This window comes from Trachurus trachurus, assembly GCF_905171665.1.
Source record: "Trachurus trachurus genome assembly, chromosome: 8".
Lineage (NCBI taxonomy): Eukaryota > Metazoa > Chordata > Actinopteri > Carangiformes > Carangidae > Trachurus > Trachurus trachurus.
In genome coordinates this window covers 4,482,622-4,554,710 of record NC_139905.1, presented here as the reverse complement: position 1 = coordinate 4,554,710, position 72,089 = coordinate 4,482,622, and the positions used below count along the sequence as shown (strand labels likewise).

At 42.3% G+C, this 72,089-nt stretch overlaps 2 protein-coding genes across 2 annotated transcripts; one reads left to right on the top strand and one right to left on the bottom strand.

Moving 5' to 3' along the window:
* Positions 1-12,131: 12,131 nt before the first annotated feature.
* Positions 12,132-34,388, bottom strand: znf281a (zinc finger protein 281a). Its single transcript, XM_083977359.1, has 8 exons — positions 34,257-34,388; positions 30,540-31,086; positions 24,840-24,941; positions 24,011-24,134; positions 20,755-20,838; positions 20,508-20,626; positions 18,599-18,931; positions 12,132-14,148 (listed from the first exon to the last, which is right to left on the bottom strand). Exons 2-8 carry the CDS (start codon positions 31,029-31,031, stop codon positions 12,628-12,630), a joined length of 2,775 nt encoding a protein of 924 aa, XP_083833485.1. The 5' UTR covers positions 31,032-31,086; positions 34,257-34,388; the 3' UTR covers positions 12,132-12,627.
* A 9,449-nt stretch (positions 34,389-43,837) lies between these two features.
* On the top strand, positions 43,838-69,708 carry kcnj19a (potassium inwardly rectifying channel subfamily J member 19a; the record flags this gene model as incomplete). The annotated part of the gene is made up of 3 exons (XM_083976796.1): positions 43,838-44,506; positions 63,063-63,279; positions 68,985-69,708. 3 exons carry the CDS (start codon positions 43,838-43,840, stop codon positions 69,701-69,703), a joined length of 1,605 nt encoding a protein of 534 aa, XP_083832922.1. The 3' UTR covers positions 69,704-69,708.
* Positions 69,709-72,089: the final 2,381 nt, after the last annotated feature.

Genomic DNA, 72,089 nt, shown 5'->3' with positions numbered 1-72,089 from the left:
ATGTTTTTAAAGTACGTGCCAGGATTTGCACACCAAGTTTGCTTAAAGTTCATCAAAGAGAGAGACACTGCTGATTGGTGGGACGCTCTTTTCTGATTGATCGATCCAATTCGTCCAACACACTTTCTTTTCTTTTCCCTCATCATAACCTCCAGTTTTTTCTTCTCATTGTTGGACAACATTTCTCTTTCAGTGCCTCCTTCTTTCCTCAACACTCTTGTGTCTTTCTTTACACTTTGCTGTTTCTTTACGGTCATTTCTGTGGTGGTGGTTGTCAGAGATATGAACACAAACTCTCAAAAGACAAAGAGCTAAAGTGAATGATGAAAACTTACTTTTGCACTGAAGTTATGAATCTTGCAAAATCTTCTCAACCCTCCATGGAAAAAAGGGTTTCCATGGAGTTTTTCCTCAGTCGATGTGAGGGTCTAAGGACAGAGGATGTTGTTACGATGCCATGTAAAGCCCTTTGAGACAAACTGTTTGTAAAAACGGGCTATACAAATAAAATTGCCTTGCCTTGCCTTGCCTCCTTTCTTTCAGCAACGACCTGGTAACACCAATATAAACTGAGGAAAATGGTGCAGATCAGTGAAAGCAAAGTCTGATCGTGCAGTAAAAACATCCCAACATCCATAGAACTCATACTGGATGACGTGGCCCTGATGGACACAGACATTTATTTCATTACAGTCCAATGATTCAGTCAAATATTGGTAGAGAGACACATCTCCTCTTTCAAAATATTGGTAGACTAATATTATATTATATTATATTATTATATGTTCTTACATTATAATAGACCAAGGGTATGGTCCCCAATTTCTCCAGAGAGACAAATCTCCTCTTTCAATTAGTATTGGTAGACTATTATATTATATTATATTATATTATATTATAGCATATTAAAGCACATTATATTATATTATATAATAGCACATTTTATTATATTATTGTATAATATAATATCATATATTATACTATTCTATTCTATACTATACTATACCATACTATACTATACTAAATTATGTTATATTATATTGTATTGCATTGCATTGCATTATATTATATTATATTATTATATGTTCTTACATTATAATAGACCAATGGTATGGTCAATAAAATCATCCTGACTGTGATTGAGCTGTGTGGTTAGATCCTGTGTTTCATCACTTCTCCTCAGGTTTTAGCTGCACGACGTGACTCTGTTGCTGCATCTGGAGGGATTTATTTTCCTCTGTTCAGATTGTGACTGTTCATGTTGTCATGCTTTATTAACACACTGATGCTGTTGTTGTTGCAGGTGGTGGAAGTTTTCTCCAGAGCTAAAGAGCAAATCTGGATCTTTCCACTTTTCTCAGCGGCTTCTTCATGGTCCTGTATTTTTCCTCTCATCGTGTTTCAGATCAGAGGAACAGACGTTGGAGACGAATGAGGAGAAACGTTGATATTTTTGGGGGGATTATTAAAAAGATATAAATCATTAACATTAGCGAGCAGCTCGTGTCCCTTCATCATTAAGGCTAATATACATGATGTGTCATTATGTCATTATGGAGATATTCTAATATCTCTAATGTCATGGGCGATGAATTCAGACTGAACCAACACCACTGTGCAAACAAATACACATCCAGTGTGTGCGTGCGTGTGTGTGTGTGTATACGTCACATTTAATTCATATGAAAAGCAGTGAAGTCATGTTTGTGTAACGTCTTAGAAAGTCTATCAGTAAACACACCTGTGTCAACTCAGCCATTAAAAATAGATGCGTTCAAAGACCGTGGTTCAACACGACGTCTGACTTTCTCACACAAGAGCTGATACGAGTTCTTCACACACGTCACAGAGGAAATAACTGGTTATTAACGTTGTATTAGATGTTTTTTTTCTTCTTTTTTTTTCGTTTTACATTTGTCTAATTGTCAATTAACAGTCGGGATGTTTCTATGAAAATGAAGCTGGAAACATGATGAGTTTTGACACCACACATCTGACGGCCCAGTGGATCCTCCAAACCAGGTCATCACATCAGACTATATGATATATAATCATATTATTTCGACAGATCAAACATTTCCTTCTCGTTATCAAAGACGTGTTTTGTTTATTTCCCTCTGGAGCCGTCGCACATCATCAATGATTAATGCTGCATGTCACAAACTGAGGGATTAGCTAGTGTGTCATGTTGACAGCTAACACACACACAAGTTAAAAATGGCATTAACATTAATTACTGGGAACTGTCATGAGTGTTTGAATTAATTAACTTCCCAGAATCATCATCAGGAAGTTTGATTTCTGACTTTGTTTTAGCAAATAAAACCTAAATGTGCTGCTGTTTAAAGGGATAGTTCAACATTTTTTGGCAAATTGGCCCATTGCCATAATCCCTATAGTCATAGCAGTAGCTTCCTTACCTTTAATTGTCGGTGCAAGCTGTTTTTAGAACGGCGGAGCAGAGCCGTGAGCTGCTCAGAGCTACGCTACGGAGGCTCATGGGATTTCTTGGTTTCAAACTCATCAAATACACAATCCAACAACTCCACAACGCTCTGGTGGACAAGTTGTGACCTGCACATTCACCACGCTATGAGATAATAACACAACGTTACCAGACAGAGTTGTTTTAGAGGGAAATTCATGCAAAACCACTGATGCGCGTTGCCTTCAGGGACAGTTTTTCATCAGGCAGTCTCTGTATTTACCTCTAAAACAACTCTGTCTGGTAACGTTGTGTTATTATCTCATAGCGTGGTGAATGTGCAGGTCACAACTTGTCCACCAGAGCGTTGTGGAGTTGTTGGATTGTGTATTTGATGAGGGAAACCAAGAAATCCCATGAGCCTCCGTAGCGTAGCTCTGAGCAGCTCACGGCTCTGCTCCACCGTTCTAAAAATAGCTTGCACCGACAATTAAAGGTAACGAACCTACTGCTATGACTATAGGGATTATGGCATTGGGCCAATTTGCCAAAATGTTGAACTATCCCTTCAAACATTAATTAGCCTACTGGGAATTTTCATGAGTGTTTGAATGAATGAACTTCCCAGAATCATCATCAGGAAGTTTGAATTCTGACTTTCTTGTTTCTATAAAAGCTAAATGTTCTGCTGTTTAACACTCTACACAATCATTTCATGACATTGAGCAATTTTTAAGGAGGTTTTTTCATCTATATCTATGAAAGATTGTGTCATTGTTTAACCAGGGAGTGGACGTCATCAGAGCCGATGCTTTATTCCTCAAAGACGACCTTTGACCTTCGCATAATGAACCATTTTCCAGGCAAATACCTTGTTTCTGTGTTCGCTGCCTGACCACATCCCAGCTCTGTATCGCTCCGACATGGCACATACCCAGCAACCAGTGTATTAACACACACACACACACACACACAAACAAACACACACACACCTCCCTGACCTCACTTTTTTATCTCATGCAAATACTCGGCGACATCGCATTGCAACATTTTTCAGAACCGCGTGTTGATTTTCCGCCCGGCAACCACCACCAACGATTAATTCCACTGGCATTTCTGTGTTGACACAAGTGTGTCTTATTGGAGGAGCAGGAGTGGATTCTGGGAAGGAGGGTTTGTCGTTCTAGATATTATACAAGCGGCTTTTTATTTCCCCTCTCGCTGACAGATTAGTTTGTCTCAACTGTTCCCAAAGATGATACTTTTTAGGACCAAAGTGTATAAGAAAGACTTTTAAACACTGGTTAAAAGAGGAAAAACAAGTCTGAGCTGCTTTCGTTTTTGTGTTAATGACGTTAAAGATGTTTTTTATCCCTGTTTATTGTCTGAAATACAAATGATGGTAACTGCAACTGTAACTGTGAATGTAGGAGAACACAGGGTGAGATAAATATCAAAAGTAGGAGATGGAGGTAGAAATGTTTTGTAATGTGCATTAACTCACAGATCTGAAATATGAATTAAATTTAGAAATAAAACAAAAGTTAGAGTTTGCAGCTATGAACGCAGCTCTGTGAGATGGTGGAAGAGGAAGTAGCTCAAGTGTAAAAACACTCAGCAACGTGTTAAAGTTTTACATATAAAAAGGTACGAGCATTTTTGCATAATTGTTGTGCAGGCGGGGTGAATAAAAACAATATATTGCTTATTACTGATGCATTAGTGTGTAAATGTTGTCTGATGTGTGTTGTATTGACTATTTATTGTAGGCCATGTAGGCTACGTACTGTATATAAACCACGACAACCTGCTGCTTAAAATGAATTGCCCCTTGTGGGATTAATAAAGTTGTTTTGAATTTGAATTTGAATAAATATTACAATGCAGGTCATTTAATGTATAATAAAACGTCATAATCTAAACTTTGAATATGTTTTTGAAACTTCAGCTTTCAAAATAAAACTTGTGGATGACAGTAAAAACATTACAGGACAGAATTAAAGTAAATTTACTTCAGTAATGTTTGGGAATGTTATTTAAACTTGGACAGAATCTGAAATATTGGAAAATAAATGACGAGTTACTAAAGTTCTGAGAGTTTGAGTGGATATTAACGTGTTTCTGGTCCTAATAATAGAGTGAAGAACCAGGGAACAGTATCTAAGTTTCATCCATCAGCAGACGGAGCCACAGCGACAGGGACAACAACACATTATTTGCCTTGTGCTGTTTGTTTAATTCCTCTTTAGTTATGAGCCTCGTTACATCAGAGTCTCTTCCATCTTTTATTGCCGTTGTTCCTCTGCAATATCTCTCTGTGCACACTGCTGCCCTGGAGATGACAACAACACAGTCTGTCAACAGAGCTGCTGGACATCGACACACACACACATACTGTGTATATGATATTCACACTGTGACCGAATCGTTGGATGTTTTAACAACACAACTTGGTGATTTGTGACCGTGAACCTTTGATATAAAAGAGTTGAAGTGAAACATCCCTCACTGTGTGAACTTCAATCACAAGTCGCAGTGTGAACTGTGCAGAGATCCATCCAGCACCTTTAAAGGGGAATTGCCGGGGTTTTTTTTTACAATCTGGACCTTATTTACCTAAAGTACGATCATTTCCTCACCCAGATAACTTTGGTGTCATTACAAGTCGTTCCGACAAAATTAGATCCAGCTGAGAGCCGCGTATATCCATATAATGGAGTCTACAGGGCAGCAGAATGTGAGCTATTTTACCAAAATCCCATTCAAAAAACGTATTGTGTGAGCTGACATTCATAACTGTAACTTTTACATGTTTATATCTCTGTGGACTGGCAGTTTGTTTTGTTTTGTTTAGTTTTGTCCTGTTCTTTTTGTTTCGTTGTATATTGTCTCTGTTGTTCTATATGTGGTTTAAACTTAAAAACTTTATAAATAAAGTGTTAAGAGTCCCGGGTTTACTGCTGGGATAAGAACTGAACAGAACTGTGTAGGGTACATGGATGATTTTAATAGCCTACCAAACAATTACCAGATAAAACTAATTAAACAGTATATAATGACTTTCTAAATTGGATAATACGACTTTGGAGGATTTTAATTCCAACTCAGGGTTTCGAAATTCCGACTTCAGAGTGTAACTGGAACGCACCATAAAGTGTGCGCGGGAATTGTCGCCGTTGGAGACAGAGGATGTAGAACCTGAAGTCACGTTTTATCACGCGAGTTTCTGTGAGATTTGTGTTCAGAGGATTATGATGTTTAAAATTGGAACGACTGCTCTACACACACAAAATTTAGATTAGGGAACACATATTCACCATTAACTAAGTAGCTTACTAGCTCCTAGTAATTATTAAGCACGTATAAGCACCTTATTCTACATAGCCTTGTTCTACCTCTATTACACCATGAATTAAGATTTTAATATTAACTCCTAATTATGGCTTATTCATTGTAAATTAATGCATTGTTGTTTAATCTGAATAATGATGTGAATGACCAGTGGGTTATTGGGGCCTTGTAGCACAAGAACAGTAATTCTTCCTTTATCACTCTGAATTAGTAGCATTAATGCATTAATTTGAAATGAATAAGCGATAATTAGGAGTTAATATCAGGAAAAATCTTAATTCATGATGTAATAGAGGTGGAATAATGCTATGTAGAATAAGGTGTTAATACGTGCTTTATTATTACTAATAAGGAGCTAGTAAGCTACTTATATGCATATTAATAAGCACCTAGTTAATGGTAAATATGTGTTCCTTAATCTAAAGTGTTACCCAATTTATTTACCTAATAAAATGACACCATCTTCCTCGTGGTCACTCCTTTTTTTTTCTTTTTAACCATTCTCCAACTTTTATGAGCAGATTCTTCATCTTCCTGTCAGTAATTAACCATCATGTTCTTATCGGTTCTGAGCAACGATGAAAACATTTTACACAATAGAAACTTAGGCAACATCTTCGTCATCGTCATCTTCCTTAACTTTAGAGAACAGTAATTTATTAACAGAGAGGGGAGGGGCCGGTGCTGCAGAGTCACCGGGGTGTGTGTGGATGATGAGGTCATAAAGTTTTATAATTCAATTTTTTTTGTTGTTTCCAAGGCCGTTGTATAGGGGAGAAAGGTGATGATAATTCTAGGGGCCCAGCGCCCAGTGGGGCCCATAAAAAACCCCAGTAGTCTAATCTTTGTATGACTGATTTATTCTGCGTAAGACCCTGACTGATACTCATAGTACACTGTAAAAACTCAACATCTTTCCAAGAATATTTGTCTTATTTCTTGTCCAAATGTCTCATTTCTAGTCAAAACTAATCTCTTTTCACTTAAAATAAGACTCATTACCTAAAAATTAACTTGTTTTTAGATAATTTTCACTTATATTCACAATAAATAGAAAAATCTGCCAGTGAAAGTAAGTTTTTTGCGCTTGTAATAAGGAAGAAAAACTTGTTCCACTATCAGATTTTTTTCTACTTATTCCAAGTGAAAATATGCTTGAAAGAAGTCAAAAGTGTCTAAAAACAAGCTGCTTTTAATATGATGAGTCTTACTTTAAGTATAATGAGATTTGTTTTGACTAGAAATGACATTTTGACTAGAAATAAGACAAATATTCTTGCTAAGATACTTGAGTCTATGCAGTGTAATGCTGCATTAGCATCAAAACAAAGAAGGCTAAATAAAAAACGATAATACATACGTACGTAGTCTAAGAAAAAAAACGGAAAAGTTAGGGGGAGGGGCCCACTTTAGTATTCTTTAAGGGGGCCCAGAATTCCTAGCAACGGCCCTGGTTGTTTCCCACCAAAAACACACAACACCACCTGTGTTGACCTGCTGTGTCGTGAGACCGAGGGCGAAAATGAATAAAGTTAAATTCAAATATGATGTTGCGTCTGTGGTTTGGACAGAATATTTACCTGTGCTGTACCTGTGTGTTCAATGTGTGCTTTGTGTGTTTGAATTATACAAATGTGACAACTTTTCATTTAAAACAGAGTCCTGCTCATTTGAATAGGATGACATCATGTTCCTTTATTCTTTTATTTATTGCCTCAGCTTCCTTATAGCACAGACGGTGTTTATGGTGCAGGATCATATTATATTATGTTATATTATAGATCATATACTGTACGTATATAACCTGTGACCTAGAAACACTTCCTGGATTTAATTTTGTTAACACATGTTCACTGTGAGTTTTTATCTCACTCTTATCATGTAACTGTCTGGGACCAATCAGCAACCAGACCTGTGATGTCATTAATCAAACACACGACACCCCGGCAGCTGCAGCACTGGAGCAGAGGGCAATACGGCTAGAATTTAATACATTTCTCAGTTATAAAACATATTGTTTTTTAAGTGTGTGAAGGATCTGGCAACCTTCAAATGATTTTATAATTTAATAAGAGCATGTTTTATGTTTTATTCTTTTCCTTTTGTTTGTTCTTCTTTGTTATGTTCATGACTTTCAAGTTTTTGTCTTTTCCTTTTTTGTGTTTTTTCTTCAGTTGCAGTGAATTGAGCTCTCAGGGCCACCGTACTAACAGGTTAAGATGATTATAGTGTAGTATTAGTATTAGTAGTACTCTGCTATTATTGTGTTTGGGTCCAGGTTGAGAATAAATAACTAATATATGAGACTCAGTTCAATCTGTGTTTTCTATATTCTGTGTTATGAACTGTTTTCTTGTCTGTATATATCTATTGCACGTCTGCCCGTCCTGGGTGAGGTTTCTCCAATTTTTCCGTTAAAAGGGTTTTCCATGGAGTTTTTCCTCAGTGGATGTGAGGGTCTAAGGGCAGAGGATGTTGTTATGATGCCATGTAATAAAGACCTTTGAGACAAACTGTTTGTAAAAACTGGCTATACAAATAAAATAAAATTGCCTTGCCTTGTAGAATCTGCAGCCATCTGCTATTACAGTGGTTTGTTTATGCAATTTTAATCGATTTTAAGAAAATTATTGGGGGGAAAAGGAAGAGAAAATATTTAATAACGAAGGAAGATGGGTAAAAATTTAAGATTTTGTTTCTAAATTGGCTGTTTTGAATGTAAAGCTCACGCCATTACTCTATTTGGGTGATTTTACATGTTGTTAGTAGTGAACATGTATGAAATATGACATGACAGTGACATGTATTTGTATTATTATGATGTTACATGTTGAATTATTTTATAATAATCAATATAATATAACATAATCAATAATAATAAAGATAATAATGTAAGAACAAAGCTGAAATAATGGAAATAAGGTATATAATAAAGCATATTTTTACTGTACTGTGTGTTTGTAACTGTGACACCAGTGCCACCCAGTGGTGAGAACACACACTGACACAGATCTTTGTGTTTGACACCACTTAACCAACATGAAGAGTTTCTTGATAACAGGTTTTTTTTTCTTTTTATTATTATCATTGTTTTCTCCCTAGTCAGTTTTAAATTCACCGGACAAGTACAGTCTTCTTGTGAACGTGCCACAAGGACGTGAAATAACAAAAAAAAAAGGAAGATATCATCATCAGCTACAAAATTTTGGCGGTGATAAAAAAATAAAATGAAGGGAAAGATAAAGATAGCAAAATAAAAATTTATACAGGGGTTCAGAATGAAGTAAAAGTACGATGTAGTGTTCAATTTTGTACATTGTTCTGTAAACGAATAAAAAAAACAAACCCAAACAATATGGCAAAAAGAAAAAAGAAGGATGTGGAGGAGGGAAGAGATCCATCATCGGGCTGGAGACACTCAACACTGGTTGGTTGGCATCGACATTTACAGAAACCCCTGAAATGTCACGACGAATGTTCACAATAAGTCGCACAACAAACATGATGACTCGTCGTCGTTGTTCTTTTATAACACACATAATAACAACAGCATCTCTGCTACATAACATCAGACTTCACTCCTTCGTCCCTGCTTTTTTTTTTTATTATTGTGATATGAGGTAATATGTGAGGCCGACTCTCATCGTCAACCTCAACCGTTTCCAAACATGGCAAAAACAACAACACGTCTTTCTTTCTTTCTTTTTTCCTTATTTTTAAAGGGATACACTAACATTTTTTTTTTCGTGTCTTGCCTCACTCCCGAGTCCATGACCAGCAGATAGACACCATCCTTTCGACTGTGCGTGCAGTAACAAGGGAGATACGAGCTGGCAGAGCTGGCACACCGCTAATTAGCTTAGCTCAAATGCTGGAAGTGAATGGGTAGTGTTAGCCTGCCTCCACCTAAAGTCATCAGAGACACTCTTCAGCAACTCTGAACGTCTAAAAATAGATAACGTAACATAATGCGAGTCACAACAAGCACGTTTAGAGTTGCTGAAGAGTTTCTCTGATGACTTTTGGTGGAGGCAGGCTAACACTACCCATTCACTTCCAGTGTTTGAGCTAAGCTAATTAGCGGTGCACACCAGCTCTGCCCGTATCTCCCTCGTTACTGCACGCACAGTCGAAAGGATGGTGTCTATCTGCTGGTCATGGACTCGGGAGTGAGGCAAGACATGAAAAAAAAAAAAAAGTTGGCGTATCCCTTTATAAGATATTATTACAGCATTGCATTCACTCACTGCCATGTCTGATGATTGCTTTAAAACAACAGGCCATCAGGGGCGTAAAGGGTTTTTTTTCTTTTAAAAGACTCAAATGTTCAGCAGAGTGATTTCATTTCCAGCACTCAAGGCCAGTTGTTGCTATGGAAGACAGCGCAATTATTATCGTTTTTGTCCTTTTTTTTCTTTCTTTCTTTAAAAACGAAAACATACAGCATTAAATACAGTTTTTAAAAAAATCAGCAAGAAGTCACATCTAACATCATTTACTAGACAATATGTCTTCTTGCACCTGTACTTCTCAGTAAATAGGAGGCACCCAATTTCCAACGGGGACAATTAAGAAAATAAAAAATGAAGAAACGCTCGGTTCTGCCAGCACATGTGACAAACAAAAGGGTCTAAATATGCAAATACAAATTGTCGGTCAGCCATCTTGTTTTTTTTGTTTGTTTGCTTTTTTTTTTTTTCTTGCTCATACAGGATGCAGCTGCCGCAGTAACAGCAGAAGAAGAAGAAACAAGTCAATCACTATAACACATTTTGTCATCAAATTCAATAGGAAAGCAAAAAGCTGCTAAAGTTGGGTATAAACAAGTCAAAACTATAAAACTAAAGGCGGGGGGGTCGAATCACATTTACAATATCCCGATTAACATGTTACTGGATTTTAACTCCCTTTAACCCTCCCACTTACCTCCCCTATTCCCTCCCCCCGAGCTAACCCCTCCCTAAAAGTAAGGAGAAAGAGAAAACGTTAATAAAAAAATCCCACTTTCACAAATCGACCATCCATCCCCTCCCCTCCCCCCTCCCCCCTCCCCTTCCTTCCCCCCGACCACAGAGCCACTCAGTCCTCCTCCTCCTCACGTTTGAGCTTCACCTCGATCCGACTGGGTTTGTTTGTTTTTTAACATTTTACATGAAGTATGAAAACGGCTCAAAGTGCTAATTGGATTTTTTTTTTTTGCTTTTTTACCTCAAATAAAAAAATAAAATTAAAAAAACAAACAAAAAAAAGGAAAAGTACGGAAGCGTATTGCATTAATTTGAAAAAAATGTTTTACTTTTCTGTTTTTCCTATTGGGTTGCAACTAACGATTATTTTCATTATTGGTTAATCTTTCGATTATGTAAACGATTAATCGATTAGTTGTTTGGTAAATAAAATGTTGAAAACCACCAGATGACGTCCTCAAATGTCTTGTTTTGTCCACAAACCAAAGAGAGACTCAGTTTATTGTCATAAAGGAACAAAGAGACCAGAAATATTCACATTTAAGAAGCTGAAATCTGAGAATTTTGACTTTTTTTCTTAAAGAAAACTACTCAAAACCGAATATTCGATTATCAAAATAGTTGACGATTAATTTAATAATCGATTATTGTTCGATTAATCAATTAATTATTGCGGCTCTAGTTTTTCCAGAGTATTTTGTTTTCCCTGACTTAAGAAAAATCCTGTGAGAAGAAGCTCCCACCTGCAAGTTTAACGTACTAGATCCATCATATAGATGGATAAAAATGTTACTCAGAATTTTTTTTTTTTTCAAGTGAATGCAATAATACCTACGCTTCCGTAGAAAAGAGAAAGAGAACCGAGGAAGAAGAAGAAGAAAAGGAGGGCAGGAAAGAAAAGGGGGAAGGCCGTTCTATCGCTGTCCAACAGCAACCTCTATTGGCCAATGAAAAGCCCTAACGCCACTTTTTGTTCTCCAAAAATATACCCAGGACAACATTATTTACCCCCTGAACTTCAACTGGCAGTTCCCCCCCAGAATGATTAACTCTTTTATTTTTTACATTAATATATATATATTCTTATAAATATATATAGAGATATATATATAATTATATAGATATATAATATGGCCCTTATTGAAGAAAAACATGAGTTTCACATTGACACGTTGAAAGTACCATAATCTCTATATAGCCAAGTAGAAAGTGTTTCAGTGTTCAAGTGAGCTGGCAGCAGTCGGTTCACTCATTCAACAAGTAACAAAACATCTAGAGAAACTTCTCTCTCTCCTCCTCTTCCACTTTTTCCTGAGTAAAATACTTTTTAAACCTTGTAACAGACAGACAACCACTTCCACCAGGTTTTTGTTTTGTCTTTTTTCCTGTTTTCTTTTTTTTTTTTTTTTTGCTATTTCCATTCTGGGCTATTCCCTGCCATTACTTCCTGTTTCATGTTTACAGTTGTAAAGTTGATTGCTCAAAACACTTCAGCTCATTGGATAAGAAAACAAAAAAAAAAAAAAAATACATAAAGACGTCCGGCGCTACTCTTAACTAACGCTTTTACTTTCAGTTCATGATTAATGACTCAACCTAATGTCACTAATAATAAAACAGTCAATACATATTTAACTTAAAAAAAAAAAAAAAAGGAAATTGCATTTGCGAGGAGCCTTGCAGGCGTATTGTATTGGGAGAGGAGTGGGCACAGAAACATCAGTATATTTAAAATAAAGATGTCACTTTAAAAAAAACAAAAAATAACAATAATAATATTAATATTAATAATAACAATAATAATAATAATAAAATAGGAGCACTAAAAAATATTAAAACAAGAACATCGGCTTGAAGGACAGTGTGTCCTCCTCCTCCTCCTCCTCATCTGTAGCTTTGGCTTGTTGGAGTTTTGGAACCGGTACTGACTGGCTCATTGACATCAGATAACAAACTGCTAAACCCTGAGAATTCGCTCACAGGCGTCCGTATCCTGTGATCCACCTCGCCAACGCCGCCGCCGCCGCCAACGCCGCCGCCAACGCCGCCGCCAACGCCGTTAGAGTCCGTGCCGCCGCCGTAGGAGAGGCCGCGGCCGTCCGACTTGAAGCCGAACGCCTGAGCAAAGTTTTCGATCTGGTACGGCGACGAGGGCGCCAGAGCATAGACCAGCGTCGTCGTCGCCGTGCCGTTCTTCAGCAGCGGCAACGGCGCCGACAGCGATGGCGCCGATAGCGGTAGCGACGGCGGCGGTAACGGCGGCTCCTTCTCCGTGTGGTGGTGGTGATGATAGGAGGAAGAGGAGGTGGAGGAGGAAGAGGAGGAGGAGTGCTGCTCGGTGAGCTCCTGAGACGGTGTGAGCTGCTGGTGATGATGCTGCTGCTGCTGATGATGATGATGCGACGGCGGCGTTTCCAAGTGGAAGACGTGCTGCGGCGAGGAGCTCGTCAGCATCGCAAAGTGAGACTTTGGCACGGAGGAAGAAGGCAGCGAGGGCGACGCCGCCGCCGCCTGGCCGAACCCGCCGCCGCCGCAGTCCAGCGGGGACGTGGTGGTGGTAGTGTAGATGTTCTTGTCGGCGTAGAGCGGGCTGCTGCTGCTGCCGTTGCTGCTGTCGGTGGCGTGCGAGGAGGCGACGCCGCCGACGCCGAACGGGAAACCGACGCTGTGGCTGGTTCGCTCCAGCGCCTGCAGCAGGAAGCGCGAGTACTCGTGCATCATCACCGTCTTGTCTCCGGGCGGACTCACGCCGCCGCCGTCGTCCGCGGACACTGTGGTCAGCTCCACGTGCTGGTTGTGGTCGCCGCCGATGTCGAAGTGGACGTCGTCATCGTCGTGGTGATGGTGATGGTGATGATGATGCGAGCCGCCGGCGTCGGGCTTCTGGGCGTAGTGGTCCAGGAGGCTCTGCAGGACTTCGTCCGGGATCCCCGACTTGTCGAGGTCCAGCACGCCGCCACCGCCGCCGCCGCCGCCGGTCGCCACGACGCCCTGGATCACCGAGGGCTGCGAGGACAGATGGACCACGCCCACGTCGTACTCGTTGCTCCCGGCGACGACGGGCCCCTGCTGCGGCGGCGGCGGTGGCGGTGTTGTGTTGTTCGCCGCGTGAAGGTAGCGCCGCTTCTTCAGGAACTGCATGGCGTCGTCGTAGTTACTGCTATTGCTGCTGGTTACGGCGCCGACTTTGGGCCCGTTGCCCTGCATGAGCCCGAGTCCGTCCAGGCCGCTCGCCGCCGCTACCACCTGCTGCTGCTGCTGCTGCTGCTGCTGCTGCTGCTGCTGCTGCTGCTGCTGCTCCTTGGCCATGGCGGCCTTGCGGTTCGCCTTCTTGAACGCCATCTTTGGAGCGCGGCCCTGGTGCATGCTGGGACCCGGCCCGTTCCCGGAGGACGACGACACCGTCTGGAAGGGGTGGAGAAAAAAATCGATTCACATGAGTATTGCAATATTTTTTATCAAAACAAAAAATCAATAGTTTATAGATAAAATATATAGTTTTTTCTTTTTTTTGAACCGCCACCTTACCGTGGTGGCCCCGCGACCCAATGCCCGGACAACGACTCTGGCTTTAGGGACATGGAATGTCACCTCGCTGGGGGGGAAAGAGCCTGAGCTCGTGCGGGAGGTTGAGAGGTACCGACTAGAGATAGTCTGTCTCACCTCCACGCACAGCCTGGGCTCTGGAACCCAACTCCTTGAGAGAGGTTGGACTCTCTTCCACTCTGGAGTTGCCCACGGCGAGAGGCGGCCCCCCAGCTCAGCCGCCATGTGTTGGAGTTCTCTCCACTGAACGAGAGGGTCGCTTCCCTGCGCCTTCGGGTCGGGGATAGGTCTCTCACTGTTGTCTCTGCCTACGGGCCGAACAGCAGTGCAGAGTACCCGGCCTTCCTGGAGGCCCTGGGAGGAGTGCTGGAAAGTGCTCCAACTGGGGACTCCATCGTTCTGCTGGGGGACTTCAACGCCCACTAGGCAGCGACAGTGTTACCTGGAGAGGTGTGATTGGGAGGAACGGCCTCCCCGATCTGAACCCGAGTGGTGTTTTGTTATTGGACTTCTGTGCTAGCCACAGTTTGTCCATAACGAACACCATGTCCGAGCATAAGGGTGTCCATCAGTGCACGTGGCACCAGGACACCCTAGGCCGGAGGTCAATGATCGACTTTGTAGTCGTGTCATCTGACCTCCGGCCGTATGTCTTGAACACTTGGGTGAAGAGAGGGGCTGAGCTGTCAACTGATCACCACCTGGTGGTGAGTTGGATCCGCTGGCAGGGGAGGAAGCTGGTCAGACTTGGCAGACCTAAGCGTATCGTGAGGGTCTGCTGGGAACGTCTGGCAGAATCCCCTGTCAGGGAGGTCTTCAACTCCCACCTCCGGGAGAGCTTTGACCAGATTCCGAGGGAGGCCGGAGACATTGAGTCTGAATGGACCATGTTCTCCACTTCCATTGTTGACGCGGCCATCCGGAGCTGTGACCGTAATGTCTCCGGTGCCTGTCGCGGCGGCAATCCCCGAACCCGGTGGTGGACACCGGAAGTAAGGGATGCCGTCAAGTTAAAGAAGGAGTCCTACCGAGCCTGGCTAGCTCGGGGGACCCCCGAGGCAGCTGACGGGTACCGGCAGGCCAAGCGGACGGCAGCCCGGGCGGTCGCGGAAGCAAAAACTCGGGTCTGGGAAAAGTTCGGGGAGGCCATGGAGGAGGACTACCGGTCGGCCTCGAGGAAGTTCTGGCAAATCATCCGACGCCTCAGGAGGGGGAAGCAGTGCTCCTCCAACACTGATTACAGTGGAGGAGGGGAGCTGTTGACCTAGACTGGGGATATTGTCGGACGGTGGAAGGAATACTTCGAGGATCTCCTAAATCCCACTGACACGCCTTCCATTGAGGAAGCAGAGGCTGAGGACTCAGAGGTCGATTCATTCATCACCCAAGCTGAAGTCACTGAGGTAGTCCGGTAGCTCCTCAGTGGCAAGGCACCGGGGGTGGATGAGATCCGCCCTGAGTACCTCAAGTCTCTGGATGTTGCGGGGCTGTCGTGGCTGACACGCCTCTGCAGCATCGCGTGGCAGTCGGGGACAGTGCCTCTGGACTGGCAGACCGGGGTGGTGGTCCCTCTCTTAGGGGGACCGGAGGGTGTGTTCCAACTACCGGGGGATCACACTCCTCAGCCTCCCGGGGAAAGTCTATTCCAGGGTGCTGGAGAGGAGAATTTGGCCGATAGTCGAACCTCGGATTCAGGAGGAACAATGCGGTTTTCGTCCTGGCCGTGGAACACTGGACCAGCTCTACACCCTCCGCAGGGTGCTCGAGGGTGCATGGGAGTTTGCCCAACCAGTCCATATGTGCTTTGTGGACTTGGAGAAGGCTTTCGACCGTGTCCCACGTGGCATCCTGTGGGAGGTGCTCCGGGAGTATGGGGTCGAAGGCCCTCTGCTGAGGGCTGTACAGTCCCTGTATGACCGGAGCAGGAGCTTGGTTCGCATTGCCGGCAGTAAGTCAGACCTGTTCCCAGTGCGTGTTGGACTCCGGCAGGGCTGCCCTTTGTCACCGGTTCTGTTCATTATTTTTATGGACAGAATTTCTCGGCGCAGCCAAGGGCCGGAGGGGGTACGGTTCGGGAGCCACCTGATTTCATCTCTGCTTTTTACAGATGATGTGGTCTTGTTGGCTCCCTCGAGCCAGGACCTTCAGCATGCACTGGGGCGGTTTGCAGCCGAGTGTGAAGCAGCTGGGATGAGAATCAGCACCTCTAAGTCCGAGGCCATGGTTCTCGACCGGAAAAAGGTGGTTTGCACCCTCCAGGTCAGGGGAGAGTTCCTGCCTCAGGTGGAGGAATTTAAGTATCTTGGGGTCTTGTTCACGAGTGAGGGGAGAACGGAGCGCGAGATTGACAGGCGGATCGGTGCAGCGGCCGCAGTAATGCGGTTGTTGTATCGGTCCGTCGTGGTGAAGAAGGAGCTGAGCCGAAAGGCGAAGCTCTCAATTTACCGGTCAATCTACGTTCCCACCCTCACCTATGGTCATGAACTCTGGGTCATGACTGAAAGAACGGGATCCCGGATACAAACGGCCGAAATGAGTTTCCTCCGCAGGGTGGCGGGGCGCTCCCTTAGAGAGAGGGTGAGGAGCTCTGTCACCCGGGAGGAGCTCGGACTAGAGCCGCTGCTCCTCCACATCGAGAGGAGCCAGCTGAGGTGGCTCGGGCATCTGTATCGGATGCCCCCTGGACGCCTCCCTCGGGAGGTGTTCCGGGCATGTCCCACCGGGAGGAGGCCCCGAGGAAGACCCAGGACACGCTGGAATGACTATGTCACTCGGCTGGCCTGGGAACGCCTTGGGGTCCCCCCGGAAGAGCTGGAGGAAGTGTCCGGGGAGAGGGAAGTCTGGGGATCCCTGCTCCGACTGCTGCCCCCGCGACCCGGACTCGGACACAGCGGATGAAAATGGATGGATAGTTGTTTTTTTTTAAATCACTTTTTTTAAATTTATTTATATTTATATTTATATATATATATATATATATATATATATATATATATATATATATATATATATATATATATATATATATATATATATATATATATATATATATATATATATATATATATGGAGCTGCTCCATATATATATATACATACACAACAGTTAGTTCCGACCGGTCCAAACCGAGCAATTTGATTGGACAAGAGACGTTCCATAGTGCTGATATACAGTATAACAGCACTGGGACTTTTTACATACATAATCACTCCGCTGTTCAGCTGGACAGGAGCTAAGTCAGAGCTACGCTCCCCATACAGGAGCTGCTCCATCTCTCTGCTGCTACTACAGTTATAAACGGACCTGAACATTAAAACCTGGACCTGACCTGGTCCGTCTAAACCCGGCTGGAAAAAAATCACCGCGGGGCTCTACGTTTTGACGGCAATGTGTTTTGATATTAGCGTCAGCTGTTGTTAGCCACGTAGCTCAGCTACTTAGCTTCAGCTGTGTTTATATTGATTACATAGCAGATAAACAAATGTAATACGGTATCGATAACGTCTCTGTATGTCTTCACGCTGGTCCTGTTGCTCCGGTGCTAATCAGACACGGGCTCCGAACCAGAACCAGCACTGGAAGCAGCTCGGTGGAAAAGCTTGTAGCTAGTAGCAAGCTAGTATGAAATGTTTACATGTTGCCTGGCAACAGCCTTGTCTCCCTTCCAGTTGCGGAACTATTTCTGTTGGCGGAGCCAAATAAATGATTAAATAAACAAACAAACAAATCATAATCTCTTGTAGTTTATTACTGTTCTAAAATGCGCTCGTAGCACTGTTGTATAAAAGCAATATCACACTCGAGGTCGTGCTGTTGTACTGTATATCAGCACGGTGTGATTATCTGCGGCACTCGGCCTGCGGCCTCGTGCCTACGACCGAATCACAGCCGTGCTGATATATTATTATATTATTATATATATATTTTTTTTTTAATATATGTATATATATTGGTTTTTTTATATCTTTTTCAAAAATCGATTTTTTTTTTTTTTACATTGTGCAATGTGCATTTGTTTGCCTTTTTTTACATACAGAGTACAGGTTTTGAAAAGGGTTTAAGTCCACTTTATAATGGAGTATGTTCATTTATAGGCTCCTACAGTATTTGGGTGAAGATAAATGTTCAAATGTAGCAGTTTACCTCAGTCTATATCTCATTTTGTCAGAAAGGTTTCAGAAGCCTGTTTTTTCTATACTCTTTTATTTTTGCCTCTTTTATGCAGTCCAGGCTTTTCAAAAGAGAGTATATATATATATATATATATATATATATATACACTCTCATATCGCATATCGTCCCAGCCCTACCGTCTGGTTCTCCATGGAGTATTCGTGGATGCCGTAGTCGTGGATGTGTGGCGGCGGCTGCTGCAGCGACGGCGGCTGAGGAACCCTTCCTCCTCCTCCTCCTCCTCCGTCCGCCGCCGCCTTCTTCTTCCGGCGCTCGCCACCCTCGCCACAGTTTTTGGACTTGCCCCTCTTCCTGCCGCCGCTGCCGGTGTTTCCCTGAGTGATTCCGTAGCTGCCGTGTCCCATCATGTCGACACATCCCAGGTCGATCATCCCGGCGTCCAGACCCTTCTTCATGGCGTCTCCACAGGTTCGCTTGTGCTTCAGCAGCCGGTCCGTCCTCGAAAAATACTGAAGGAAACAAACAACGGACAGAGTTTTAAAACAAAATACTTTAAAGATGAAGGAAAAAACAAAAACTGAATTCTGACCATTTGTTAGATGCAAAATACTAATCTTTTATTTTCTTAATATTTATTTTTGTCCGCTTTTATTTTGAAGAAAGATTTCATCCTTTTCTTTTTGCTTTAGGAGTTTTAGGAGCTGACAATCAAAAAAATATATATATATATATAGTTTTATTCTTACCCAAGCTCTTATTTTTGTTTTTACATTGAAGAGGTTTTGTTTGGATTGATTTGATACAAAAGTTATTCCATAATCTCCCCGACCTGCAGAACAGAAAGATTCAGGAGAGTCCACGCACTTTTACTTTGCATTCATATCATTTTAGGTTATTTATTCACTCTGTGTGCATCTTCTATTTTCTCACATGTTCTTGTAAGCTGCTGGACAACTTGAATTTCCCTCCTGGAGGAAGAATAAAGTATTTTTCTGTTCTATTTGTTTCTTTGATTGTGATAACTGTCACGTTGGGTAATTCCTCTCCTGCAGCTTTGTCTCTTCATTGAGAATTTTTGCATAGATGAAGTCATGCAGCCTCGTATCAGCAGCACGTTGCACCTCCGTGATAAACTGTGACATCTGAACAAAGAATGAACTGAACTGAACTTTCATCCAACTGCTTCTCCTGTTTGGATAATTTCACTGTCTTTTTTAAAGTTATGTTGTTTTTTTGGCACCAGGTGACAGTGAACGCATCATTTCCATTGTCAGAAGCACAAACTGGTCTGTTTGGGTGCATCACTTATTACAGACATCCTGAAATGTCTCCTCCAGCTCCACATGATCACATGTTTCCTGGTAGGGAGGAGGGACTTACACGTAGATATTGATTGACAGCTACAGCAGCCAATAGCACCAAACTCCCAAGCTATAGCTAACAGGGTCAGGTTGCTATGTGGACTGGAAGAGTTTAACATAAACATTTGAGAAACTGATTTAAATTAGATGCAAAATGAGGACGAGTGCAGGAGGAGGAGGAGTCATCGAACGTCATGAATTTAAGTTTGAACAATGAAGGGAATAATGCCGTTATAAATAAACAGCATTATTAACGGCACTACTTTTTTTCAGTAACAGTAATCAAAAAAGTTACAACTACACTGTTGTAATGTAATGTGCTATATACACATTGTTTTTTCAGACCATGAACTGATCAGAGAAAAGCTGTTTATCAATGAACGGGGGGTTTAGGGAGGACGAGTCAGAGTAATTTGACATATTTGAGCATTTTCTTTTTCTTTTCTTTTATAATGTAGTAAAGCAGGAAAACACACATGTTTTAACTCTCTTTTCTTTATCATTCTGGTTTCCTGCGTGTCGAGGCAGCTCAGGTGTGTGTGGTTGTTGCTCCACAACAACAATCAGCCTCCAGGTGAACACAGGTCAACACATCACATCACATGATTCAACGCTGCAACGTTTCCTCAAAATAACTATAATTATCTTCAACACTTCCCTCCTGATGTTGCTCAGGTTTTGACATGACATTGCATTGTGTGTGTGTGCATGTGTGTCCACTCACCTGTTGGCAGGTCTCACACCTGTACGGCTTCTCCCCGCTGTGCGTCCTCTTGTGTCGCTCCATGTGATACTTCTGGATGAATCGCATGTTGCACTGGTCGCAGCTGAATGGCTTCTCTCCTGTCACCACACAAAACACACACACAACACAACCCGAGGTTCGTTATCTCTAATCAAAAACACACAAACACACGCGATGACTCAACAGATTGCATCATGCGGCCGTTAGGAGCCGTTGAATCTCTCACCACTGTGGATTTTCTCGTGTCGCTGCAGCAGATACTTCTGGATGAAACTCATGTTGCACTGGCTGCACCTGAAGGGTCGTTCACCTGAAACACACACACACAGTCAGTGCATGTGCAGAATAACACGCAACCACCTGAACAATGCGGTGCAATGCAATCCAGTGCAATAATAACAACAATAATCACCATTTTATTGATCTGTGACGAACACACGCACACTTTCTCATTTCAGCAGCGTGTTGCACGACTATTGCAGCCGATTGCATTGTGTTTTATTTCCCAGGTGTTCAAAAACCACCATCTTTTATTCTCTCTGTTGCCCGTGGAAACAAAATCCAGACTCACAGAGAGAGAGAAAACTGAAGAAATTATCAAATCTAACTTCAGGCGCCAAACTGAAAGATGATTAAAACGCTCCTGTGCAGCAGTTAAAGTTAATGTTAGGTGTAAAAAGAGAACAAATAATAATAATAAAAAGTTAAAACCACCACAGTCTGAATGTGTGAATGAATAAATAATAAAGTGACAGATGTTGCACAACCTTTTAAAAATCTATTTCAACACATCTCAGAAACAGGAATTACGTTATCAACTGAATTATCATGATTGTTGTTGTGACTCATCAAAAAACAAAAAAACCCAGACAAGAACGGACAGAACCCAACGCAACGGTGCGTGGTAATGGTAATAATCTGATCATCAACCAGGTCGAAGCTTCAATTTATCTACGTGCATTTTTTTATTTTCATAAACACTCCAGATTGAACTGCAGTTATCAGAGTTAATTTCCCCTCGAGACATTTAAAAATAATAGAATAGACGAATAGAATCAAACAAAAGCGCCTGTGTTTTTAATTGCACTTGTGTTTTTGTAATGGCCTGATTGTTTTCCATTTGTAACCCACTGTTTATTTTAATTTATTGTTTGTAATTGGTCTTTTGTACTGTAATAATTGTATCTTGACGTTGTGTTGTTGACCTCTCGCCCCGCGTGCAAATGAGATCTCGATCTCAATGGGTCTTACCTGGTTAGATAAAGGTTTAATAAAGATAATAATAATAATGATAATAATAAAAGAACAGTGTTAAAGCAGCGTGTTTAATTTAATAAAACCATATCTAGGATTGCTCAGTCCTGCAGCTGCCACACATTTACACCGTCATGACTCAGTTTATTCTAACCTGGATAACAGGACGCTGCATCTCAACATCATTTAGTCTGAAGAGGAAGTCGATCTAAATGTTTTGCAATGCACACAACTGGACGGAGCAGCGATCCAGAAAACATGTCAACACATGTGTTCGTTGTAGTTTTTGCAGGAGTTCTGCAGGTTGTGCAAATAAAATAAAATCTGAGAGTGTCTGGAAGTCTACAGGCACTCGATCAACGTTACGATAGCTGCTCTTCAGTGGCCAACCGGCTGCATGTTAAAGGGATAGTTCAACATTTTGGCAAATTGGCCCATTGCCATAATCGCTATAGTCATAGCAGTAGGTTTGTTACCTTTATTTGTCGGTGTAAGCTAATTTTAGAACGGAGGAGCGGAGCGGCAGCCTGCTCGGAGCTACGCTATGGAGGCTAAAGGAATTTCTTGGTTTCCCTCATCAAACTCATCAAATACACAACCCAAAACTCCAAAACGCTTTCGTGGACAAGTTGTGACCTGCACATTCACCACGCTATGAGATAATAATGGAACGTCACGAAACGGAGCCGTTTTCAAGGTAAATACAGGGTAAATACAGTCTGCTTGCTGAAAAACTGTCCCTGAAGGCAACGTGCATCAGCGGTTTCGCATGAATTTCCCTCTAAAACAACTCTGTGTGGTAACGTTGTGTTATTATCTCATAGCGTGGTGAATGTGCAGGTCACAACTTGTCCACAACAGCCTTTTGGAGTTGTTGGGTTGTGTATTTCATGAGTTTGATGAGGAAAACCAAGAAATCCCATGAGCCTCCGTAGCGTAGCTCTGAGCAGCTCGCGGCTCTGCTCCGCCGTTCTAAAAACTAAAAAAGCAATTTGCCTGGTAAAATAAAGGTTAAATAAATAAATAAAATAAAAACAGCTTGCACCGACAATTAAAGGTAACGAACCTACTGCTATGACTATAGGGATTATGGCAATGGGCCAATTTGCCAAAGTGTTGAACTATCCCTTTAACAAAAGCTGCTGGACGTTGTTCGCATTAAGCCCGTTTTTAAAAAAACAACACAAGTATTGGACGGGACTCGGTATCGGACATCCCTAGTTTCATCGCAGCATGAGAAGTTGCAGCTCGGCGCTCGTCCTCTGAGGAGAAGAGCTGACGTTCAGTTATTTCTCTTTCACACAGAAACGTCTCTGAGGGAGGAAGCTGAATTAACTGTACGAGCTGTGATCACCACAAACCGACGGCGTCAGCGTTTTGCCTCCTCGGGCCGATGGGGGAAAAAAAAAAAGAAAAAAGGAAAGAAATCTAAACCCGTTTTTAAAACCCCACAGGAGAAATATGACGGAGAAAATGAGGAGGAGGAGGAGGGAAAAGAAATGAGGACGATGTGGAGGAATAGGAGGAGAAAGAAGAGGACAAGGAAGAAATGAGGATGATGATGAGGAGAAGGAGAAGAGGAGGACGAAGAGGAGGAGGAGGAGAAAGAAGAGGATGAGGAGGGGAAGGAGGAGAAGGAAGAAATGATGATGATGAGAAGGAGAAGAGGAGGAGGAGGAATGGGGGAGTAGGAGGAAGAAATTAGGCAGAAGAGGAGGAAGAAGATGAGGAGGATTTGGGAGGAGGAGGAAACGAGAAGGATGAGGAGAAAGAAGGGAAGGGAGAGGCGGAGGAAGAAATGAAGATGAAGAGGAAAAGTGGAGAATGGGGGGGAGGAAGAAATGAGTCAGAAGAGAAGGAGAAGAGGGGGATGAAGAAACAAGATGGATGAGGAGGAAGAGGAGGAGAAAGAAGGGAAGGAAGAGGAGGATGAAGAGGAAGAGGAGGATGAAGGGGAGGAGGAGGAAGGGGATAAGGAGGAGGAAGAGGAAGAAGAGGAGGAGAAAGAAGGGAAGGAAGATGAGGAGGAGGAAGGGAAGGATGAAGAGGAGGAGGGAGAAGGGGAGGAGGAGGAGGAGAAAGAACAGGGTGAAGAGGAGGAGGAAGAGGAAGAAGAAGAGGATGAAGAGGAAGAGGAGGAAGAAGAAGAGGAAGAAGAGGAAGAGGAGGAGGAAGGGAAGAGGAAGAGGAGGAAGAAGAGGAGGAGGAAGAAGAGGAGGCCTCCTGACCTGTGTGGATGAGGACGTGTCTGCGGAGGTGGTAGGAGCTCCTGAAGGAGGCGCTGCAGTGTTCACAGATGTGAGGTTTGTTTCCTGGAGACAAACTTCCTCCTTCTGCATCCAGCAGCAGAGACTGAGACAGAGAGAGAGCAATAAATCAATAAATAATTGATCAATTATTGGTAAAACAATAAAATAAAGATGTTTTTTTTTTACAGTTGTTGAGGATCAATTGTGTAAAAAATCAATAATTGTTTAGTTATTGGTAAAATAATAAAATGAAATTGTTTTTTACAGTTGTTGAGGATGACTTGTGTAATAAATCAATAAATAATAGTTGAGTTATTGGTAAAGTAATAAAATAAAGATGGTTTTTACTGTTGTTGAGGATTTATTGTGTAATAAATCAATAAATAATAGAGTTATTGGTAAAATAATAAAATAAAGATGGTTTTTACAGTTGTCGAGTATTTATTGTGTAATAAATCAATAAATAATAGTCGAGTTATTGGTAAAATAATAAAATAAAGATGTTTTTTACACTTGTCGAGGATTTATTGTGTAATAAATCAATACATAATTGTTCAGTTATTGGTAAAATAATAAAATAAAGATGATTTATTAGACAATTGATCCTCAACAACTGTAAAAACCAACGAGTAATCGTTCAGTAATTGATAAAATAATAAAATAAAGATGGTTTTTACAGTTGTCGAGGATCAATTGTGTAATAAACCAATACATAATTGTTCAGTTATTGGTAAAATAATAAAATAAAGATGGTTTTCTACAGTTGTTGAGGATGAATGAATGAATAAATGAATGTGTGATGACAAACCTTGGCCTCGCTCCTCTTCTTCCTGGGTTTACCCTCCTGTCCGTCACCGTTCGACCTTCGGCCTTTCCTCCCGCTGGGCTCCTTTCCTAACTGACTCGGCAGCTGTGAGGACGACAAAGGGACAGAGAGGGGGGAGAGGAGGGAGAGGGAGAGGGGGAGGAGAGGGGGAGAGGCGTGAGAGTGGGGACACACCAGGAAACCACTTCACTGTCTGATGACGTGTTGAAAATATCACACACACACGTTTGTTTCTACTCAAAACAAACTAACAAACAGATGAAACAAAGAAGAAGGCGACGATGCAGTTGTTGTCTGAGGCTCCGGATAATAAAATAAAATTTACGACTCCTTTATGGAGCAGCGGCGTTTCTAAACAAAGACGTACTCAAACATCTCACCACAACTACAAAAATAACAACAACTAAAACACATTCACCATCAGAACTTCAGCTCAAAGAAACTCTGAAGGGTTTTAATCCTGAACGGAGGAGAACAGACTCTTCATCCCTCCTTTTTATTCCTCTGTTTACCTTCCTCTCTCTCTCTTTTTCTCTCTGCCATATGCTGCTGCTGCTGCTGCTGCTGCACCTGCTGCTGTTTGACAACCAGCTCAGTTTTGTTGTGGGTTAACAAACAAAAATAAAACCTTCCCAGGATAAAATAACAAGAGTTATACAAAACAAAACCAGCTGTGACCTCAGCGTTTTGAAAAAGTGCAACAATTTCAGAGGAGAATTTAAAAAAAAAAAAGAACCTACGTATGACTGTGACAGCTGCAGCGATTATTACCACAGAAATCAATCAACCATTTCAATAATCAATACACCATTCAGGTGACATTTATAAAAAAAAAAAAAAAGTATAAAAGCTGAACTCTCAATGGATCCTTGTAAAGTGAAACGGAGCCACAGCGATACGTCAATAAATTGATTGGCAGCAAAATAATTGGCGACCTCTTGGATCAAGTCATCATCATTTTTATGTCATTATTTAAAGCTGAATGCAAAACGCTATGATGAACTGAAGCTCTAACCTTCTTTATTTGTGAAAAAAAACAAAAAAAACAGCCGATATAATAATAATTTCACTTGATATTTGTCTGTTTTCTGGCGATTTGTCGACCAAACTATTTAATTTATGAAGGAAGTAAAAGGAAATCAATAAGTCTGTTGCGATAAACTAAAGTCATATAAACTCTAAATCTGTGGTTTGTGCACATTTTTAAAACGTGAAATTGTCCATTTAAGAGAAATAATTAAGCAAAGTCCCAGTGGAGACGACGAGCTGTTTAATTAAGGTAAAAAACCTGCACAGTTCCTCTTTAAAGCCAAATGCAAAACAGTTCAGGATGCTATTCTCAGTCGCACATGATGAACTGAAGCTCTAACCCTCTTTATTTGGGAAAAAAGAAAAGAAAAACAGGGAATTTAATAATTTCAACTTACATTTATCTGTTTTCTGGTGATTCGTTGACCAAACTATTTAATTTATTAAGGAAATAAAATGAAATCAATCGTCTGCTGCAGCCTCACAACTAAGAATAAACTGAACTCATATAAACTTTAATTTTTATCTGTGGTTGTTAAGGCTCTTTGTGCAGAGTTCAAACAAAAATTTTAAAAACATGAAATTGTCCATTTAAGAGAAATAATTCAGCAAAGTCTCAGTGGAGACGACAATTTTGCATAGTTCCTCTTTAAAGCTAAATGCAAAACAGTTCAGGACGCTATTCTCAGTCACATGTGATAAACTGAAGCTCTAGCCTAACCCTCTTTATTTGGGGAAAAATTTAATAATTTCACTTTATATTTATCTGTTTTCTGGTGATTGGTTGACCAAACTATTTAATTTATTAAGGAAATAAAATGAAATCAATCGTCTGCTGCAGCCTCACAAGTAAGAATAAAACTGAACTCATACAAACTTTAAATCTGTGGTTGTTAAGGCTCTTTGTGCAGAGTTCAAACAAAAATTTTAAAACATGAAATTGTCCATTTAAGAGAAATTATTCAGCAAAGTCTCGGTGAAGAAGACGAGACGAGAGTTAATCCTGCTTTCTTTCTTTCTTTCTGTTCCTTTTCTTTAACAGACTCCTTCCATCCACGGCCTCTGTTGACCTGCGACCGGCGGCCATTGTTTGAGGGGAGAGCGAGTGTGTGGACGTGTATTTTCTATTCTGAATGAACACAAAAGACGCCTGAAATGAATTGCGAGCTCAAACAAGACAGCTGTGTCCTCGCCAAGACGTTTTCATTCACGGCACGCCGCCGAGGCCCGATGACATCACCGCTCTAGCAGTACCCAGAGAGAGAGAGAAACAGCAGGAGGAGGAGGAGGAGGAGGAGGAGGAGGAGGCGCTCGTCTATATTTTCATTTCAAGCCGTCAGTAGATTTATGTCGACAGGCTCCTCCCCCCTCGGGCTGTAAAAATATGAACCGTCTGAAAACAGCACTGGGACAAATTCACTGAAAAATTCATTAATTAAAGGCAGAAAAAGTGAATAATGATGAATATTTCTGCTTTGAATAATAATATAACGCACACATTAGATCAATCTAGTTCTGTTTAACATCTGACGGCTGCTTTTTAATTTCAGTTTTTTCTTCTATATTAAATTTGATTTGATTTCATGAACCTGTTTTACCTAAAATATTGGAATAAAGTTGTATTTGTGTGTGTGTTTCTAGAGCTGCAAACGACAGATTGTCATTGATATTTTTATTATTTTCTAAATTAGTTAATTGATTCTTTTGTCTAAACACAACAAAACACTGAAAAACACCCATAAAGCCCAACGTGACATCAAAAGTCTTGTTTATAGATTCAATTTATTATAATAAAAGGACTCAAGTCTGATAACTACTTTATGCAGTGAAAACTACTTTTATAGTAAGTTTAAATGTGATAAATTATCTATATTGAAGCTAAATGTGTTGATATTTCACATTTATATTAGATATTTATAGGTGGTGAGAAAGTTGAACTTTCATTAGTTGATGTTCTGAGAGATGTAAATCATCTATAAGGATTATTTGTTGATTTATAGATTATTTAAAAAGCAAAAACATTACACCGGCAGGAATAAACAACATTTAATTATAAGTTATGGACATTAAGGATGAAGAAGAAACGGTCAAAAGCTTGAGGAAACTGTGACGAAACAGTTTTTTCCCTTCTTCATTTCCTGTTTGTTACAGATCAAACAACTGATCGATCTGAAAATAATAACTGGCACATTAACTAACGACTTGCAGCTCCAAACTTTCTGATTATTAATGGTCCCAAAAACCTTAAATAGCTATATTTTATATTTAATTACAGACTCATTTTCTTCAGATCTGAATCTCGAGTTTGATTTGATTAATTGATCGACAGGATAATTATTCCTGCTCTGTGATCGATTAGAAAAAGGGAAAGAGGGGGGAAATGTAAGTTTTTAAGGAGTGATTTATTCAGAGTCACAGAAGCTGCATTTCCATTGCAGGTTTTCGCAAATAAAAAGCGATATTTCTAAAATTTCAACAATTCCTATTTGCAGGTGTTTCCATTGAAATGTGTGTTTTGCGAATGAGCCTTAACCCTCGTAAAGTTTATCATCTATTGTTTGGTTATTCACACTGACATGTTATTGTTTGACATCAGCTTAGTTGAATGATTGGACCTCACTGGCCAAAGTTTTATTAAAATAACCCGGTTGGGTGGAAAGAAACAGTCTACGGTACGGGACGACTCAAACCAGACGGGAGAGCGAAGGGAAACAGAAAAACATGACCAACGGGTAATTTTTCAAGTGCGAAAAAAGTGTTTTCATTACACTTTGATATCGACACGTCTGGAATTAAAACACTTCATAAGAGCGTTAAAATGTTTCGGCGATATCTGAGAGGTTTTTAGAAAAGTAGGTGTTTCCATTAACATCTTTTAAAGCTGCATTTCCAGTCGTAATCAACGTTTACCTCAGATATCAGGTCACAGTTCATTTCATACCATCCATTCTCCCAACTGCAGCGTGTGGACGTTTATATTCGTTTTTGTTCAAGAATCTATCGTTTTTTCAATGTTCATTAATCGGCTCATTTTAAAATTGTTCTGTGGTCGCAAGTAACGTCCTTTTGACCATCGTTTAAATTTTTTAATTTGTTTTTCAATTTAATTTAAAGGGACAACGAGGAGTTTTGGAAAGCAAAGTGTTTTCATACTACATTTACCATGAGCCTCCGCGCGCACGGTGAAATTCTTGGACCGGCGCAAGACAGACGAAAGCGAACATTTGCCCAGAATGTTTTCAAATCAAGAATGAAAGTCGGGGGTCCGAAGACGATCAGATACCGTCGTAGTTCCGACCATAAACGGCGATTCGGCGGCGTTATTATCATGACTCGCCGGGCAGCGTCCGCGAAACCGAAAGTAAGGAAACGCTGGTCGGCTCGCCCAGCATTTCCGCCACTAATTAAAATAACGATAGAGACAAAACGATATATTGATCGAAAATAGGCCCATTAACAAGTGTGGGTAGCGTAGATTCATCCACATAAACGTGAGACTTTTTTTTATAACCAAATAGAAACTCCTCGTTGTCCCTTTAATTGAACAAAAACGTATATGTGACCCGTTCCATCAAAATGAGTCGGATGTCGCAACGTTCTATTTTTAGATAATCAGCTGATAACATGGAAAACCCATAGAAAATCAAAAAAATTGTTTTACCCTAATTTCAAAGCAATGACATTCAAAAACAATCTCCCAAAGTTTCACAGTCCAGATAATTGAGAAAAGGCACGTAAATGATGATTAAAGTTGACTTGCAACTTAAACTCTCTGACAATGAGTGCTGCTTCGGTGCAAAACATGAAATATCTTCTGAACCGTTCATGATAGAGACGAGCTGTAAACTGCATCTGAATCGCAGGATTCTCCGCTTTCCGACGGTCATTGAATGGAGCCTCTATGACGAGCAGGGACGGGTACAGAAACAGATGCTAAACCGAGTAGCACCGACGCTAACAGAGCGTAGCATCGATGCTAACAGAGCGTAGCATCGATGCTAACCCGAACGTACACGCTTGCACATGTTTTACAAAATGTCAACAAAACATGACAACTTCTGAACCGTTTATGATAGAAACGAGCTGTAAAAAGCATCTGAATTGTAAGATTCCCTGCTTTCCGAGGGTCATTGAATGCTGCCTCTATGACAACAAGGGACCGTATAGGGTGCGTGTAATAACGTGGTACAGGAACAGACGCCAGAGTCACTGGCAAAACTTTAACTGCTATTTTCTCAGGTTTTAGAACAGAATAAGAGAGTAGGAGATCGTAATTCAAATGGCCACATCTCGAAAACCATCAAATGTATGACTCTGACTATGGTATCATTTTAAAGCTTATTTTCTAATCTTTCCATTGATACCAAAATCTCAACTTTGAAATTTGGGTCACTGTGACTCATTTTGATGGATCGGGTCACATATAAACGTCCACACGCTGCAGTTGTGGAGAATGGATGGTATGAAATGAACTCATCATAGGTGACCTGATATCTGAGGTAAACATTGATTACGACTGGAAATGTAAATGCAATGAAGGGCATTTCCAGCGTGAAATGTAAATACCCTTCATTGCATTTCTAGAGGGAAACGGGAACGCACTGCGACCCACTGCTCTGCTCGGTCACCGTGGCGACGCTGTCAGATACTCACGCTGCCCATGTGGAGGTCGTGTCCCATCATCAGGCTCTGGTTGTTGCTGACCGTCACCTCCAGCAGCTCCGTGCTCTTGTTGCCGTGGCCGCCGGGGTAGAGCGGCAGCCGGTAGTCGTGCTCCGACAGCTTCTCCTGCTTGATGCCCATGGCGTGGACGTAGTCGCCCACTCCCACTCCCACGCCAACACAGCCCAAACTGCCGCCGCCACCGCCAAGAATGCTGCCACTTCCCAGGGCAACGTCCAGGCTGCAGTCGGGCGAGTCGCGCTCCTTCTTCAGGATCATCATCTCCTGCGGCGGCAGCTCGTGCATCACGGAGTGCGCGGCGGCGAGACGCGTGAAGCTGGTCACCGGCGGCAGGTGGCTGAACATGATCATACCGGGGCCGAAGTTAGAGTCCATGACGCCGCCGTTGACACCGCCGTTGATACCGCCGCCGCCGTTGGAGCGCAGGAATTCATTGCCTAGTTTGTCTTGAATGATGTTCATGGTGAAACAACGCCGGACAGGGCAGGAAAACTATGGGATGGCAATCAGTGTCATCCTGTAAGGAGGAGGGAGAGGAAGAGGAGAAAACAGGTGAGTGGAGGAAACACAACAACACACACAGTAGGGCTGCAACAAGAGATGCCCGGATCGGAAATTGGCTCCGATATTGACTAATTAGCTGAATCGGATATCGGATGAATGAGGCCGATCCTCCGATCCAGTAATTTCTTTTTTATTAATATCATACACAGCAATACAGTTACAGCGATTAAGTGTTATTTATTTATTTTTGCTGCTAATGTACACTTTGTTATTTGTTCATCAATAATATTAAGTACATTTATATCTGTGTTAATTTGTTACCTTTTTTTAACAAGGCTAAATGTTTGTCAAGCCTGATGCCTTCACTCACATGGCAAGGTATACGGTTCATTCACTCAACAGTAGTATCGGCCAGGTATCGGTATCGGATTGGATCGGTTCGGAAAAAAACTGGATCGGTGCATCTCTAGCTGCAACTAACAATTATTTTCATTTAGATTGATCTGTTTATTAAGGATTAATCAATTAGTTGTTTGGTCAATAAAATGTTGAAAAATGTCAAATCTGTCAATCAAATGTCTTGTTTTGTCCAAAAACTAAAGAGAAGCTCAGTTTATTGTTATAAAGGAACAAAGAAACCAGAAATATTCAGATTTAAGACACTGAAATCAGAGAATTTTGATTTTTTTTCGTTAAAAAACTACTCAAACTGATTATTAGATTATCAAAATAGTTGACGATCGATTTAATGGAAATCAGTGTCATCCTGGGAAGAAGAAGAGGAGGAGAAAACAGGTAACTGGAGGAAACACAATGGAGGATGCACACATAGTAGGGCTGCAACTAACGATTATTTTCATTATCGATTAATCAGTTGATGGTTTAACAATTAATCGATCAGTTGTTTGGTCAATAAAATGTTGAAAAATGTCAATCAAATGTCTTGTTTTATACACAAACCAAAGAGAGACTCAGTTTATTGTCATAAAGGAACAAAGAAACCAGAAATATTCAGATTTAAGAAGCTGAAATCAGAGAATTTGGACTTTTATTCTTGCAAAACTACTCAAACCGATTATTTGATTGTCAAAATAGTTGACGATTAATTTAATAATCGATTATTGTTCGATTAATTGATTCATTGTTGCAGCTCTGACACACACACACACAAATAACAACAACAATGATGGAGCCAGTTAAGCTCAAGTCTTGGGGAATCAGTGTCACGGCCTCTGATCTCACAACTGCAGCGCTTAGTCGGATTAAAACCGACGGTTTGTGGGTCAACAAAGGGCCACAGTCTGGCACCATCATCACCACGACAACCACGATGACGATGCTGATGATGGCGATGAGTTGCATCGTGTAAAGAAATTCACACACACACACTGACACAGATATACACACACACAGACACACGCACACAGTGGTTTACAGTGGGGAAAGGTCAGAATGAACCGCGGCTGTAGACACAACATGAGACGAGGAATGAGAGGATTGAAGTTGTGTGTTAATCTGTTTGATGGGCCTGTCTGACTCAGTCATCCTATTTGCATGAGCTTATCTGCCAATGAGAGAGCACACACACACACACATAACGTATGCACACACATATACACACATTACAAGCTGCATTAGAAAGACTGCTGGTGTAATTGTGAGGCTTGTGAATGAACACAAACGCTCTATAAATGATGCTCAGTGCTTATTATTATTATGTAATTATTATTAATTACTAAAGCTGCTGTTTTAAGAAGGTGATATTCAGAAATTAAAAATGTGCAATTTGGGAGAAATAGTCCTGTATTCTTGCATTTTTCCCCACCTTTCCACCACATGAACGACTCATCCAGCTACATGAGAGCTCAGATGTTGTTGCCAACTCCCTCAGCTAACACAAAAGCAAACTTTAAGAACAAATCACACACAAAAAAAACATAAGAGAGCACACACATACAGAAATATATACAAAACAAGCACATGAGAGCACTCACACACACACACATTTCAACCTGCATTAGAAAGACTGCAGTGTAATTATGAGGCTGGTGCATGAACACAAATGCTTTGTATTTGATGCTCAGTGCTTATTACTATTATTAAATAATAATAATTATTGATTATTAAAGCTTCTGCTATAACATGTTGGTATTCAAAAATGAAAAATGTGTATATAGTCCTGTATTCTTTCAGGTTTTTTCTACCTTTCCACCACATGAGAGCTGTGATGGTGTTGCTAACTCACTCAGCTAACACAAAAGCAAACTTTAAGAATAAAACACACATACACACACAAAATATAAACAAAAGAAGAGCATAACTTGAGCCACCCTAGGTTTTCTCTATTGTGTTCCTCTTCCTTTGCAGACAATAAAACCGTGTGAGTCCTTTTTGTGGTGAAAACTAACCTTGCCAAGCTTTTCAGTTCTGTGCAATTAGCCACCTAGCTCATCGTCAGGCTAAACCAGCTGCACTCTCTTGCATTGCATTGCATTGCATTGCAACGGGGCCCTTCTTCTCCTTCTCCTCCTTTGTGATGCAGGATCAAGCAATAATTAATATGGCCATGCAATAATAACAGCCGCCGCTGATGATGAAGACTAGAGACGGAGCGACCGAGAAACGTGAAGCCTGTCCCAGGGAGTCACAGAGAGAAAGTCCGAGCCTTTTCTTTTCTTTTTTTTATCTTTACCATCCAAAGATAAAAGTTAGTCGTGCACACTTTTTTTTGAGTCTGGAGATTAAAGATTAGCTAAGAGATTCAGTTGAAGATATCACCACCACCACACACACAGACACAGACACACGCCGCTTCACAACAACAAAAGAGACGCGGTTTGTCTTGTTGTCTTTTGTCCCACACCGACCTCAGCCGTTAGTTACTTCTCCTCCTCGGTTTCGTTTAACCGGCACAGTAACGGGGAATATACCGCAGCAAGATGACCCCATAAACAAACTAAACCCCCCCTCTGCCTCTGTCTACCCCCCCTCCTCCCGGTAGCTACAACTCCGGTGAACAATGATGCTTGTCCCAACGGCGGCTAGGCTAGGCTAGGCTAGGCTAACGTTAGCTGCTAACTAGCTGCGCTTTGTTGTCTACGAGGAGAGAAACTAACAAACGGAGCGACCTCCAGAAACCCCCCCAAAAAACAACTTTAACCCGCTGATTCGTCTTCGTCTTACCGGTGCAGCAGGAGCATGGCCCGCCTGCCGGTGTGGCTCGTGTAGTTAGCCCCCCTCAGCTCTCCGTGTCGACATCTAGAGCCAAAACATTGTTTCCCCGCAGCTGCTGGGCTCCTCCATCTTGGCTCCGCGCAGAGGATTCTGGGTCCGACCGACCGACTCCACCGGCACGAGCGGTCCCGTCCTGACTGGTGCTGCGTTCAAGACACCTCGGAAATCGGGTATTTTCCCGAACTGCACTCGGGAAAGTCGGAGAAAAAAAAAACGTAGGCTACTCCGACTTCTTCGAGAATCAGTTGTAAGACGTCACACAACAATCTGCACCCGTCAACAGTAAAACGTTAATTAAAATGCATTTAATTTGCATTTAATTGCCTTGCCTTGCCTTTAAATGCCGAAATAGGCCACATTGAAACGTTCTTTATAAAAATGATTTTGTTAAATTTATAGTGTTTTTATGCCTAGCTACGCGAAGCACTTTGAATATAAAGTTTTTCCCGGTCCGCTATGTTTTTGGTTAGCCTACTGAATGATTTGAGGTCCGAACTCGGAGTTTTCAACTGGGAGATTCAGAGTTCCGAGGTGTCTCGAACGCAGCATGAGCACGGGGCACAATGATAAGTAGCCTAGTATGTTAATTACAACATCAATTACATCCTCGTTATAACAACAACTACAATAATAAAAGAAAGTAGTTTCAAGAAAAAAATCTAACCACAGCTTTTAAGAAATTCTGAGTGAGGAAATAAATGTTTATGTTTAAACAACAGGAACTGCAAAAAAAAAAAAAAAAATCTAGCCTACCAATAAACATAAAGGAAATGCCTTTACACGTGGATTATCTAACAGTACAGTAGAAGCACAGTGACCCTTAGTCTAATAGAAAAAACACGTGGTGTGTGCTAGTCCTTTGTTTTACTTTTGCTTCTCTTTGAAATGTTCTTGCATCACTTCCTGGTCATTTTGAGGCTGATTAAAAAAGGAAGAGGAAGAAGATTTATTCCCAGGGCACATTTCATGCACAAAGCAACTCAGTAATATGCTTGTATGAATGCATGAGGAAATTAAAATGTGTAGGCCTATTGTTCGTTTAAAAGAGAAGGTGCAGGTCAGTGCATGGAGATTATCCAGTTCAATAAAAACAAAACAAACCTGTGCTAAACCTTAAAAATAAATGTTGCGTGGTATTTAAAACAATAAACATCTACAGTGATGAACCCATGCTTTTACAGTACAAGAGAAATAAATCACGGGTATATGGGAGTTTCATGTTGAACTCATAGTTTTCTATTATTCTGCATGTGGCAAAGAAAAAAAAAGCATTTCAAAATCTGACTATATGGACATATATACCTTTAGGAAAGAGGAAAGAGAAGATAATAAAACATATGTTTCATAATATTATGGAGAAAATGACTGCAGTGTCTGCAAACAAACCCATTAGACTGAATCTCTAAAAAATATTCATATTAACGTTACACGCATATTAACGTGTGCAGGCTTTCTCTGAGAAGTTTTACAGATATTTAGTGAACAATATTATTTTATATTTTCCTTTATTTTATAATGTAACTACTAGAAATCCTGTCAGTGTTGCTGGTGCATGTCCAGCTTGCAAACACAGGTTGTTGTGGTTTGTGGTGCAGCTTGAGGCAAAGTTATGGGTTGTATAATTAGACATTAATGTGATTGTTTAAAACAGAAAATGAAGATTTTCCAGTAAAACATAATAATATTACCATAATATTAGTCCTGTGTCATGTGGGTTTGACTCATCATCTCACGTCTAACGGTCACTCTCTTTTTAGTGACTTACTTCTTATTTTGTCTGTAATGTTTGAGGAGGAGCAGACGCATCCTAAACTCTGTAGCACTGAGCCACAAAGACTCAGACATCTGAGGTCGACTGTCGGCATCGCCGGGACGACAGAGGCCGACCCACAACCCACCGGCAGGGACAGAAACTCTTAGATCTGCCGGATGAATGACTACGTATACGTCTAAAAGCACATCAGAGTCAGATTCTGCACCCCCACGCTCCTAATTGCCTTTGCTAATGAACCAATTAATTCAGAAAGCAGAGCATAATTGAAATGCAGACAGTAGAGTAATGCAAAAAAAAAGGTCAGTGAGTGCATTTTTGATGTCGCTGCTCCTTTCATAAGTCTGTGCTGACGGCCGACATGCAGACATCTCATTCAGCGCTGGTTAAATATGTATGTTAGTGAGACGAGACGACATGACGGCTGCCTGATTAACTGAAGGATTATGAGTCGGGCGAGAAAAGTTCATTATATCAGAGCTTCAGGGCGACAGGGAACTGACATCCATCAAGATTCACTGCTGGAAAAACTGAAAATGAAGCGGGTGAAGGGCTGTTAATGTTGATCTCATTTGTTTTATTGATGAAACTTGATCAAGAACTTCTGCAACTGATCACAGTTTAGCATAAAGACTGGAAACAAGGGGAAACTGAATGGTGCAAAGGCAACATTTATAATGAGTTGTGTTTTTTATGGGGGATATGTTGGGTGCTCTTTGTGCCGATTATTGATCTGTAGTGGTATTGATCAGAAAATCAATGTTTATATGTGAAATTGAAATGCAAAAATTACTATTACAACAGAAAAGGCAGCGGTGACCTGACAAAATGTTGACTTTTGCTCCACCAGTGTCCTGTCCACATGGTGTAAACATTTCATCTTTCAGGAGAGTACGATCAGTAGATAATCAATACTGCAAAAACTCAAATATCTTACCAAGTATATTTGTCTTATTTCTAGTCAAAATGTCATTTCTAGTCAAAACAAATCTCATTCTACCTAAAATAAGACTCATCACATTAAAAAGTAGCTTGTTTTTAGACACTTTTTACTTCTTTCAAGCAGATTTTCACTTGAAATAAGTAGAAAAAAAGTGGAGCACGTTTTTCTTCCTTATTACAAGCACACAAAACCTGCTTTCACTGGCAGATTTTTCTACTTATTTCAAGTGAAAATGTGTTTGAAACAAGTGAAAATTGTCTAAAAACAAGTTAATTTTTAAGTGATGAGTCTTCTGTAAGTAGAAAGAGATTAGTTTTGACTAGAAATGGGACATTTTGACAAGAAATAAGACAAATATTCTTGGAAAGATTTTGAGTTTTTGCAGTGTAGTTGTTTTTGTGTGTGTGTGTGTGTTTTAAAAAATAAAATAAAATCATATAGCCTCTCTCCTCTGTCTTCCATATACAGGTTTATTAGTGCTGCACAGAGGTGAGGTTGTTGTTGTGTGCACACGGTGGTGAAACTCTGTCCAACACGTCTCTGACAGCGCTGGAGACAAAGTGGAGACATCCTGTTCGTCTGCTGCTGCTGTTGTTTCTGTTTCAATGTCAGTCCCCCCCTGAATCTAACACCTCAGTTTTAAACCCAGGCTCACGAATGTCAATGCACTGCTCAGTTTTCCATCACCTGCTGCACCCCCCCTCTCCCCCCTCAACCCCCCACCCTCCCTCTATCTATCTATCTCTCTCTCTTTGAGACTCTATAAGGTCGTAGACATCAAGACTCCTGCTGCTGGAGGTTGTGTCACCTGCCGCCGCTGGCTTCACTTTGAATGGAGGAATCTGCCTTTATTATATGGGGGGGGGGGGGGGGGGGGCAGATGGGTGACACACACACACACACACACACACACACACACATTCATTTTGTGTTCTACTGTCCTTTCTATGACTCTATAAGACAAAAATTGTTTAGTAAAGTAGATCCAAATAACGAATTTGTGTGGTTAGTTAGACGATGCTGAGAAGCTAAAACTTATTTTTCATTTGAATATTTTTGCATTTTCTTTATGTCTTGAAAAGGCTTGGGCGATGAGACGAAGAGCGACATATAGTTGAGTACTGAAAGTAATCTTAAGTTGTTTATTTATGTCACAGTGGCAGGTAACACCAACAGGAAGGACTGTTTACACTGCAAAAACTCAAAATCTTACCAAGAATATTTGTCTTATTTCTAGTCAAAATGTCATTTCTAATCAAAACAAATCTCATTATACTTAAAATAAGACTCATCACATTAAAAAGTAGCTTGTTTTTATACACTTTTTTTTTTTACTTCTTTCAAGCTGATTTTCACTTGAAATAAGTAGAAAAATCTGACAGTGGAGCAAGTTTTTCTTTCTTATTACAAGCACAAAAAAACCTGCTTTCACTGGCAGATTTTTCTACTTATTTCAAGTGAAAATGCGTTTGAAACAAGTGAAAATGATCGAAAAACAAGTTAATTTTTAGGTGATGAGTCTTATTTTAAGTGGAAAGAGATTAGTTTTGACTAGAAATGAGACATTTTGACAAGAAATAAGACAAATATTCTTGGAAAGATTTTTGCAGTGTAGTCTTTGTTTTTGTATTTGTTATTGTGTCTTGTAATCTCATATGGGATGGGCCACAGTGGTGGCATGACACGAAAATAAAAAAAATCATTCATTCATTTATTCATTCATTCACACACCTCATGGCTCTATATGAACAAAGGTAAAAGTGCACAAACATCTTCTCGTCTGCATCACATGACTGAGATGGTTATCATTTCTAACTGCTCATTAATAATTCAGAGTGTGCAGCCGCTCTTTGTTCCCTCTCCCCCCCCCAACCCGTCCCAATGCCACACACACACACACACACACACACACACACACACACACACACACACTGATACACATGACTAATTTGGATATGAGATGAATTTCCCTCCTCATCTAATAATAACAAAAAGCCAAGGAAACTGAACGGTCGGGAGCCAGGGTTTGGTGACTGGTCTGTGTGTGTATGTGTGTTTGTCTATGTGTGTGTGTGTGTGTGTGTGTTGTTGTGTTGATTTGGATTCGTCTCACTGGGAGAAATCCTGATTCTTACACACAACAGATGGCGAACCTGGCTCTCCACTCTCTAATCCTCCGTCGTCCGTCCGGAGGCTCACAGCTGTAAACGAGTCTCTTCCCTCCATCAGGACACCGGCCTCTCTCCTCTCTCCTCTCTGACTCTCTGGTCTGGTTTCAGAGACCTGAGGTGGTGTGAGTTTGCTATTAGAGGTGAAATTAAACATGGGTTTTTGGGCGATGGGTTGAATTTGTAGCGGATGCACCAGGTCGCTCTGCTACCAGAGAGAGAAGATAATTGTAGAAACACGAGGCGAACAGAGAGTTGTCACAAAATTGCTGGGAAAAGAAGCTAAACTACCACAGAGATGCACAATGAGAACAAAAAAACACAAAAAATGACTAAAATTTAAATGCAAAATGATCAAAACAAGCCACCAAGGATGCCAAATGATGATAACGATGCCGCACAGGTGCAAAACGAGAAGATAAACCACCACAAAGATGCCAAACGACTCTATGAAGATGCAAACTGACGACAAAGGAACACAAAAAAGACTAAAAGATTGATGCAAAATGATCAAAACGAGACGATAAACCGGTCACAAAGATGCCAAACGACCATGAGAAGATGCATAACAACAACACAGAAAAACACAAAACAACTGTAAAAAAGATGCAAAATGATGAAAAACATAAATATAAACCACCAACACAGACTAAAAGATTAAAAAGAGACATGAAAAGCAGAGAGAGAGATGCCAAACAACTGTGAAGAGATTTAAAAACACAAAACAAAATCAGCTCAGTGACGCAGAACGACCACAAACTGATGAACAACGACAACAAAACCAGCAGAAAAAGACACTGAACGACCACAAAGGGACAAAAACAAAAGCAGGATTAATTCTACTGAACATAACACACAGAGCCAGGACTTTCAACTTCAGCCTCAACACGTTGTCAAGCTGCGTCTCTCAAAACTTTAAAGCCTTATAGGGTGAGAGGTCGAGAGGGAAACACAACGACGACGACGACTCTGAACTCTGCTCAGCTTCCTCTGTGACCACGGTAACAGTGAGTCTGAGTCTGCACAGAGGTGAAACTTCCTCCTCTTTCATCTCTGCGCTCGCTCGCCCAAAATGTCAAACAGTTTGTTTATAGATGCAGCATCATGACGCCTTTGATTAGATTTTTTGCAAATGCAGCGTCGTTGAATATGGTAAATAAAGTGCAGCCGACTGCAGAGGAGAGTTAATATCATTTCACTGCTTTTGATTAAATGAACACAGTTATACTGTACTGTAGGTTAGACATGTGAAACTGTGAAACTTTAAACTTTTCTTGTCCTGTACGGTGGCCCCGAGGGCTCAATGTTCTGCAAACACATGCACAGTCACAGCGCAATCAAATAAAATAAAATAAACATGCATACTGCTGATCCAGTCCTACACCACAACAGGGGACAATAAAAAGTGATGGACCTGGCTGAGTTTAATATCTCCTCTGTTGTTTATGTGTCTGATTTAAACTTGTGTGAGTGGAAAAATTGAATTGAATTGAACTGCAACTTTTATTTTTCCCTATACAGAGAGATACAGGTGTCTGGGGCAGCAAAAGGAGAGACAGAAGACAGTCATTAAAAAATATAATTGGTTAAAGAAAGGAAATTAATTAGTAAAGTTAATATAAGGACAATATTTATATTTAAGACCCACCCACCCCCAAAAAAAAAATAGAATTTGGATTTTTTTTTTTTTAAATAAAGTGCAACGTCAATTTCTTTTGGAAAAAATGATCGCAACAAATCAAGATAAGGTAGAAATGCATAACAAAAAATGGGAAAAACTTACGTTTGAGTAAATGTAAGTATTAAGTATTAAAGCAGAAGTAAGCGATCCGGTGGTTTTGGCTAACTTCCTGTCAGCAGATGGAGTTAGCAGTCCCCGCCCTCGTCCCTACGTCACCACATTCACGCGCATCCCTTGGCTGCACACACAGAGAGGACTGCCCCTTTATGCCGTTCTCTCTCCTCATTGGATAAAGGTTGTAGGATACAAGGAAAGTTTTCTCCTCGGCTCAGAGCAGAGCAGAGTGACTGACAGACCCGTGTTTCAGACCAAACACTCTATAGAAGTGATTGCTGTCGGAAGATACAACTATTTAAGACTTATATTAACACAAACATTCCACTTACTTCTGCTTTAATTAATAAGGTTAATATGAGGAAAGCCCCCCCCCCCCCCCCCAAAAAAAAAATAGAATTTGAATTTTTTTTAGAAATAAAGTGCGACGCCAATTTCTGTTGGAAAAAATGATCGCAACAAATCAAGATAAGGTAGAAATGCATAACAAAAAATGTGAAAAGCTTACGTTTGAGTAAATGTATATTAAGTAGTTACTGTAAATGTAATTTTAGTATGTTTCACATCCTTTTTTTCTCTTTTAAAAAAAACTTTTCTGTCCTGTTTTGGTCCTGCTTTATTATGTCGTCAGGTTTGTTCTGTCCTTTGTTTGTTTGTCTGCTTTTGGTCAGTTTATAAATTGTGTAGCTATGTCATTGCCTGTTTCCATTAAATAAAAAAAATGAGAGACGCATGGCCAGATACTTCTAAGAGAAGTATTAAAGTGCCAAATCATAGTTAAAAATAGCTTAGTCCGTGCAAAAGTGCCAAAACTACAACATTTACCTGCTGCTCACAGCACAAAGATTCACAATCAGTGTCAATAGCCTATCAATCAATTTATAGATGAGGACAATGTGCTGAAAATACACTAAAAGAGAATGAGAGGAGCTCTTCATCAATAAATGATGCGACCTAATGAACTGGTTCTGGAGAAACTCAGTGTCGCTGCATCTCAACACATAGACAGACAGATTGGAAGCTGCATTAGCTAATAATAGGATCACTTATATATAATATATTCTATATAACACAGAGCCTGCATAGAGATCCAAGGGCGAGTCGTCCCGTCCCTTTTTACGATCCAGTCGTCCTCTGGGACAAAACCCTGCTGGTCTGTAGCAACGACCACGTCTCAATCAATAAGAAGAATTCTTGACAGGAAAAGAGGAGAAGACCAGATTCAATGTCCCAAGACACTGAGTGATGTGAATGAATCTGGTTAGAGCAAAGCAAGTGGAGGGACTCGTCTCGTGCACACTTTTATTAATCCACTACAACTCATTAGGTAAATTTAATAAACTTACAATTGGACACAGGTTTGTGCAGAAAGAAAGAAAGAAAAGAGGCATTAGGTCGTGTTACAATCTGCATTAGGGCAAATATGCACGTGGCCCGTTCCTCCAGTAGGTGGCACAGTCTCACTTGATGCTCCAGCCGCCGCCTCCTCCTCCTCCTCCTCCTCCTCATCACTCATGGGTCTCAGATCAGATGTAAAGAAGACGATGTCAGCAACTGTGAGAAAATGAATCAATGCATCAATCAGGGGAATTAATTAATGTATCAATTAAGCCCCGCGCTCTGATGTAAAGTAAAGTGGCTAAATGAACCACGGTGAGGACGGAGGAGTCAAATTACCCACATCATCCATCGATCCCCCCAGGGCCGTTGCTAGGAATTCTGGGGCCTCTTAAAGAATACTAAAGTGGGCCCCTACCCCCTGACTTTTCCTTTTTTTTCTTAGACTACCTATTTATTATCATTTTTTATTTAGCCTACTTTGTTTTGATGCTAATGCAGCATTACTGTCAGGGTCTTGCTCTGACTAATACTAATACTAATTCTATGTGCCGCTGCTGACCTAGGGAGCTGTCTTGTATTATTGTTGGTGTATTGTTGTGTCGTGTATCTGTTTGTGTGTATATATTTTTTGGTGTGTGTGTGTGTTTTATGTTGTATTTGAACATGGATTGTATTGTATAGGACATAAATTGCATTGATACACTGTAAATATGTTGTATGGACCCCAGGAAGAATAGCTTTGGCATTGCCATAGCTAATGGGGATCCGAATAAATCAAATCAAAGTCTTATGCAGAATAAATCAGTCATACAAAGATTACTGGGATTTTTTTATGGGCACCCGCTGGGCGCTGGGCCCCTAGAGTTATCATACAACGGCCCTGATCAGGGGAATTTAATTAATGTATCAATTAAGCTCTACGCGCTGATGTAAAGTGGCTAAATGAACCACGGTGAGGAGGAGTCAAATTGCCCACATCATCCATCCATCCCCCCTCTCCCTCTCTCTCTCTCTTTCTCTACACACACACACACACACAAGCGCAGTCTTGTGTAACTCTCCCCTCCTCTCTTCCTCTCTTCCCTCCCTCTCATCTCTCTCTCTCATTTCTCTCTCTCTCTCTGTGTGTGTGAATGGTCCACGGCTCCTCGTAGAGTGGTGAGTGGTGAGTGGAGAGCAGAGGGAGCAGAGCAGAGCGGAGCAGAGCGCGCTGCCAGCGGAGACGGTGTCATGTAGAGGAACCGGAGGAACCGGAGGAGAGGAGCAGAGCTGTTCTTCATCAACACCTCACACACACACACACAAAAACCTCTGTGTGTTTTTTGGTTTTGTTTTGTTTTTTTTTACTCTTTGTTTCGTTGGATTTTTCCGGTGCGCAATGAAGTGTCCATGGCGCATTTTACGCACTGCAGGTAACTGAAGCCAAACCAGAACCAGAGCAGCAGAGAAAGACACGATGGATTAAAAGAGGAGAAGTTCTGCCTTCACTTTCAGAGCTTTTCCAAAAATCAAATGGCGGCACTTCGGAGGAAATTCGGCGAGGACTACCAGGTGGTGAACACGAACCGCGCCACCACCTTCTCCTCCGCGCCGGTGAAGAAGAAGCGGCAGCGCTTCGTGGATAAAAACGGCCGCTGCAACGTGCAGCACGGGAACCTGGGCGGGGAGACGAGCCGCTACCTGTCCGACCTCTTCACCACCTTGGTGGACCTGAAGTGGCGCTGGAACCTGCTCATCTTCATCCTCACCTACACCATCGCCTGGCTGGTCATGGCTTCGATGTGGTGGATCATCGCCTACATCCGCGGGGACTTGAACCACGGCCACGACGCGTCCTACACCCCGTGCGTGGCCAATGTTTACAACTTCCCCTCCGCGTTCCTGTTCTTCATCGAGACCGAGGCGACCATCGGCTACGGCTACCGCTACATCACGGAGAAGTGTCCCGAGGGCATCATCCTCTTCCTCTTCCAGTCGCTGATGGGCTCCATCGTGGACGCCTTCCTCATCGGCTGCATGTTCATCAAGATGTCGCAGCCCAAGAAGCGCGCGGAGACGCTCATGTTCAGCCAGGACGCGGTGATCTCGCAGCGCGACGGGAAACTCTGCCTCATGTTCCGCGTGGGAAACCTGCGCAACAGCCACATGGTGTCCGCGCAGATCCGCTGCAAACTCATCAAGGTAAGAAGAAGAAGTTCACACTGACTCCACTTCTTCTTTTCTTCTTTATGCAGATAATCACTCAGGCGTTTTTCTCCTGACTGACTGACAGCTCACATCATCTCACCAGCTGCATTTCAATGGTTTTAACCTCCTGTTGTCCACCTGGGTCAAGGAAGGAAGGAAGGCAGGAAGGACGAAGGGATAAAAAGAAAGGAAGGAAGGAAGGAAGGAAGGAAGGAAGGAAGGAAGGAGTGAAGGAAGGCAGGAAGGACGAAGGGAAAGAAGGAAGGAAAGAAGGAGGGAAGGAAGGAAGGACGAAGAGAAGGAAGGAAGGAAGGAAGGAAGGAAGGAAGGAAGGAAGGAAGGAAGGAAGGAAGGAAGGAAGGAAGGAAGAAGGGAAGGAAGGAAGGATGAGGGGAAAGAAGTAAGGAAAGAAGGATGGAAGGAAGGAAGGATGAAGGGAAAGAAGGAAGGCAGGAAGGACGGAGGGAAATAAGGAAGGAAGGAAGGAAGGAAGGAAGGAAGGAAGGAAGGAAGGAAGGAAGGAAGGAAGGAAGGAAAGACCAAGGGACAGAAGGAAGGAAGGAGGGACAAAGGGAAGGATGGGAGGAAAGAAGGAAGGGGAAAAAGGAAGGAAAGATAGATGGAGGGAGGGAACAGATTGGGACAAGAAGGAAGGAAGGAAGGAAGGAAGGAAGGAAGGAAGGAAGGAAGGAAGGAAGGAAGGAAGGAAGGAAGGAAGAAAGATTGTGGAAAGAAGGAAGGGAAAAAGGAAGGAAAGAAAGATGGAGGGTCAATTGGATCAAAAGAGGAAGGAAGGAAGGAAGAAAGGAAGGAAGGATTGTGGAAAGAAGAGAGAAAGGAAGGAAGGATGGAGACAACAAGAGGGTTAAAACGAAGCTGCTTCTTTTTTCTTTATTCCAAGTGTAATTGTGAGCAGATCCCTCAACGCTCTGCTGCTGAACAAAGACAGGCTTAAGGTGGTATTACCCTAATCCTGCTCCGGCTGCAGGAAGACTGCAGCCCAGCGAGCTGCAGCTCCTTAACCACACAGGTGACAGAGAGGAGCAGCTGCAGGTGTGTGCATGTGGAGGAGAGACAGAGAGAAAGAGAAGAAAAGAAAGAGAGAAAGAGAAAGAAAGTTGGTCTGAAGTGAGTGAGTGAGTCGGTCAGCTGGGAGGCAGCGAAGTGGATTTACGAGAACCTTAAAGAAACGCATTACTCTGCTTCCTGTTTTATTGGTTTCCTTCTTTTTTATTTCTCTCTTCCCTGAGATTTAAAGTGTTTCACAAAGCACCGCAGGATCTGAACGCTCCTCAAACACACACACACACACACACACACACACACACACACACACACACACACACTGACACACACAGGTGATGTTCTGCTAATGAACCTCATGCAACAACGAGCACAAAACAGCAGCAAGGTGCACGTTCCTCTTCTTTCTAATCATCATAATAGAAGAACTGAAGCTCCATTCAGCCTTGTCCGTCCGTCCGTCCGTCCATGTGTTCAACGTGCTGCACAATGGGCCATAAAGAAGACAAACAGCATTAGTGTGAGGTGCTTGCAGCTTGTTTATGTCCGTGTTCTCCTCCTGCACATCCAGCTCAGAGATGGTCAGCTTAATGATGCATGCAACCACAGAGAGAGAGAGAAAGACAGAGAGGACTGAGCTCAAGGAGGAGGAAGTGAACAGGAAGTATTTTCCCCGGTCAGGTTTAAACTAAAACCCCCAACAGCAGCAGCAGCAACAGCAGCAGCAGCGTCTCAATTAAAGTCTCTGTCCATCTGTGCATCAACAAACCTGATGATGATGCTGTGAAGTGCAGAAGTGCAGGAGAAAAAAATCTTATTCTGAGAGCATGTGAAGTGGTATTTTCACCCAGAAGTGGAGCAGCCAGCAACAAAGAGGAGAAGCAGTATAGAAGAGCAACAGGAGAAACAACCACAACCACATCAGCTTTATAAACTCTCATGCAGCCTTCCTCTCTCCACTCTCTTGGCTCTGCTCTTTAGTGTGTTTTGTGGTTTTTTCCGCTGCAGGGCTCTGTGGTCTAACCTCGTTCTTCTTATACGCTTCAAAGACTCTCTTACCCAGAGAGCTTTGTTATTATTTCTTTATTTTTTTGCTGCTGCTGCAGCTCCAGAGCCAAAGCACAGGAGAACAAAACAACACAACAAAAAAACTATAAAAATAAGTGACTCATCATGAGTGAAGCATTGTTTTAAAGCAGAAGGTAGAAAGCTGGAGTGGAGTGGTCAGTCAGTGGGTGCAGTCCCCGTGTGGAGATGTTGGTGGTGCTGTTGAGCTGCAGCCCTCTTCAACTCGTCCCTCATCTCAAGTGGCTCAGACGTCAGCGGCATCGTTTCATTTCATCTCATCTCATCTCAGGGAGTTGGAGCTTCTGCTGATGACTCGTTCGTGAAGCTGCATCTAAAACAGAGTGAATGAGCAACTTTTTAAAAAGGCCACATGAATTCAAATGTTTCTTCCCCCTCAGCTTCATTTTTTTTTGGACTGGGAGAATTTGTTTTTTTGATTATTCTCAGAAACTTTGGCAGCATTTTAATCACTGGTCCTTTTAAAAGTCGTCACCGATGAGCCTGAAACCTGCAGCGCTGAGCATCTATTTGTTCACTGTTGGAATAAAAAACAGCTTAAATGGAAACACGATCTCCAAACGAACCTTCGTCATTTTCTTTCACTGTCCATCGTCTCAAAGTCCCACTGTTTGAGAAGTTGGAGACGCTTTATGTCCGACTCACAGCAAAGAGGTTTAAAGGAGACATATTATGGAAATATCCGTTATTGAAAGCTCTTTATCATATATCTGGGTGTTTGTCTTTCCTTCCTGCCCCAAAATGTGAGAATTGACAAAAAAACTTTAATTTTCAGGCTCCTGAGGTTGAAATCCATGTGGTTTTATGAGCTGTTCCCTCAGTTGTCTGACAATAATGTCATTAGTTTTCAAATTTGCATAATCCCACCTCTACCTGTGAGTACAGGTACCAATAAAAGGGGCGGGGCAAGCAGTGGCTCATTTGCATTTAAAGGGACAGGCACTGAAACCAGCCGTTCTAGGGCTGTTTTGAGAGGATGAAAAGAGCTGTGATGTTTGATCCTTGGGGGATTTTGACCGAAGCACTGTCTTTAAGACACCTGGGAACTATTTTAATTTGTGGAAAAGCGGCAGAATATGTCTCCTTTAAGATGAAACCACTCTCTCTTTCTTAAAGATACTGCCCCCAGTTACCCACTGCTGTGTGTGTTTGTTAAATGATCCATCGCAACATGTGTTTACAGTTCCTGGTGTTCAGCTGCTCACATGATTTTAACTTTACAGAAGTGTTTCTGGAGGACACAATAAAATGACGGACCTGGCTAAAGATTAATACTAAGCTAATAGTGCATAAGATCAATGAATCATGTGATATTGACGTTTTAATAAACCAAACAAACTCATAATAAAGCGAGGGACCCTCACTTTATCGTGTCCCTAGGAACACTTCAAGCCCATTTGTGTCTTTGCAGTGCGTTGAGCCCTCGGGGCCACCGTACCGTAGCATTGCCAGTAAAGTATCCACCTGAGTCTAAAGAAAGATGAGAGAGAGGAGGTTTTTTATTTTTATTTTTTGCGGCTGTTTGAACATCCCATCCACGGTGCACTCCTGCTGGAGCTCAGCGGCCACTTCAGTCTCGGGCCCATTCATGTGTTTGGGGATGTTTCAGACACAGAACTGCTCTTAGTGCAGCGCGAGCGCGGGGGTAAGATGAAAGAAGCAGCCTTTTCCTGAGTGCAATAAACGAAACCCGCTGACCTTTTGGTTGGAAGTGGGCCTCTGGCCATCTGCCCGCGCACACGACGTGCACAATATTTTTGGTCTTTTTCTGCTGTGGTGATGACGGCTGCAGCTTCACCGTGGTGGTGAGAGGGGAAAAAAACAAAAACACAACATGCTCTGTACATCTGCACCAGAAGGAAAAGGTCAGCAGTGTAATCAGTGTAATCTTTGTCAGATAGAAATCATGTCTGGCACCTTTCAGCGAACGGCTGCTGCTGGACACCTGCAGCAGCACAGGTGGCGCTCAGCGTGGAGCGCCACGCGTACAGTAGATGTAGGACGGCTGCAGAGAGAACCAGAGGTGACAAAGCTGTTATCGGTGCAGAAATGAGCCTTAAAATAGTTCCCAGGTGTCTTAAAGACATGTCTGTGACGTGCTTTGGTCAAAATCTCCCAAGGATCAAACATCACAGCTCTTTTCATCCTCTCTAAACAGCCCTGTTCAGAACGGCTGGTTTCAGTCAAGGGGGCAGTTGTCGGTCTGAGAAGTGAAGCTTCTTCACTTCTGCGTTCAACAAACTGCAATCCCCTCGGCTTCCTCTGGGGGCTGGTGTCAGAAAGCAGCATTCTCCATAGACCCCCATGTTAAAATCGCCGACTTTACATCCTCAATAAACATGATAAAAGCCTGGTGTCAGAACGTTTTTTGGTCTCAATCGATAGTTTCTACCCCCACACACACTCTGAGGGGGGTGAATTTTTTTTTTTAACTCTACCGTTTTACTGTTATTAGGTTAAAACTCTGGCCAATTAGGGCGCGGAAACGTTAAGTGACAGGTCAGGAGCGGTCCGGAGACAGGCTGCTTCGAGGCCAGTGGGCGGGTTCTCGGCCGGCCAATCCAACATGGCACTGTTCAGGCCGCCATATTTGAGTCACAAAAACGACTCCCCAAAACCAATGGGTGACGTTACGGATGCTATGTGCATTCTTTTTACAGTCTATGGTTTCAGTGCCTGTCCCTTTAAATGCAAATGAGCCACTGCTTTCCCCGCCCCCTTCTACTGGTACCTGTACTCACAGGTAGGGGTGGGGTTATGCAAATTTGAAAACTAATTACATCACTGGAAGACAACTGAGGGAACAGCTGGTAAAACCACATGGATTTCAACCTCAGGAGCCTGAAAATTACAGATTTTTTTTTGTCAATTCTCACATTTTGGAGGCCGGAAGGCAAAACAAACACACTTAAATATATGTTAAAGAGCCTTCAATAAGGTATATTTCCATAATATGTCTCCTTTAAACCACTGTGCTCAGGTTTCAGGCTCATCGGTGGCAGGAGACGACTTTTAAAAGGACCGGTGATTAAAATGCAGCCAAAGTTTCTGAGAATAATCAAAAAACAAATTCTCCCAGTCCCCCAAAAAAATTAAGCTGAGGGGGAAGAAAAACTAAACGTTCACAGTTTTGATTTATGAAAAAACATTTGAGTTCATGTGGCCGAGGTTTTTTTTTAAAGGAGCTCATTCACTCTGTTTTAGATGCAGCTTCACCAATGAGTCATCAGCTGAAGCTTCTTTTTTTTCTCCAACTCCCTGAGATGAGATGAGATGAGATGAGATGAGATGAGATGAGATGAGATGAAACGATGCCACTGTGAGGACGAAGCTACAACATCATGTGGAAAAAGCAGAATTGACAGAGTCTTAGCTTCCTTGCTCTAGCTTCCTGTTAGTTTTAGAATTGATTTTAGGATTTTACTGATCACATTTAAAGCTCGCACTGGTCTGGCTCCAAGCTTTATATCTGAACTCAGCCTGGTCACTCCAAAGTCAGGGCTCAAATCCAAAGAGGACTGGGCTTTGGAACAATCCGCCTAAGGAGATAAGGCGTGCGGATTCAGTGTTCTTAAAACCCCATTTTTACACACTTGCTTTTATGTGATCCTCTTCTTTTTATCGTCTTCTTATTGTCTTCCGAGACAAATAACCAAATCCAGTTGCGTTTGATTTAAATTTCCTTGAGATAACTATGACCTGGATAAATGAGAATATTCACAGGCTTCTTATTGTTTCCTATCATTTTTATTCCCCTATCTTACATAATGTACCTTTACTCTCCTAGTCGGTTTAGCCCCCATCCTACTTTTAGATTTACTGTCATTGCCCCGTCACTATTGCCCTATTTCAGCTCACAGTTGTACTCAGCTGCTCTTATAGCTTTACTTTTACACCTTCTTCTGTTTGAACTTTTTTATCCCATCTTTTCTTATCTTACCATATCTCATCTTATCTTCTTTTATCATGTATACCCCCTTTTATTCATTTTATCTAATGAACTACATCCTGCGTTTTTAATTTGACTCCTCAGGGTCTCAGTTTGTTGTTGGGTTCTCGTATTGACTGTGTTGTTGCTGTATTTCTTGGGCGGCCCATCTATTATGGTTTTATGGCATTTGTTTGTGACTTTTCTCTTATGTCTATATGTTGTTTTGTCAAGCACTTGTGTTTTTAAAGGGATAGTTCAACATTTTGTCAAATTGGCCCATTGCCATAATCCCTATAGTCGTAGCAGTAGGTTCGTTACCTTTAATTGTTGGTGCAAGCTATTTTTTAGAACGGCAGAGCAGAGCCGTGAGCTGCTCAGAGCTACGCTACAGAGGCTAATAGTAGGATTTCTTGGTTTCCCTCATCAAACTCATCAAATACACAATCCAACAACTCCACAACGCTCTGGTGGACAAGTTGTGACCTGCACATTCACCACGCTATGAGATAATAACACAATGTTACCACACAGAGTTGTTTTAGAGGGAAATGCAGAGGCTGCTTGATGAAAAACTGCCCTCGATGGAAACGTGCATCAGTGGTTTTGCATGAATTTCCCTCTAAAACAACTCTGTCTGGTAACATTGTGTTATTATCTCATAGTGTGGTGAATGTGCAGGTCACAACTTGTCCACCAGAGCGTTTTGGAGTTGTTGGATTGTGTATTTGATGAGTTTGATGCAGGGAAACCAAGAAATCCCATGAGCCTCCGTAGCGTAGCTCTGAGCAGCTCGCGGCTCTGCTCCGCCGTTCTAAAAACAGCTTGCACCGACAATTAAAGGTAACGAACCTACTGCTATGACTATAGGGATTATGGCAATGGGCCAATTTGCCACAATGTTAATCCCTTTATCCCTTTAAAGGTGCTATATAAATGAAGTTATTATTAGCTGTCAGATACACACTCCACTGACGATGACGATGATGAAGCCGGTTTAGAAGTGAACAACTTGTTGGCGCTGCCTGTGATTGGACCGTGTTGTTCCGTCCGTGCAGCAGCAGAGCTCCCGCCGAGCTGTCGCACATGATTACCGGGTGACAGCAGACGGCAGAGAGAAGGGAGCGACAGACCAATGGGAGCTGTCAGCCAGAGTCCTACTCTACCATGAGCAGTTGAAATGCAGCTTTGCAGGGCGTCCGTCCGCTGACAGGCTCGCGGGGCATCGTGGTGGAACATCCTGGCTGGCAAATACGACTCTGGTATTAGAAAAAGGAGGCGGGAGCGCGGAGGAATTGATTGAAAGTGATGGAGAGTGGTGGCAGAGAAGCTCAGAGACATAAAAACCAGTTGGCGACAGATTTCTTTTAAAAACATTTTCATTGTGTGAGCGGTGTTGAGAAATCCTCAGGGTATAGCAGTGGTTCTCAACTGGTGGGTCGGGACCAAAAGTGGGTCTAGACCCGTTCTGGATGGGTCGCGGACAGCTGGTCAAAAAAGTAAATAATATTTAATGCACATCTGATGTTGGACATGTCTTTTATTTTGAAAAATAACTTATATTGAAAGGCACACGAGACACGTGAACACATACAGTTGTAATGGTCCTCCTCAGTTTCTTATTATTTGCTCCATTTGCTCTGAATGCAAAGATATCAGTTTCTTATTAATGTGGCCTGAATGCAGTGAAAATACCTTGTTTTGTGGCTCTTTATTTTGTGCAATTGGATATTTATTCACTTTTGTGAACATGCTCTGAATGCAGAGATGCATTAGAAGTCAAATATATCATTTTGTTGGTCTCCATTTTGTGCAGTTTGATATTTTTTTATTCACTTCCGTACATGCAGTTGTCATGGTCCTCCTCAGTTTCATTCATGTGCTCTGAAATGCACTTTGCTCAATAAAGAGCAAAATGTTTTTAAAGGCTTAAAAAAGAATTCTTGGTTTGAATTCTATAAAAGTGGGTCACGACTTAATGACCATGGGAAAATGTGGAGCCCAGAGTGAGACTAGTTGAGAACCCCTGGTATAGAGGAGCTGGGTTATATACCAGGCAGGGAGGGAGGCTGAAGCAGCTAACAGTGGAATTGATTTCCATTTCTATCCTAATAAAAATAGAGGCAATTATACAATTACATTGTGGTTGAGCTGTGGAAACGCCTCCAATCCCTGCAGCCATTGATTAGCATTCCCCACGGCCAGGAAGCTCTGGACTGGATCTCTCTGCTTTGTGTCCTACTCCTGAATAATTCAGAGTCTTCACAGGTGTGTATGTGTGTGCGTGTGTGCTCTGAAATGAAAACACACACACAGAGACAGAAATTGTCTTTACAGTGTGATATTTGGACTTAAATGTGATTTGTAAGTCAGAAATCCACACAGGCTGTAAAATATTGCATTAATATTCTTCTTCCACTTCCTTTTCTTGAATGAACACAACAACATCTACAAACCCCTGACAGTGATTATGCACGAGTGTTATTACAGTGTTTCCACAGCCAAGTAGAACTCAGAGGCAGCAACAATTTTTTTCACATTTTCCGTGGCCAAGAAGAAGAACATCCTGACATGAGTCACTACATCTCACGCCGAGGATTTAAAGGAATAGTTCACCCAAAATTCAAATTTCACTCATTATCTCCTCACCCTCATGTGGACTAAGGGCTGGGAGAAGTTTCAGAGTCCTCCGTGGCTTCTCTGAGTTACAGCGGGTCTCGGCGTAGCAGTGCATGTCCATATAACGGTTGCAAATGGATACCAACTGTCTTCGTAACAAAAAGACACACCAAAAAACATCCAAATACCTCCATGCTGCTCGTCTGTAATGTCCCTCTTGTATTGAAGCCCCGACATGAGAAATTGTTCCGAAAAAAAATTAAATAAGTCTATGTTTTAAGCTTGTTTGTAGTGGAAGCTCCCAGTGTCTCAGTTCACTGCTCTTCCTGTGTGACCGGTGGAACAATTTCTCATGTTGGGGCTTCAATACAACAGGGACATTACAGACGAGCAGCATGGAGGTATTTGGATGTTTTTTGGTGTGTCTTTTTGGACGAAGAAAAGTGAGCTCCATTCACAACCATTATATGGACAAGCGGAGCCCCGCTGTAACTCAGAGAAGCCACGGAGGACTCTGAAACTTCTCCCAGCCCTTAGTCGACATGAGGGGGAGGAGATAATGAGTGAAGTTTGAATTTTGGGTGAACTATCCCTTTAAGAAAACACATGAAACACACAGCAGCAGCTCTGTTCCCTACTTCCACACCATGTCTCTGTGTCTCTGATTATTATTTCTTATCCTGGTTTGGTTTAATCCGCCTCCACAGTGACATGATCAGGATGATTTCACAGTAATAAGCCACAGAGACCATCCTCATGTGATGAAGTCGTGCTGCTTTTAAACACGTGAGCGAACTTTTAACGATTATATCTCATTTTACCTGCAGGAGTGTTGCTCACTTTGTTGTCACATTTGTCACATTTGTCCTGTGGGCACTCATTGGTCAAACTAAAAAAAAACAAAAAAAAAACAAAAAGGGCGGCGGTGCTGACAGTTTGTCCTCTGGGGCGAAGCCTCAGTTTGTGAACATCTGTCCCATTAGTGCACATAAACATAAACCTGAGGAAAAACAGCTACCAGCCTTTGTTAATGTGCTCGCCCAAATCTCTCTGTCAGCGCATTTAGGAGTGTTAAAAATACAACAACAGCAACACAACAATGTAAAAATATCAAAGGTAAAGTCGGCCGAGGTCGACTGTGGAGCCTCAGGTCGACAGAGCTTTTAGTGGATGTCGATGTGAGTGCGGTCAATTTACCAAAGGATGTCCACATGAAGGCATCAACACACCGGGGAGGGGACGGACAGAAGACATGAAAATGAAAATGTTCACCAGCGAGTATTTCACCTCAAAGTCCGAGGCCATGATCCCCGACAAATACACAATCCAACAACTCCAACTCCACACTCTGGTGGACAAGTTGTGACCTGCACATTCACCACGCTATGAGATAATAACACAACGTTACCAGACAGAGTTGTTTTAGAGGGAAATAGATGCAAAACCGCTGATGCGCGTTCCTGTCGGGTGCAGTTTTTCATCATCAGTCTCTGTATTTCCCTCTAAAACAACTCTGTCTGGTAACGTTGTGTTATTATCTCATAGCGTGGTGAATGTGCAGGTCACAACTTGTCCACCAGAGCGTTGTGGAGTTGTTGGATTGTGAATTTGATGAGTTTGATGAGGGAAACCAAGAAATCCCATGAGCCTCCGTAGCGTAGCTCTGAGCAGCTCACGGCTCTGCTCCGCCGTTCTAAAAATAGCTTGCACCGACAATTAAAGGAAACGAACCTACTGGTATGACTATAGGGATTATGGCAATGGGCCAATTTGCCAAAATGTTGAACTATCCTTTTAAATCTGCAGCATTTTTTCTGTTCCAGTGTTCAAACTACAAGAAAATAACAAACCTGTGTATTAACAGTCAGTCTCAGTCTCTACACTAACGAGGAAAACCTTCTGAGGCTCTTCACGACACTTTAAACGTCTGTGAGGCTGATTAAACCACACAGCTGTCAGAGCCGTCGCTGCTGCTGCTGCTGCTGCTGCTGCTGCTGCTGCTGCTGCTGCTGCTGCTGCTCACCTGGAGAACAGGTAGACAAACGCTGTCTGACAACAACAGAAAGAGACGGAGAATATTTAAAATTAAAATGAGGCCTGAGAACAGTCGCTGCCTCTTCACTTCCACTCTTTACCAGATGTTGAGGAGGAGGAAGAGGAGGAGCAGGACAGATGTTTGTGTGGACTGTGACCTTTTCAAAAAACTCAGCCGTCGTCACGTTCAGCTGATTGGGTGGAGACTGCAGCTTCACGGACACAGTCGGTGCACATTTAGGCCCAATCCCATTTCACCCCTTGGCCCTACCACTTACCCCTACCCCTCCGTTTTGCACGTTCACATGTAGGGGTAGGGGTGTCCCCATCCCCGTTAGGACAGAGGGGTAGTGGGAAGTGGTAGGGCTACATAGCCCTCCAAACGGAGACTTTTCAGAGGCACACTCCAAACGGAGGGGTATGAAAAGTTTCCCAGAATGCATCTTGCGGCAGCCGGCAGCGGTGGCTGTAAAACGAAAAGCTGTTTTATTTCTCACTGTAGCGCGGTTATTACGTCACTTTATTAAGTTTTAATATTTTTTCATGCGAGAAAGTAACTATTTAGGTCCCAAATGTGCGGTTAGTTTATCCAAATGACGGCTGGTTAGAAGTTTGCTCCGACGTTTTTTCGGAGAAGTGAAGCTCCAGGAGGAGCGGCTCCTCACAGAGACAGCGGCCGGTCTGCAGAGCTGGTCGGCCGGCCAAACTCCGTCGTCATCCCGGGAGAAAAGACGATCGCTAATTAACTTATCCGCAGGTTTTTAGAGGTTTACCACCTGCTGGTTAAATTCTTTTTAGCATTTAAATGTTGGTCTCATTGATGAAATCTGACAATTGTGGCAGTAGCATTAGTTTATTTGAATGAAAAGTTGAAGCTTTATCAGACAGAGGAGCAGGCAGCGCTGCCTCGGGTCTCTGTACGTACAGAAATCACCACATTTACATCAATAAATAAATGTTTACAATCAGCCTGCATTAAGTTTTATCTTATTTTATTAAGTTATATGGTACACGGCTATTTGATTTCTGGCAAAAGCTCGCCGCATCAGCTTACGTAAAAGCCAGTGGAGACTACGTGATGACGTATGTGATTGTTGAAGGGGTGTCCCAATTCGTAGGGGTTGACTTTCTACCCCTACCCCTTGTAGCTCCGTTTCAAGGGGCAAGTGGCAAGGGGTAGGGGAAGGGGTAGGGGTAAAAAAGAGAAATGGGATTGGGCCTTACATTTCCACCGGTGAAGGCGGGAAAACTGCAGCTCATTCCAGGTCCCATCGACCGACTCGTCGTCATTCCACTGGATTTAATTTGAGCAGTTCATCGTTCAGGCCAGATTAGATTCCTCTCGGCGCATGTAGAGGTGTTAGAGCTGCACGATCCTGCAGACCTGATTGCATACATACATACAACCCTCCCCCCAACTCTCACCCCTCCAGCTTGATTGATGAAGGCTGAGGCTGGCGGAGCATGGAGTGGAGCTGCAGGACGACCAACTGGCCACTTTAGCTCTAATCAATTTTTATTTGTCACCTGTCTGCATCCATGAGCATCACTCAGAAACGACAGAAACACGCCGAGGCCCGAGACAAAACCACGCACACAAGCAAAATGCCTTTCTAATGATAATGAACACCTGACACGTCGTCGAGTCGGCTGAATATTCAGGTGTGCCGTGGAGGCGAGGGAAAGGAGGAGAGATGAGATTTGATTTTCCAGCAGAAAACCTCTCTCTCTCTCTCACTCTCTCTCCTGAAGCGATTCATTCTGCTGTACCACCTCCCCAAAAGGAAAGAATAAAAGCAGCGCTGTCGGAATCCGTCAGAGCTCAGGGAGAGAAATCTGTTTTTATTTGTCGGAACAGGATGTCACATTTAGAGAAAGACACTAGACAAGCCCAGCTATCTGTGAATCTTTGTGTGTGAGAGGAGAGGAGGCGTAAGGAGAAGGAGAAGCGCCAACGGGGGCCTAGCTGGTCTGTTGTAAGGAGCTTTGCCTGCCAATGTTTGCATACACTCATCCATCTCTTTAATCTTAAGCGACAAAGACGGGACGTGAAAGGCAGAATCTCCCTAAGCTAGCATGAGATAACCCACATAGAGGAGAGATGCCAGCCAGGCAGCGTTCAGTGGCCTGTAAACAGCCAACAAGTGAACAACAATAACCCCCCCTCCCAACCCCTCCTCTCCTCTCCCCTCCGCTGACATGAACATCGCCCTGCAACATGAATATGAATCCAGAGGAGCGTCTCATTGATATTCACAGACGATAGAAATAGAATACAATGTTTTCTGGCGATGCAAAGCCTGTTTACTCACACTTCATTCACTGTGAGCGTCTCAGCTGAGCGATGAGCTGTGGGGCAATGTCACCGTGAGGTCGGACCGGGGTCGGGCCGAGGCCGAAGTCTGACGTGCAGCAGCAGCGAGCCAGCGAGCCGGCGGTGGGAGAGGAAGCAGAACCAAAGATGCAGCAGCAGCGAATGGAAATCATTTGAAACTTTGACTTAAATCCCTCTTCAGTTGTCCTCCATAACTCAGAACTATAATGAAATACACTAAATCCCCTGTAAATATAAAACCAGAGCAGAACTTCTCTCTGACATTCCTTCAAAACGCTTCTGAAAGTAATAAATAATCTCATTATGGTTGATTTTCTGCTCAAATTTGGGGGTTTTTCAGGCATTAAAGGATAATTTCCGTTTTTTACAACCTGGACCTTATTTCTAGCATAAAATACGATCATTTACTCACCCAGATAACTTTGGTGTCATTTGGAGTCGTTTTGACGAAATTAGCCCCAGTGGAGCGGCACGTATCCGTATAATGCGAGTACTCAGGGCACCCAAGCGCAGCCTCTAAATAACACATTATCCGCAGAGAAACTCCTTCATTTCACCAATATTTAGTTCTGATAGGCTAGTGCTATTCCCCTCTGAGTCCGGGGTTAGCTGTTATCAACATCCAGGGTCTGTAGGTTGACCTACTGACCTCTGACCTGGATGATGTCATCTCCGACCGTGGTGCAGCGCGGCTAACTTGCTACCGCTAATGCTACGGTTGGTTCCTGCGTGTTTCTGACTTGTCAGAACAAAATGAGCAGCTGGATGAAGTTCAGCTTCCACAGGCTTCCTCTCCTCAACCTGGACTCACTAAAGCTCCCGCTAGTTGAGATAAAAATGGACCCGAATGCCGAAGCAGAATGATTATTATCAGAATGAGCCGCGCGGCGCTCAGAGATGACATCATCCAGGTCAGAGGTCAGTAGGTCAACCTACAGACCCCGGATGTTGATAACAGCTAACCCCGGACTCAGAGGGGAATAGCACTAGCCTATCATAACTAAATATTGGCGAAATGAACGAGTTTTGCGGCAGATAATGTGTTATATAGAGGCTGCATTGGGTGCCCCGTGTTCTCGCATTATACGGATACGCTGCTCTCTGGGGCTAATTTTGTCAAAACGACTCCAAATGACACCAAAGTTATCTGGGTGAGTAAATGATCGTATTTTATGCTAGAAATAAGGTCCAGGTTGTAAAAAACGGGAATTATCCTTTAAAAACCATAAATTGTCCAATTATGACTTAGCGGCTGTAAGTAGGCTGTAAATGCAGAGGTGGTGAGACACACACTCACTGTCAAACTGCTTCGTTAGCATGACCAACTAACTATCCTGAAAACTTTCTCGTTTAATGTTACAAGTCAGTTGTTTGACAAATTTGCACGTAATGCTGCTGCATGCTGTCACATCCTAGTCAACCAGGCTTCAGGTAGTTGTTAGCATTGTTGTTGCAAAATTACACAGTAAGAGTTTGGAATGAGCTTCAGAGGAGATGTGCAAGCTCCGTTTCTGGTCAAAAAACCTTTTATATAATTATATTATGACTTTGCAGACTTTGATTTTTTATTGTTGGTTTGTTTTGAGGTAATGTGGGGGATTATATTTGGATTATTTTGATAGCCTATTTAAATGATATGGATTATCATTTTTTAATGGTAGGCTTTATTTGTGTTTTGTTCTTTTACGTTGCCATTAACTTGATATATAGAAGATTTCCTGTAGCTACCCAATGTATTTTCATTGAATTTCATTAAATTAATGACACAATAAACAAGACGAAGCAGCTAATAAACAGTTCTGCACTGTTAAACTACAGGGCAGCCATCTTGGATTGCAAAGTCAGGGTTATTGAAATTTCGACTCCAGGGAATGTTTCTGATGACCGAGCTGATTGGAAACTCGGAAAAAACTCAACTTCTGGGTTCTTCTTATGAATCACAGAAATAGTAGCTATCTGACAAAACAGTTGTCCTAGATAAAAACCCACAGGACATATCAAACACCAACAACTGTTTTTCTTTTCATGCTGTTGCAGTGATAAAACATTTATGGGTTGTGAACGAAGCATTAAATTGTAAACAAAGACACTTTTTCATCTTCTGTCTCCGGCGCTGTACATATGAAAACAGCTCCATGTTCCTAAAACACATCATTAAAACAGCTCGGCCTGGCTGCCTTAACAGTAGCCTAAAAAACAACAACACAAGAACAACTCCTCACAAGTCTTTATTTCCACATATTTTTGCTTTAATCACCAACAATCCATCTCCAGCAGAAGAAGTGCGCTTCTTTTTTTTTTTTTATATCACCGCTTTTACAAGATTCTTGTTACGACATCCTGAAACACTAAAAACCCAGACAGTACGAGCTACGAGCGGAAGGAGGAACAAGCAAACAGTGAGTTACTGGGTTGTAATGATTAAAAAAAGAAAAAGAAATGATGTAATTATTATAATTTCCAGTGCGCTGGAAGCGAATACGACTTTATTATCAGCTCATTTTGGGGAGGAACAAACACATGTTCAGAAAGGCTGAAAGAGGAAATAATGCTTTGATTATTTATTCATTTTTTAAAATTTTACAAGAACAGAAGATCCAGAAATGGAAATAAAGTATGTGTGTGTGTGTATCTGCGTGGGCGATCATTATGAAGTTGTGTTTGGTGCAGGAAGAGTCAGTGTGTGTGTGTGTGTGGGTGGCTGGTGGCTGACACATCCAAATTATTGGTTGGTGGTGAAACAATGTGGAAAAAGAGAAGAGGGTGTAAAGACTTATGGAGGAAAATCATCTTTTTTTATGCTAATTAACTCAGAAAAAGGAAAAAAAGAAAGTATTTTTGATGCTGTTCAAGAAAGATTGTGAGTGTTTTAGCTCAAAGGAACTCGATCCTTCTCATTATCTCTAAATGTGGTGATTTGCATAGAAAATCTTAACCTTTGAAGGTCGGATTAAAAAGTGTTTTAGCTCTACTGCTGGTCATTAGATTATTGCATTATTATTATCATTATTAATAAAACATTAAAGCTGCAAGTCTCTTTTCTCTGGGAGAGCAGCAGGATGTGAGTTAAACCGGCTGTAAATCTGAGGACATGTGTGGAAACGAGTAAAAACAGACTGTTAAGTGAGGGATGAGGAGGAGGAGGTGGAGGAGGAGGAGGAGAAAAGGACGTGAACGGGGCTGATTAAACAGAATGAGACAGGGAAAGGAGAAAATACACCCCAGTACCTTGGTGCCGTGCTCCTCCAACATCATCTGGGCAATTAAATGCTTCCGCACCGGTTCACACTCTGTAGGCAAAGTCCTGTCCAAACACGCTGCTGCTGCAAATCAATGTGAAGTGCCAAGTCTGAGGATGTTCAAGAGAGAAACAGAGAGAGAAGCTACAGATGGAGGTGCATGCATACACACCGATTGATACAGGTCATTTTCAGAGACTCAGAGAAAAAGAGAAATAGAGCGGTGGAAATGCTCTTGTGTGTTTTGATGTGGAGCTGTTTGAGCTGCAGTTGGTGTTGGTGGATCACCTGCAGTAGATTTAAAGGATCAGGAAAAGGAGCTGAGCGATGTGTTGACCTGTGGACGAGGACGAGGTTAACGGAAAAAAGAAAGAAAGAAAGAAAGAAAGAAAGAAAGAAAGAAAGAAAGAAAGAAAGAAAAACACCTTAAGAGCCGATATCAGTTTGTAGGTTTGATCTTCTAGCTCTTTACAACTCAGCTGACCTGCTGTGTGTGATTCAGCGTGAGGCCGAAGTGTGAAATTCAACGGTTTATAGCACCAACAGAAAATATATATTTTTTAAAAAAGGCAGTTTGACTTGAAGATACAGCAGAAAAATCAAAAATATCACTTTACTGCAGCGTATAGACCCAGATCTACCACAGATTTGTTTTGTTTTGCCTATTTATTTTATAACCACTGTGCACTGGAGTGTCATATGTATTGTTTTTTGATTTAGGATGATAATTTATCTGTATTGTAAAGATTTTGTCTAATAACCCAAACTCTCACCTTTAGAGTCCTGGACTAAAAATCGGAAGCCGTATTCTTAATTATACATAACTTCAATCCTTAATCAACGGTAAACAACCAAAGCTGTTTCTGTACACGTTAATTTTCTGCTATTTAAAGGGATAGTTCAACATTTTGACAAATTGTCCCATTGCCATAATCCCTATAGTCATAGCAGTAGGTTCGTTACCTTTAATTGTCGGTGCAAGCTATTTTTAGAACGGCGGAGCAGAGCCGTGAGCTGCTCAGAGCTACGCTACGGAGGCTCATGGGATTTCTTGGTTTGATGGGGACGTGCATCAGTGGTTTTGCATGAATTTCCCTCTAAAACAACTCTGTCTGGTAACGTTGTGTTATTATCTCATAGTGTGGTGAATGTGCAGGTCACAACTTGTCCACCAGAGCCTTGTGGAGTTGTTGGATTGTGTATTTGATGAGTTTGATGAGGGAAACCAAGAAATCCCATGAGCCTCCGTAGCGTAGCTCTGAGCAGCTCACGGCTCTGCTCCGCCGTTCCATAAATAGGTTGCACCGACAATTAAAGGTAACAAACCTACTGCTAAGACTATAGGGATTATGGCAATGGGCCAATTTGCCAAAATGTTGAATGAACTATCCCTTTAACACGTTGAGACTCTGGAGACTGACTCACAGTTGGAGACTCACCCTAGTGGTCAGGAGAGGAACTGCAGCTGCTGCTTCTTCCTCAGTGTTGATGCTTCATGTTTTTCAGCCTCAGATGTTGGCACCTCAGTGAAATGAGCTCTTTAACCTCTGACAGCGAACACTTGGTTTTAGTTTTCCTGAAAACAATTTAAAGGGATAGTTCACCCTAGAATGATATTTCGCTCATTATCTACTCACCCTCATGTTGACTAAGGGCTGGAAGAATTTTCAGAGTCCACCGTCCCTTCTCTGAGTTACAGGGGGTCTTGGCGTAAAAAAAACACACACAAAAAAACATCCAAATCTCGCGTGATTTGCGCCGGCGTCAGTGCGGTTACTGCGAATCACTCGAGATTTGGACGGACCAGGAAGAGGAGCTTCGAGAAGCTTCCGCTACAAACAAGCTTAAAATATAGACTTATTTAATTTTTTTCGGGACAATTACGCAATTTGGGGCTTCAGCACAAGACGGACATTACATACGAGCATCATGGAGGTATTTGGATGTTTTTTTGTGTGTGTTTTTTTACGAAGAGCTCTGGTGTCCCTTTGCAACCGTTGCATTGAAATGCACTGCTACGCCAAGACCCCCTGTAACTCAGAGAAGGGACGGTGGACTCTGATAATTCTTCCAGCCCTTAGTCAACATGAGGGTGAGTAGATAATGAGCGAAATATCATTCTAGGGTGAACTATCCCTTTAATGAGAATTTAATGAGCTTCGGTTAAATATCTTTATATGTGTCTATTATCATATGACAAAAAGAGGACATGTATCTAACCCTCTCTTTTGCCTTTCTCTTCTCCATCTTTATTCCACCATCTTTGCTTTCCTTCCTGTGCCTCAGTCCCGTCAGACGCCCGAGGGCGAGTTCCTGCCTCTGGACCAGTGCGAGTTGGACGTGGGATTCGGGACGGGCGCCGACCAGCTCTTCCTGGTCTCCCCTCTCACCATCTGCCACGAGATCAACCCCAAGAGCCCCTTCTTTGACCTCTCGCAGCGCTCGCTCATGAACGAACAGTTCGAGATCGTCGTGATTCTCGAGGGCATCGTGGAGACGACTGGTGAGGAATCTTTTTCCTTCTTTCTTTCTTTCCATCCTCACAGTTTCTTTCCCTTCGCTGCCAATCTAAATGTAAATTCCTATATTAATATCAACCCACACAACATTCCTATCTAATAGATACCCGTAATCTAGACCGCGAGATCTCATTCCCCCCCCGCCCTCCCAGTTTTCCACATTTGGAGAAAGTGAGAATGAGAACAACACATGAGAATGAGAATGACAACGTGATTGAATTATGAGGGAGATTTTATTACTCCAGAATCGGTTTATGCCCACTCTATGCATAATAAAAGCCCGTGGTCATAGATGCACGTGTCACTTTGATGAATGAGGCAGGTTTTTTAGTAGAAGTTCCACTACATTCTTCAGTAGAAGCCGAATGTAAAGCAGCAGCAGCAGCAGCAGCAGCAGCAGCAGCAGCAGCAGCCATGATCAGGGCCGTTGTATAGGGGAGAAAGGTGATGATAATTCTAGGGGCCCAGCGCCCAGTGGGGCCCATAAAAAACCCCAGTAGTCTAATCTTTGTATGACTGATTTATTCTGCGTAAGACCCTGACTAATACTCATAGTACACTGTAAAAACTCAACATCTTTCCAAGAATATTTGTCTTATTTCTTGTTCAAATGTCTCATTTCTAGTCAAAACTAATCTCTTTCCACTTAAAATAAGACTCATTACCTAAAAATTAACTTGTTTTTAGATAATTTTCACTTAAATTCACAATAAATAGAAAAATCTGCAAGTGAAAGTAAGTTTTTTGTGCTTGTAATAAGGACCTTTTAATATGATGTGCCTTATTTTAAGTATAATGAGATTTGTTTTGACTAGAAATTACATTTTGACTAGAAATAAGACAAACATTCTTGGTAAGATACTTGAGTTTTTGCAGTGTAATGCTGCATTAGCATCAAAACAAAGAAGGCTAAATAAAAAACGATAATACATACGTAGTCTAAGAAAAAAAAAAGGAAAAGTTAGGGGGAGGGGCCCACTTTAGTATTCTTTAAGGGGGCCCAGAATTCCTAGCAACGGCCCTGGCCATGGTGGAGGACTCTCAGAAGCTCAACGCTGCGCTCTCTCTCTCTGTATATTTAACACAATGATGCTTCCCCAAAGTCCAACACAAATAAATCCATCTCCCTCTTTTCTTTCCGGCTCAGCTTCTATCCATCCATCCCTCCATCCCTCCATCCTTCCTTCCCTCTCCAGCCTCTGTGGAGGGAAACCACAGAGCTGAATAGGCTTATAGCAGGAGGGAGGGATCAGCGGGGAAGCGTGTAGAGTCAGGCCGGCTGCACGGTCTGTGCTCTGTTGATAAAACCATTAAATCAGGGAGCAGCCAGAAGTTTAGCGTCGCAGAGAGAGTCAGTCGAGGAGCCGAGGAGTGAAACTCTGGCAGGGTCGTGGACTCATCCCGTCACATCCAGCCGCTGACACAGATGCTCAGCCTGTTGATTGTGTCGCTGCAGCTCGTTCCCATTATGTCCAGATTAATAACTCCCTAGAAGGTTTCATCACCAGACCTGTCTGAGACGTCATCCACAGGGTTTAGAACTTAAAAACATCATTCAGTTTAGTCACTTTGAACTTTTTTTTCATTGAGCAAGGATTAACGATCAATTTCAAACCACTGTCACATCAACCAGGACGATTCAGTCTTGAAATCCAGAAGATTCTCATCTGATTCAAAATTAGTTAATGCAACATCTAACAAAACATTTTGTGCAGACACTAGGACTGAAACGGTATAAGTACCAACTAGGGGTGCACCGATTATTCGGTAACCGAATATATTCGGCCGAATATTGCAAAAAAAAGCAACATTCGGCCTTCGGTGGAATGAGCGCAAAGCAAGGCCGAATATTAAAAAAAAAAAAAAAAAGTCTGATAAATACGCGATCGCGCGACGATGGAAACGGCAGCTTAAACCCATGGAGCTTTATTAGTAGGTGACTCCTACTGCTGGAAAAACAACAGCAACAAGAGCAGTGGGGGGAAAGCTGCACAGCGACCGCGCGCACCGTTGCACGTCGCTCCAAGAGCCCGGTGCCGGTGCGTCCTGTCTGCAGCGGAGACAGGGCCACTGAGAGGCTGAGTGAGGGGACCGTTCCTGTAGGAACGCGCCTTTTAATTAATCATTTAAAAACCAAACAACAACATGCTGAGTAGGCTACGAAAGGGAGAGACGGCTGCAGCAGTTAAAACGAAAGTTCCTCGTCCCAGCATGTCGCCAACTCCGTCCGTGGCCGACGTCTTTTAAAACAGAGTTTCCCAACCTTGGGGTCGGGACCCCACGTGGGGTCGCCTGAAATTCAAATGAGGTCGCCTGAAATGTCTAGCAGCCTAATTGATGAATTAAAAAAAATCTGACCAAGAAAGGTTAGGAACCACTGTTTTAAAAGACACTTGGGTTTTTTTGATGAGCAACGGCAACTGGAATATTCAAAAACTGTCAGAATAGTCAATAAACATTTACTTTCTTTGAAAATTAAGTTAAAAAAAATATTTTATTTAAAAACTTTATAACCATTTTCAGTATTCGGTATTATTCGGTTATTCGGCCAAGCGTTTTGATTTTATTCGGTATTCGGCTTCGGCCAAAAAAATGCCATTCGGTGCACCCCTATACCAAACTAATTCTATCTCTCACACAAAAAGTTTTGTTTATTTGATAGCCACATTTTTTGATTTTCTATTTAATATTTAATATACAGATTATTTAAAAAATAATTATGTATTGAGTGAGGGGCAAGCAATATAAGATGTATATTCTCCGTGCTCCTTTCCAACCAGTGAATAAGAAAATGTAATGATTTGCTATGTTTATTGTTAAAGTTGTGAAATTACCTTGGTTGAACAAATAGAAAGAAAGAAAGAAAGAAAGAAAGAAAGAAAGAAAGAAAGAAAGAAAGAAAGAAAGAAAGAAAGAAAGAAAGAAAGACAAATGTTCATAATAAATGAATTAACTTTTTTTTTCTTTTCAAGCCGAACCTCAAAAAACTGAGCCTTGAATTCAAAACCGGAAAATTTTTTATTCACTGTTACAGCCCCGGCAGACACTGAAATTAAAAAACGCTTTAACGGTTCCCAGGATCAAGAACCAATAGAATGACGAGGCTCTCAAACAGCAGAGCAGAACCTGTAGAAACAGAGGAGTTCCTCATTAAAACCTATATATAAATATCGTTAGCGTTCGCCAATATGCAGACGACACACTCCTCTCTCTCTGTGTGTGTCTGTGTCCTCGTTTAGCCTCCTGCTCTGTAACAACAGCGAGGTCGAGCCCAACAGAAAGAAGGTGAAGCATCCCCACACACAGTGCGCTCTGTAAACAGTGCCAGGAGTTTTACATAAAGTCCTCTTCTTCGGGGGACGCCCTGCTCTCCGGCCGCCATGTGTTTGCATATCGCTGCGCCGAAGGGCTTTATGCAAGATGCAACTGAACATTAAGCAGCTGGGTGAATACCCACATGATGCCAGAGTGATGAAACAAAGCTGGCATGCCCGTCGGGCTGCGAACCCCTACAAGCCTCCACTGTGCACTGCCGGTGCTGGTGTTTTGGTCTTTAAGCATCTGCAGTCAGAAGAAATACAGTCACAGAACGATCCCAGACGACTCAGCCTGGTGTTTCCAGCCTCGGGGCTAATTAAGAACAAAAATGACCTTTGTGCAGATGTAGGACTGCTGAAGGTTTTTCTTTTTTTTTCTTTCTGTGGATGGAGATGAGCAGAGAGCCTGGAATAGCATCGGGCTATGACATAACACTGCTCATATCGTGGCTCAGAGGGACGAGATCAGACTCCTACTCTACAGCTGTGTAGTGTTTAGTGAGCAGTGTTTAATAGAAGAAAAAAAAGCTCAGCTCAGGAGGAGGCAGAGCCGCTGGATCAGAAGAAATATGGACTAAGTGCTTATTGATTGCCGCGGACCTCGAGCGAGCATCCAAATGTCAAGAAAATTATTTTACAAGAGCCGAGGTCAGACAGGGGAAAACAGTGTTTAGGATGTTTGCAAACTGCTCTAATCCTGCAACACACACTCACTCACACACACTCATACACACACAGAGAGACAGCAGCAGCAGCAGCAGCATCTCTGCCTCTCAAATGATGAACAAATATGCACAGTAATAAACGACTGCCAAAACAGCATGACACCGCTGAGTCAATAGGTAATTGTGTTTCAGAGGAGACGAGACGATTCACAACTGGCAGCAGCAGCAGCAGCAGCAGCAGCAGCAGCACGGTTTACAGTGAAGAGACATAAAGACAGGCCGATGCAGCTCGGTGCTAATTATGTTGATCAGACAGCCAATTATCACAGGCAACACGCTGACAGACACACAGACAGACACGCTGAGGACAAGCGTGAGTCACCTTTCACCTACATTAACAGAAAAGGTGCAAAACACTCAGCAGCTGCACGGGAACATGAAACAGAAACAGAAAGGGAAACAGAGGCACTTTGCTCCCTCAGAGAGACCTCGCTTCGCTTTAATTACTCTAATCAAAGTTTTACATCAGAGCCGACATGCGTGGAATATAGGACGGCATTTATAGGTTGTGATAACAGTCAGTGGTGAGCGCTGGTTTTTATGAATTATGGGATTTTTCTGCTTTGAAACCGTTTTTTTAAAGGGATAGTTCAACATTTTTGGCAAATTCGCCATAATCTCTAGTCATAGGAGTAGGTTTGTTGCCTTTAATTGTCGGTGCAAGCTGTTTTGAGATGTTTTGAGAGTTTTGAGCTGTTTTTTCCCTCATCAAATACACAATCCAACAACTCCAAAACGCTCTGGTGGACAAGTTGTGACCTGCACATTCACCATGCTATGAGATAATAACACAACGTTACCAGACAGTAGGGCTGGGACGATATGCTTTTCTCCCGATTCGATTCTTCTACGATTTTTTGGATGGCGATTCGATTTAAATTGCGACTCTACGATATTGCAGATTCTCTCGATTTTTAGTCTTTAGCATTTTTAACATTTATCTGCACACAAATACTGTAGGAGCCTATAAATTAACATACTCCATTATAAAGTGAACTTAAACCCTTTTCAAAACCTGGACTCTCTGTATGTAAAAAAAGGCGAACAAATGCACATTGCACAATATTTTAAAAAAAATTCAAAAAAAAAAATCTTTATGTGAATCGATTTTTTCTCCCACCCCTACCAGACAGATAAGAGTTGTTTTAGAGGTAAACGCAGCTGGAACTACATTCCAGACACGGCTGCTGGGCGGAGGGATTTCAAAAGCGCAAAGTAGTTCTGAGTATTTGCTTCATGTGTCGTAATGTTACATGATTATCTCATAGCGTGGTGAATGTGCAGGTCACAACTTGTCCACCAGAGCATTTTTGGAGTTGTTGGATTGTGTATTTGATGAGTTTGATGAGGGAAACGTGGAAACAGCGCGCCGTGCAGAGCTCACGTCTCTGCTCCGCTGATCTCAAAACAGCTTGCACCGACAATTAAAGGTAATGAACCTACTCCTATAAGACTATAGGGATTATGGCAATAGGAGAATTTGCGGAAAATGTTGAAATATCCCTGTAAGTCTCTAATAGAAGAAGCACAAAGCTCTGCAGGTGGTAAAGAAGAGCTAATGTGCAGGAGCACTCGGCCTTTCACACTCCACACTAACTGAGTCGTTCAGAGTCACTGACTGAGTTTCTCCGTGTGTGTGTGCTGCAGGGATGACGTGCCAGGCGCGGACGTCGTACACGGAGGACGAGGTGCTGTGGGGCCACCGCTTCCTGCCCGTCATGTCCCTGGAGGAGGGCTTCTTCAGGGTGGACTACTCCCAGTTCCACAGCAACTTCGAGGTGCCGACGCCGGCTTACAGCGTGAAGGAGTACGAGGAGAAGAACTCGCTGCCCTCGCCTCTGTCCACCCCGACGCACGCGCTGACCGACAGCCACGGCATCGGCGGCGGCAGCACGGCTCGACGCAACCGGGTGTTCTCGGTGGATTGCATCAACATTTCTTCGGACGAGAGGGGCCGACATGGCGGCGGCGGGGGGACGGCGGGCGGCGGCCGGCTGCCCAGCAAGCTGCAGAGGATGAGCTCGTCGGGGAAGGAGGACCTGCAGAGGAAGGTGCTGCTGCTCAGCTCGCAGCACTCGGAGAAGGCGTGCAGCACGGGAGATCTGCCGCTCAAGCTGCAGCGCCTCAGCAGCTCCTCGCCGGGGCCCGAGCCCGAGAACCGGCTGCAGCTCAAGCCCTTCAAGGTGGGATTCGACCCCATGACGCAGTCCACCGGAGACCTGTACCAGCACAGCCTGCAGCAGCAGCAGCCCACGCTGTCCCCCCCGGCCCCCCCGGCGCCCATGCACAGCCCGCTGCTCTCGGCCGGAGCGAGGCCCGAGGACAACCTGCCGGCCAAGCTGCGGAGGATGAACGCCGACCGCTGAGCCACACTGCAAAAAATCAAATATCTTACCAAGAATATTTGTCTTATTTTTAGTCAAAATGTCATTTCTAGTCAAAACAAATCTTGTTGTACTTACAGTAAAGGGATAGTAGCAGCAAGTGGGGTTGTATGATCTACAAATAGCCCCTAAGTACTTTAATTGCAGTAGAAGACTCTCTGCACTCCTCCCGTTAGCAACGCCAGCCCATAATAGCCCTGCCCAGAGATTTACAACGTACATTGTTGTGAACGGACCCAAAGAAACGGCCTATTTTCGCAGCCTAAAAGAGGTTTTACGTGAAAAAAAATACACAGTTCCATTGTTCGCTATAATATAATTTTTTCCAGCCCTTCAAAGTGCAGGAAAAACAGGTAAAACCTCTTTTAGGCCGCGAAAATAGGCCGTTTCTTTGGGTCCATTCACAACAATGTATGTTGTAAATCTCTGGGCAGGGCTATTATGGGCTGGCGTTGCTAACGGGAGGAGTGCAGAGAGTCTTCTACTGCAATTAAAGTACTTAGGGGCTATTTGTAGATCATACAACCCCACTTTAAGAAAATGCTACTATCCCTTTAAAATAAGACTCACCACATTAAAAAGCAGCTTGTTTTTAGACACTTTTTCCTTCTTTCAAGCATATTTTCACTTGAAATAATCTGATCGTGGAGCAAGTTTTTCTTCCTTATTACAAGCACAAAAAACTTGTTGTTTGAAACAAGTGAAAATGATCTAAAAACAAGTAATTTTTTAGGTGATGAGTCTTATTTTAAGTGGAAAGAGATCAGTTTTGACTAGAAATTAGACATTTTGACAACAAATAAGACAAATATTCTTGGAAAGATTTTGAGTTTTTGCAGTGCAGAGCAGACAAACAGAACAGAACAGAGCACTGACAGTTTCTATTTACAACCTTTTACTGGAATTACTGTGATTTCTGTGCTTCATAGCAGAGGCATCCACGCAGGCTTCATCACACACACACACAACGAGAAGAAGACAGCAACACAGATTTCATGCTTAATGCGAACTTGATTATTCTGTAACAGATGTGCATGTATACACTAAATCCATTGTTTAATGTATGCACCACTACTCTTAATAATAGCTCTTCTTAGTTTTATCTAAATATAAATTATATTACGATGATAATAAATTATGTTTGATCCTTCTATTGTTTGTGTTTTTATTAAAAAAAAAAAAAAAAAAAGTCAATGTTTGGTTTATAAACTCATTATGTTTGTTGGTGCTGCAGCAGTTTTGCCAAATCCGACAGTGCAGTTTTTAATAAGCTGTTGTTAATGCCTTAATTTTGCCCTCCAGCAAGCCATACTCAATGTAGGAACAATCCCATAATTCAACAGTACATGAGAGGATAATGAGCCGCGCTGCTGCTGAGAGGGAAATATGAAGAGTGTTGTTTTTACTGGAGAGAGAACCCGTTGTTCCAGACGAAGCTTCAACTCACCCAAACACCAAAACACCCAAACACCAAAACACTGCAGCAGCAGCAGGTCGGACTCATGTTTCATCATCCAATATTTACAGTCAAAGTAAATCAAGATCGATGGGAAATGAGATCAGGGGCTGTGTTTATTCATTTATTTATTTATTTGAAAGGGACAATACACATTAATGAACATTCGTACGTGTGCACAAATGCGTCGGAGTTAGCAACTTGCTAATTTGCATCCGTATGCCCTTGGCAGGTAACACACAAACAGACAGAAATACACAAGAATTATACAGTTGTTCACAATCATATACACATTCATACCTATACATAAAGTGCATGTGATCTGTAAAGTGCCTGGTATAAAGTGCCAGTTTCTAAAGTGCAAGTGCAAGTTTAAATAGGTAAAGTGCAAGTCTAATTGGATGGATCCAGAATGTGATGGCCCACACCAAGACATTGGAGACTACAGTAGCAGCAGTTATATAAGTGCCATTCACACACATACTATATACTTTATCAAGCTTATTAGAATTCCTCTTTCAAACGTCTTACTCACACTTTTTAACGACGTGTAGGACTGAATCTAAAGTGTCAGTCTCAGAGCTGAGTTACTACGGTACTATGTGTGATAAACTGAATTTTAGATGATGTAATTTCCAAATTTATAGCTATATGACCAATTGCTGAATGGAATCTAAGAATATTCAACCGTCGTAAATCTACAAAATAATACAAAATACATCGGGAATGAATCAAAAATGAATGTTTCCTAATATTTGTAGTGCATTCATTCATGTTTGTTGGTGAGTGACAGGGATGAAACCTGCTCTGTCCAAACCAACGAACGTTCATCTGGAGGAGGACGGATTCTTAGACTGGAGGAAGTTGATAAATAGCTTTTAGTCTTAACATTTTTGCCAAATTGGCCGATTG

Bases quoted from the DNA above. Each gene is read 5' to 3' on its own strand.
- znf281a (XM_083977359.1), bottom strand. From the start codon at position 31,031: ATGAACATCATTCAAGACAAACTAGGCAATGAATTCCTGCGCTCCAAC. The intron at 24,942-30,539 runs GTGAGTATCTGA...TCGTCCTCACAG, and splicing joins ACGACCTCCACATGGGCAGC to CTGCCGAGTCAGTTAGGAAA. The intron at 18,932-20,507 runs GTGAGTGGACAC...TGTTTCCTTCAG, and splicing joins GGTGTGAGACCTGCCAACAG to TATTTTTCGAGGACGGACCG.